Source organism: Populus trichocarpa, chromosome 2 (assembly GCF_000002775.5).
Source record: "Populus trichocarpa isolate Nisqually-1 chromosome 2, P.trichocarpa_v4.1, whole genome shotgun sequence".
Lineage (NCBI taxonomy): Eukaryota > Viridiplantae > Streptophyta > Magnoliopsida > Malpighiales > Salicaceae > Populus > Populus trichocarpa.
Window position 1 is genome coordinate 3,073,347 of NC_037286.2, and position 70,543 is coordinate 3,143,889.

General features: G+C 35.0%; 8 protein-coding genes and 1 long non-coding RNA gene across 13 annotated transcripts in view; 4 read left to right on the forward strand and 5 right to left on the reverse strand.

The window, feature by feature from the left end:
* Positions 1-4,394: 4,394 nt before the first annotated feature.
* On the reverse strand, positions 4,395-6,993 carry LOC7480666 (ammonium transporter 2 member 4). Its single transcript, XM_024595979.2, has 3 exons — positions 5,900-6,993; positions 5,515-5,800; positions 4,395-5,173 (listed from the first exon to the last, which is right to left on the reverse strand). The coding sequence occupies exons 1-3, from the start codon at positions 6,488-6,490 to the stop codon at positions 4,623-4,625; spliced, it is 1,428 nt and encodes a 475-aa protein (XP_024451747.1). The 5' UTR covers positions 6,491-6,993; the 3' UTR covers positions 4,395-4,622.
* A 3,291-nt stretch (positions 6,994-10,284) lies between these two features.
* LOC7480667 (2-methyl-6-phytyl-1,4-hydroquinone methyltransferase, chloroplastic) lies at positions 10,285-13,828 on the forward strand. Its single transcript, XM_002300777.4, has 3 exons — positions 10,285-11,199; positions 11,884-12,190; positions 13,442-13,828. Exons 1-3 carry the CDS (start codon positions 10,640-10,642, stop codon positions 13,595-13,597), a joined length of 1,023 nt encoding a protein of 340 aa, XP_002300813.2. The 5' UTR covers positions 10,285-10,639; the 3' UTR covers positions 13,598-13,828.
* A 448-nt stretch (positions 13,829-14,276) lies between these two features.
* Positions 14,277-20,861, reverse strand: LOC7480010 (peptidyl-prolyl cis-trans isomerase CYP63). 2 transcript variants are annotated; one of them, XM_024595976.2, is made up of 14 exons: positions 20,677-20,861; positions 20,334-20,415; positions 20,166-20,220; positions 18,715-18,803; positions 17,903-17,927; positions 17,752-17,790; positions 17,551-17,668; positions 17,220-17,380; positions 16,821-17,130; positions 16,590-16,714; positions 16,199-16,421; positions 15,724-16,116; positions 15,546-15,626; positions 14,277-15,035 (listed from the first exon to the last, which is right to left on the reverse strand). In XM_024595976.2, the coding sequence occupies exons 2-14, from the start codon at positions 20,409-20,411 to the stop codon at positions 14,651-14,653; spliced, it is 2,082 nt and encodes a 693-aa protein (XP_024451744.2). In that variant the 5' UTR covers positions 20,412-20,415; positions 20,677-20,861; the 3' UTR covers positions 14,277-14,650. The 2 variants fall into 2 exon arrangements, with proteins under 2 accessions (XP_024451744.2, XP_024451743.2); XM_024595975.2 differs by having other exon boundaries at positions 20,334-20,423; positions 20,677-20,860.
* A 4,040-nt stretch (positions 20,862-24,901) lies between these two features.
* On the forward strand, positions 24,902-26,152 carry LOC7480668 (calmodulin-2/4). The gene is made up of 4 exons (XM_002300778.4): positions 24,902-25,101; positions 25,332-25,489; positions 25,600-25,677; positions 25,843-26,152. Exons 1-4 carry the CDS (start codon positions 25,014-25,016, stop codon positions 25,978-25,980), a joined length of 462 nt encoding a protein of 153 aa, XP_002300814.1. The 5' UTR covers positions 24,902-25,013; the 3' UTR covers positions 25,981-26,152.
* Positions 26,153-26,893: 741 nt separating this feature from the next.
* On the forward strand, positions 26,894-29,450 carry LOC18096148 (uncharacterized). Of its 3 annotated transcripts, none has more exons than XM_002300779.4 (2): positions 26,894-28,042; positions 28,819-29,450. In XM_002300779.4, exon 1 carries the CDS (start codon positions 27,173-27,175, stop codon positions 27,776-27,778), a length of 606 nt encoding a protein of 201 aa, XP_002300815.2. In that variant the 5' UTR covers positions 26,894-27,172; the 3' UTR covers positions 27,779-28,042; positions 28,819-29,450. The 3 variants fall into 3 exon arrangements, with proteins under 3 accessions (XP_002300815.2, XP_024450448.2, XP_024450447.2); XM_024594680.2 differs by having other exon boundaries at positions 26,894-27,896; positions 28,825-29,450; XM_024594679.2 differs by having other exon boundaries at positions 26,896-27,896.
* An 11,656-nt stretch (positions 29,451-41,106) lies between these two features.
* LOC7480012 (calcium-transporting ATPase 12, plasma membrane-type) lies at positions 41,107-44,843 on the forward strand. Its single transcript, XM_002300780.4, has one exon. The coding sequence runs from the start codon at positions 41,257-41,259 to the stop codon at positions 44,401-44,403; it is 3,147 nt and encodes a 1,048-aa protein (XP_002300816.2). The 5' UTR covers positions 41,107-41,256; the 3' UTR covers positions 44,404-44,843.
* A 9,892-nt stretch (positions 44,844-54,735) lies between these two features.
* Positions 54,736-56,820, reverse strand: LOC112326606 (uncharacterized). The gene is made up of 2 exons (XR_002980354.2): positions 55,705-56,820; positions 54,736-55,043 (listed from the first exon to the last, which is right to left on the reverse strand). It is a non-coding gene; the product is annotated as an uncharacterized LOC112326606 (long non-coding RNA).
* Positions 56,821-62,146: 5,326 nt separating this feature from the next.
* Positions 62,147-66,292, reverse strand: LOC18096149 (pentatricopeptide repeat-containing protein At3g63370, chloroplastic). The gene is given in 9 exon segments (XM_052450783.1): positions 62,147-63,105; positions 63,207-63,818; positions 63,820-64,311; positions 64,313-64,536; positions 64,963-65,123; positions 65,125-65,242; positions 65,245-65,386; positions 65,388-65,666; positions 65,669-66,292. Coding segments are annotated over 8 exon segments (2,286 nt in total). The 5' UTR covers positions 66,278-66,292; the 3' UTR covers positions 62,147-63,105; positions 63,207-63,557.
* Positions 66,293-67,337: 1,045 nt separating this feature from the next.
* Positions 67,338-70,543, reverse strand: part of LOC18096150 (protein SPIRRIG) — a 19,044-nt gene continuing 15,838 nt past the window's right edge. For both annotated transcript variants that reach the window (XM_052450782.1, XM_024595095.2), the window contains 4 exons: positions 70,277-70,543; positions 69,888-70,194; positions 69,585-69,731; positions 67,338-69,031 (listed from right to left, as the gene is read on the reverse strand). The exon at positions 70,277-70,543 is cut by the window's right edge and continues 42 nt beyond it. In XM_052450782.1, coding sequence (XP_052306742.1) covers positions 67,853-69,031; positions 69,585-69,731; positions 69,888-70,194; positions 70,277-70,543 — 1,900 coding nt within the window. In that variant the 3' untranslated portion in view covers positions 67,338-67,852. The remainder of the gene's footprint in view (positions 69,032-69,584; positions 69,732-69,887; positions 70,195-70,276) is intronic.

Below are 70,543 nucleotides of genomic sequence, written 5' to 3' on the forward strand. Positions count from 1 at the left end.
GATTTTTTACACATTAAGATATTCGAATCACCCTTAAAATTAAAATTTCTTGAAATTAAGGTAAAAGTTGTTATCATTATCTCATATAGATTTTTTTTATAATTGATAAATTGACTTGGGACATTTAAGATTTTTAATAAAAATATAATATTATTTTAAATAAAAAATTAATATTTCGTGTAACGAACCCTTTAGCAAGTGGGAGGCGCACACATCATTTGAGCGGCACTTGTAGCACCTCCCAATAGCCAAACACCATATTTTGTTGTGATGTTCGAAGTGTCAAGCTACCCCTTTCATGGTGGTAAGACGTATGTCGCCTTCCCCTACACGGTGTAGCTCTTACAATGATTTTTCTTCTCCCTCTCTTTTCTCTCCCTCCATCCTTGAAACACGTGTTGTCCTTGCAAAAATTCATAAAAGTGTGGTCATTTGTTAATTTTATTACATTTTATTCTTATTCTTTTGATTGTATCAAAATTAATTTATTTGTTTTTCAATTTCATCTTTTGACATTTGATTTTTTTATCAAATTTAGTCATCGTTTTTTTTATTGTTATTTGGTTTTTTCTTGTACTTTTCTTGATTATTTTCCTTTTCAATTACATTCCTTATAATTTGATTTCATTTTATTTTTATATCAATTTTGGTCCTTATTATTTTCAATCCTATTTTGTTGATTGTTTTTCAACTTTACCCCTCATTATTTGGTTTATTGATAATTTGACTTTATAATTTTTATGATTTTGCTTTTTTTGATTCAATCCGTTATGACTCGTGTCATGGATTTAAGAGATTAGATCAAGTTGGATTTGGTCTTTTTTATATTATTTTTTTAAATTGATTTTTTTTTAATTATATTGTTCAATATTGTATTTGGGTAGGGATATTTGGCGGGACAATATAGAAAAAACATTAAAGACTTTGTTTCAACGAAAATATAAGAGAAAGAGAAAGACATCATCAAGGTGAGCTATGATGTAGATGTTTCAATATGTTGTTGTCTTCCAAGAGGTTAGTTGAAGCAAGCTAGTTGACCCAATCATTTCATCTTTCAAGAAATTGATCTAGTTTTGTCCGACTTGAGCTTTTTCTTTATTTTGCATGGCTTAGTTTTATGTAGTGTTTCGAGAAAAATTGAACTTTCAAATTGTACTTTATGCTTGTTTTTAGAGGATGAGTCATTTGAAGATTTGAGATCTAAATGTTCTTTTATCGATTTGAATTACCCTTGGATTACTACTATGAGCAACTTCACCTTGCATTTATTGTCTCCATTTTGGACATAAATGTTTACCATGTGATAATTTATTGAATATATTAATCAGTTCATTTTAGGAATAAAAATTCAAAATTTGTATTTATTCAAAAAAAAAAAATATATATATATATATATGAACAATAGATATTTTTATTATTAAAATCAAATAACAATACAGTTTATTTTAGATATTATGTTTTACGGTGATTTTCATTTTTCTTTTAGCACAATCAACTATTTATAAAAAAATCTCTAAAAATTAGTTAGAATTTCTAGTAACTATAAAATTAGACGGCGATTTATTTTTTTATATATATATTTTTACCCCTTTCAAATAATTAAGTTTGTTGAGATATCTCCATGGCATTATTTTAAAAAATTATCAAAAATAAATTCAATTTTTCAAGTACTAATTTTATTTAATTTCTTAAAAATTAATGTTAAATTACTTCTTTAGTAGTAATTTTAATTATAATATCATAACAATTTGACTATCAAATAGTTAATGATTTTACTTCCAGCAAAAAAGCACGTTATTTTATAATTATAATCTAATAATTTAATATTTGTAATCTTATGTTTTCTCATAACGAACCATAATGGAGCCAAGCGTGCTCATAATTTCAAAGGGTGATGCATTCGGTTATTATTTTAACTTATATTTCAAAAAATATATATATATATATTGCAATCTATATTTTATTCAACGCGTAGGTCCTTTACTACATGCATATATTAAAATGTTTGTAGTGCTATGAGTTCGCCCACGAGCAAATAAATAACCTACTAGATTTTATTGTTTTTGCCTACGCTATGCTATGGGATTAAGTTAATTTTTTTTAACATAAAAAAATATTTTAATAATAATAATTTTAGTGAACTCTTGTTAATTTAATTAACCCACCATCCAAAATAACCTTAGAGAAAAAAAAAAACTTAATACCCAATAGCCTAACATCAAATGATGAAATAAAATAAAAAAACTAAAGTTAAATCATGCTAATCTTCAGAACTAGTTACTTTGATCATGAGGCTGAGATGACCATACAAAAAACTAAAAACAATTTTAAACAAAATTCTTAACCATTAAAAAATTAAAAATAAACAAATAATAATCAAAACAATGCAAACCTAATATGATATAGAAACTAATGAAATAAAATAATGAGAGAATTAATTAAAAATAAAATAAAATAAAATAAAATAAAAGGATAAAAAAAATAATTAAAAGAATGAGAACCAAAATTGGATTAAAATAAACAAATGAAATAAAATGTCGAGGGGCAAAATTGAAGAAAAAACAAAATAAAAAAAGGATAAAAAAGAGTAATTAAAAAAATTAGGACTAAATCTAGAAAAAAAAATATTGAGAGACAAAATTGAAAGAAAAAAAAAGAAAAGGATAAAAATAAATAATCAAGAGAATGAGTACCATATCTTTATATATATATATATATATATATATATATATATAAGAAAAAGGATGAAGCTGAAAACAAATCTAAAGAAAAAAAATTCAAAATAAAGAAAAATCAATTAAAAGAAAGAGAATCATAATTGATTTTTTTCTTCTTTATTTTTTGTTATCAAAATAATACTATTTTTACTTTTTAGCCGAATAAAAAATCAAGTGATTAGCCAGGAAAAAATTATGTCAAAATCCAACGATTTTTTTTGTTATTATTTTTTTTATCAAAATAATATCATTTTAACTTCCTGCATGATAAAAAATTTGATTGATCCTGATAGCCTTAGTCATTTGACCTAACCAATGACCTAGAACATAACGGAGGTTGACTCCCGGGTCGAGTTTTAAAAGCATGGCAAAAACCAAATATGATATGAAAACTCAATGAAATAAAACAACGAGGGATGAATTTGCAAAAAAAAATAATCAAGAAGAGAATTGAAAATAAAAGGATTTGCAATCATAAGAATGAGGGATCAAATTCAATAAAAAACAATGAATTAAAATCAAATAATTAGGGATTAAATCAAAAAATAAAATTCAATATGAAAAAAATAAAAGCAAAATAAAAAGGAATCAAACAAAGAGGATTGAATTTGATAAAAAAAAATCAAATGACAAGAGATGAAATTAAAAACAAATAAATCAAACTCGATACAATTAAAAGATTGAGGACCACTCATCAATTTTACAAGGCCAATATACCTTTTAAGGTGTAGGAGAGAGAAAAGAGAAGGAATGAGAAAAATTATCATCAGAGCTCCACCGTGCCATAGAGGTTGACACACACCAACTCATCGTGTGGAGGATAGCACGATGCTTCAAACTCCATCATGAAAAGCGACCAACGGCTACCAAGAGGAGTCATATGCATCACCCAAAAGATACAAGCATCTTCCACTTATTGGCACATGCAATAATTTTTATTTCTTTATCAAAAGTTAAACCCAAGGGCTATTTTCTAATTCCACTCCGTAAAAAATATGAAAATCTCAAAAAACCCTTAATTATAAGTTGTGTTGTTTTTTTTTATTGGCATTGATATCAACTTTGAAAACATCCCTTCTTTGAAATTTATATAAACATGTAGACAATTAAAATATACATAGAAAATTGTTCTTTGTTGAATTTCAAACAAGACATGTAAGATTTCCATATTAGGTGGCCAACTAAGAATTATTTTAATTTTTTGTTTATTATTTGATTAATTAACATGCATATTGTTGGCGGCCACCACCACGAAGATGCCTCTTGCCAAAATTGTCTTTCTTGATAGGTCTTCCGTCCTCCACACTTGGCAAAGTGCCTTTCTTTTTCGAGCGACAGACGGAACTAACCTCATTCGGCCAGCAAAGTGCCTTTCAATGCTGTCCTTTTCTGTTTGTTTTTTTTATTCATTTCCTCGATATGGCACATGCCATTGCAAGGTCCATAAAGCCTCAAGATCAGTAAATTGCCTCCTGCTTCAATCCTCCCATAGGACTCGGATCCGATTCTCCATGCCAATAGGAAGAATGAACATAACCCACTTCCAATGGTGCTGTAATTCACACTATTTTACAGTCTTGATGAGAGATTAAGCGTTTGGACTTTAGCAGAAAATCTCAAGTAATCTTGCAAATTAAGGTTACACTAAATCAAGAAATGCGATACATGCACGAGCAATCACTAGAAATCCCATGTCATTTAAGCTCTTATTTGAAGTAATTAGTACATCCAAGTCATATTTGTCACTCGATCCCCTATTAGGAATCCATCAAAGAAAAAAAAAAGAAATGTAAAAACACAACAACATGGAGAAAAAAGAGGGAAGACTTTCAAGGTGGGAACCACACAGAACCCTGTCACATTATCAGTGTCGTGTTTTGTGCTTGGCAGATAAGCACGGACACATCAAGCCATCTCCACTTGACCACCTTTTGGTAAATCTTGAGCGAACTCTTCAACACCATAAACTGAATTATGCCTGGACTCGTACTTCTCCCCATCACCCCACAATGCATAGGCCTCTTCTCCATGAATGGCATCATCACCGGTTTGCAATTCCTCATCAGACAATCTCAATGGAACTACAAACCTAATCAACAAGCATATAATACTAGTGACAAAAACGTTAAGAGAAACCACAAAGAGAATTCCTAGCAACTGAATGCCCATTTGCTTGAATCCTGCAGAGGCCCTGCCCATTTGCAGGCCATAGGCAAGTCCTATGTAGTGCTGCCAGTCAGGCACCAAGTAAAAGATGCGGTTGAGCTTAGGATGCGCAAAGAAGCCAGTCAGGATGCCTCCCAAGCTCCCTGCAACAGCATGGGTGTGGAAAACTGCCATGGTGTCATCGACTTGTTTCAGGAGCCACAATTTCTTGTGCAGGACCATCATAGTGTACCACGGGATGCTACCAGACATTATGCCCATTAGGATTGCAGCCCAACCTTGCACAACTCCTGTTCAATGGAAGATTTTTGAACCTTTATAAAATTGTCCAACGCTAATTAAGGTGCATGTAGTTGACTCATCTAAGCCAATTTTAATTAAGCTAATCATTAGGAGGTGTGAAACATGTAAATTCAACAACCTTGTCGTGTATCCAAAGAATCTAGGCTGTTCCGATCGAAACTTTAAATATAGAGAATATTATCTAACAAATCGATGTCCCCAAGTTGTTTCTAGTTATAGTTGCCCCTTTAAGAGGTTCTTCCAGATTACAAAAGGATACAAAGCATTGAAATTTTTTAAATTCATTGCCAGGGGATGATGGCCAAAAACAAGGGTAACGACGATTTACCTGCAGCAGGGGTGATGCAAACTAGACCAGTGATCATGCCTTGTGTGGCTCCAATGACAGAGGGCTTTCCGAAGAAAAGGATGTCAAGAAGGAGCCAGGTCAACAAACTGGTGGCGGTGCAGACATGAGTGTTAAGAACGGCCAGAGATGCGTCTGTACTGACAGTGTAAGGATCACCGCCGTTGAAACCACTCCATCCCATCCAAAGCAGCCCAGCACCTGCCAACATCAGTATAATGTTGTTTGGTGGGAACCTTTCTCTGTCCTTGATTGTCCTTGGTCCCACCTGTTCCACACAAACTGTTAGCATGATATAAAGTTGGACTCAGAACTTCTTAATTTTAGTTTTTACTGAGCAATAGAGTGGTCAATGATAGTTAGTTACCCAATAAGCTGCAGTAAAACCAGCAACGCCGGATGAAAGGTGAATGACATATCCTCCAGAGTAATCAATGATCCCTCGCTTAGCTAACCAACCTTCGGGGCACCATATACTATAAGCAGTGATAGTGTAAGAGAAGGTAAGCCACAGTGGTACAAACAGCATCCATGCATGAAAATTCATCCTTCCCAGCAACGCCCCAGCAACCAAAATCAAGGTGATCGCAGCAAACACAAACTGGAAATAAACCATGGTCGCATTAGGCAAGTACCCAAGAAAGGCTTGGTGCAAAAGAAACTTTTGGTCCAAGGAAACATCAGGCCTGCCAAGGAAAGGAATCATTTTGTCTCCGAATGACATTTGGTAGCCCCAGCCCACCCAGCACACGAGCACAGACGCGAAGGCGTATAAGGCCATGAATGCCGAGTTCACAGCCCATTTCTTTTTCACGATACTGCCATAAAGGATCACAAGGCCTGGTACACTTTGAAGACCCACAAGAGTTGCCGCCGTGAGTTGCCACGCGTTGTCTCCTTTGTTCATCCATGCTGGACTTGCTTCATCGGGCAATAGGTTGAGTGGAAGTTCTGCCATTTGGGCTGAGCTTTGTCTTGCACTAAGGCTTTTCGCCTCCTATAGACACTTTGACAGGTGGTGGTGTTGGATTTTGAAGCACACAAAGTGTGGTGATATTTGGTTTTGAGAAGGTTATGTCTGTGAGCATATATATACATATAGGTGAAAACAGTGGGCGAAATTGGCTCTTGTTCTTGCTGTAATGTGCCTGGACTTTGCCATTTATTTTATATGCGTGGCCATTTTTGTGGCCTAATCAGCCACTGCTAAGTTACTTGTTAGCCCTAGGCTTCGATGTTTTTGGAAAATGAAATTTGCCATACTGAGGGCTAAACACGTAATGTCATGGTGCCACAAGAAGAAAAGAATACAGCTCAAGGTGTCATTTCTTTGAGAAGCGGAGAATCCCACGGCTATAAGTTTCAGCAAAGGAAATCCCGCCATAAATTGGCTTCTTTGATGCGTTAACAAATGATGGGTTATTATTGTTGTTGTTGTTACTAATATCGTTATTATTATTATTATAAAATTTACAGCTTTTTGGCCTGATTATATTGACAACAAGGGAACAGCTGACCCGTCTAAAACCCAATCATCATTGTGGAATGCTTTGATCGCATTCGTGCCAAGCCTTGGAGTTTAGTAGGAAAGGAAAAAACAACAGAGAGCTGTGAAATACACCAGTGATGAATTAGTTTGTGTCTGTAGTTGCGGTAGTTTTTTCGGAAAAATCAGGTTTAAAAAAATTATAAAATATATATTTTAAAAAATTCAATTTTTTACTACAATTTTATATAAAAAAACTAGTGTAAACAATGAAAAAATAAATAGCTTTTAAAGTTATTATCAATCTAAAAGTCATGAAGGTTCTGTGGCCAGCTGGGGTTGATCAATTAGCTACGTTGTTTCAATTTCTGTAGCACCAGCAAGAACCTATCAAATACATATTGTCCATGAAGGTTCTATGGCGAGCTGGTGTTGATCAAGTAACGTTGTTTCCATTTCTCTTGCGCCAGCAAAAAACTATCAAATATGTGTGTGTCTGTGTGTTTAGCAGCAACAAGAAGAAAGATTCCTCGAGCATCTGCCATTTATTCTGAAGGAAACCTCACAAATCAAGGATATTGGATCTCAGTTTACGAGCTTAGATCGAGATGGCAAGTGATAGAGAAACAATTCAATAAAACAGCATATAGAGTAAATTTGCTTGAGTGTGTTGCTGCCTTGCCCTAATCCAGGCGAAGGCCTTTGTATTTTTAATGAGTAAACATGTAGGTTGATGGACAGGTTTTTCGTTTCAAAATTTTTAAAATTTATAGATTCAGAGAAAACATCTATAATTAATAATATCATTACAACAGATCGAAGAAGGGCAATGTGTGATCACACCACGAGACGAAGGAGAGATGCTTCTTCTCTGTAGCTTCATTGTTATGGCTTTTATTTTACTCTTATCAATACCATCATCCATTCCACCTATAAACACGTTGTACTCAAAATATATACACACACACTGACGAAAACAAGGGTGCAAATAATAAATAATGGATTTAGCCAATTAAATTCTTAAACCTATCATTTAAGTCTTATGTTTTTTTATAGATTAATTGTTACAGAATAATATAAATAATATTATAGGACCTTACTTAACAATATAGATTTTTAAATTGAGATGGTTCTTTGATATGGTATAAGAGTCTTGATAACCAAGCGGTCATGAGTTCGAATCTCACCATTCTCATTTATTTGATAAAAATTAAGCACAAGATAATGTGGGTCTGTGCAAGTTTCAAGCCCAAAGAGCTTTCACTTGAGGGAGTGTGTTAGAGAATAATATAAATCATATTATAAAACCTTAACTAACAGCTTAAACTTTTAGGTTGAATTTGTTTTTTGACATTAAGAAGTTTTTCGTATAATAGTTTAAACTATTAAAACACCAAGATAATTTAATAATTTAAATTATTAAAAAATTAAAATATAATTTATATAATTATCTAATATACTCTTTTTAATTAAAAGCTTTTTAAATTTAAAATTTATAGAGTACTATAGAATTTAAGAATTTGTTAGTCTTTGTTGCGTTTTCAATTTTTTGCAAGTTCCCATTGTTCCATAACTACCAGGTCTCTTCCTTTTCCTTGTCTTCTTTCCTTTTTTTTTTTTTTTTTTATAATAAAGTCCTCCAATTCAGACAGCCAAGTCATTGCTTTTTAAGGTTACTTTTTACATTAATAATTTATAGCAAAACAGTCTCTTTTTTTTTTTGGAATTTAGTGACCCAAAATAATAATTTTTAATAAGCAAATAAATAAGTAATAAATAAAAGAACAAATTCTAAAAATAAAAATAAAAATATTTGTTATTATTTATGTATGATAAATACTATGAGAATAAAAATATGAATATTTAGAAAATAAAAAAAACATAAACCCCATATTTAAATAAATGGTTCAAGAGGTATATATATAAGTATATTTAAAAACATGAATATTTATGGTATTCTATCAAGTCTATATATGGGGTTATTATCCTATCTTGAACTCTTTTAAACATGGATTTAAACAAAAAATAATATATATAAAATACGTTTATCCATCAATAATGTATTTTTTAAAAAAATCAAAAATTTATTTTTATGATAAAAAAAAGCCCAGCAACTGGCCTATGAAACACTTGACTACTAGACTTATAATTCAAAAAATAAAAAATAAAAGAACTTCACGCATTTAAAAATGCTATCCATGAAAAATTGAATCTTGAAATTAAAAATGGATCTATCTTATGGATGATCGAGTTGTGTTTTTCTAGCTGAAAACGCATCAAAAAACCACTTTTGGTGTAAAAAATCCAACGACTTGTGGCTGGCTTCCTTTTCAAATGATGGAAACTCATCGGTGAAAAAGACAAACAAGACGCGTCGTTGGGCATGGAATGCCTTTTTTTTCATCTGCTCTTGAGGTCGAGCTTGAAACACCTGACCCAACCTTGTTGAAGCTTATGAATGCAAGCCTGGTACGCGAGTCAGCCCACCTCAGCCCCTTTTTTTATTTTACCTTTTTTTTTCCCTTATTGTTTGAGTATTTCACTTGAGTTTTGAAAACTTTCGAATCTCTTTTATTAGATTAAATTTACTGAAGTAAGAACGATGAATTTATACTTTTTTTTCCCTTAAAATCATATTAAATGTTTATTTAATGATATTTAATTATTTTTATCTTACTTGTTTCTCTTATTTTCACACTCTTAATCTTATATAGATAATTATATCAAATTCTTCAAGATTATAACGATATGCATATAAAAAATTAATATTTTTTAGAAATTAGATTTAGGTAAATTTACTTCTGTCCGAACAAACAGATAATTGCTAGCTCATCCTAATCATTATATCCAGCTCCATGGCTTCCAGAGATGATTTTCCATCCTGTAAGAAGCGGGCTATAGATCAAAGTTTATATTTTATATATGGATATTAAAGTTTAATAAATCATAGGATATTTTATATGTTTTTATACCAAATTCATCAAATATTTTTATTTCATCTCCACCTTCATCTTGAAAGGAAAAGCATCCTTCATATATCTAATTTCATTGTAGATGCATATTCACCATTCCTATGCATCACCAACTTCGTAGTGGAATTGCTCTGTCTCTCTCTCTGGACAAAGTAGTAAAGGGAGTAAGGGACCAATCAAGCTAAACGAAATGTAAAGTGACCAAAACACGAAATCATAATAGTAAAGGGATCAATATGGTTTTTAACTTGTCGTCACTTCATTTCTGTTTGTATCCCACGGTCTAAACACCAGTGACCAGTGGCCTTGTTTAGTGGATTGGGTTCCTTGTCTACCACCAGTCACTTCCACTCTCATAAATCCCTGCCTCTAGTTCCAATCACCTCTGCACCCAGCTTTACATTTTGGCTACTGCCCTGGCGGCAACCTCCTCAGGTCCCAAATTAACCGGTTGTCTTTATCTCTTTTGTTTCAATTTCAGAGAGATATAGTGAGTAACCATAACCTTACACACTAGACAATTGTACATCAACATCATGCTCTGAACAACAACAAACCCCCACCAATTAAAACTTCTGCAAGTGGGTTTTCTCTGTAACCCCCAAATCTTACTTCTTTCCTTTGTGGGTTTTCTTTGTTTGGTCCAGTCATGGCCTCCTCAATGCTCAATGGTGCTGAAAACCTCACTCTGATTAGAGGCATAACCCCTAAAGGGCTAGGCTTTGGGGGGTCTGATTTGCAAGGGAGGCACTTTTCTAAAGTGAATGTAGTCGCTAGTACTAGAATTTCAAAGGCAAGAACTTTGACACCCATGTGCAGTTTATCAGCCTCTAGGCCAGCTTCCCAGCCCAGATTTATCCAACACAAGAAAGAGGCCTTTTGGTTCTATAGGTTTCTCTCTATTGTGTACGACCATGTGATAAATCCTGGGCACTGGACCGAGGACATGAGAGATGAGGCACTTGAGCCTGCAGATCTCAGTGACAGGAATATGTTGGTGGTGGATGTTGGTGGTGGCACTGGTTTCACCACTTTGGGTATAGTTAAGCACGTGGATGCCAAAAATGTTACCATCCTTGATCAATCTCCACACCAACTTGCAAAGGCAAAGCAGAAAGAGCCTTTGAAGGATTGTAAGATTATTGAGGGCGATGCTGAGGATCTACCATTTCGTACTGATTATGCGGATAGATATGTGTCTGCTGGGAGGTATATTTCTGAATTACATACCTTGCCTTTTGTTTGAACTGAATTCTTGTTTTTGCTATTTGATACTGTACTTTATTGTGTTGATTTCTGGTTGTTTTATGTTTTGGTGGCTGGAGAAACAGTCATTTATGCTGGACTACAATGGGACTTTTCTGCATACCTTTTTATTTATTACTTTTGAGCTTTTAATCCTTTCAAGCATTATCTAGAATGATTCTCCTGGTCAAATATGCTTTGAATTACTTTTGTGAATATGCTTTCCTGTAATTTGGTACCTACTTTCCACTAGGCATTAGAACTTTGAAGATTTTAGTCTCATCAAAGTGGCTTCCTGCCAAAAAGAGGGAGAATTTGGAGAGAGTCCTTGCCTTCGATATGATTGCATGGAGTGGCTTCTCCTATGTTATAACGTTCGCATTGCAAGTCTTTCTTGATTTTACCAAGAGATGGCCTCTATCTGGTTTCTGATGAATCTAGTATGTTAATTGATGTGATAGAGGCTTTTGGGTAAGCTCCTAGGAATGTGCATAGCATTAATTTTGGAGTCTCATTATGTGGTTTTAAGAGTAGGAAAATTGTAAATTTTCAAGAAAAATAAATTATTGATGCATTATTATTGAGATTTGGGTGAGGTAATTTCTCTTCATGGTTTCTTATGGGAATAACATATCTTCACCTTCTCAGTATTGAGTACTGGCCTGATCCACAACGGGGCATCAAGGAAGCATACAGGGTTTTGAAACTAGGGGGCAAAGCCTGCTTAATTGGTCCAGTGTACCCAACATTCTGGTTGTCTCGCTTCTTTGCTGATGCTTGGATGCTCTTCCCAAAGGAGGAAGAGTACATCGAATGGTTCCAGAAGGCTGGATTTAAGGATGTTCAACTGAAGAGGATTGGCCCAAAATGGTATCGTGGTGTTCGTAGGCATGGGCTGATCATGGGATGTTCTGTAACCGGTGTTAAACCTGCATCTGGAGATTCTCCTTTGCAGGTAATTATTCTTGACTTATCCATTGCTTGATAATTAAGCCTGCATTTGGTTGCTTTAATTACCCACTGTTATTCTAGTTTTGCATGTCATTTGGATGGAGCTAATATTAATGTGCACCAGGCCACTGGCCTACCCGCTCGTTCTCCACGCGTGCACACTTGTGTAGGTTTATTCTATCATGTCTGCTTAGGAACATCTCTCTCTAGAAAATATATGTTTGTTGCTCTATTGATCCTTTGCTCAGTTGCTCTCTGTAAAATATTGAGGATTGCACTCTCAAAAACCCATATTGTCTGCAATGTCATTGGTCATTGCCATCAAATGTTTTGATTTTTAAATCATTACTAACTTAAAATTGGAGCTAACGTTTGGGTCAGTATGAAATATAAACTTCCATGAGTTATGAATTCACTGTATTCTCTTGGAGATTCAACAAAGGAGCATTTTGATATCTGAGATGGAAGTCGATCTAGTCATTGCTCTATCATCAGAGTCTTTTCATTGCTGGGAGTAATTCACTGTTTGGGTCACGGGGTTGGATGGAAATTTGACAACATAGAACCGCCTGTAATTTTTATTGTTAAGAACTCCTGAAGCTAGTCATGAATCCATATTCCACAAAATGAAATCCTGTGGCTTGGATCTATTTGTGCTGATCCTGGCTGAAAGGAGCTGAGCTTGTATTTCTGAATAATTTCATGTTCAACTAAGAAAGAAGAAAGTTTGTTGAGCATTTAACAACTTTTTTAGGTTTTGGTAGAAAGTTGACTGAAACTGAAAGCTAGAACCTGATTAGCAGGTTCCCTGCTGAGAAAGAATATGATATAACATGGAACATTTGTGTTCAGGCGTAATTCCATCATCTTTACACCATTGAGATTATAACCTCCACCTGCATGATCATCAGAGAATTGCACCATTATCACAGTTCTGATCCTGTTTCTGGGTGTCGTGACTTTTGGTTTTGACTGGTGGCGTAATCAGATTCCTTCAACTGACTGGAAAGTAGTTCGAATGCAAGGTTTTGTCTCACTTATGATTTTTATATGTGGCCATTAAACTTATTCTCTTGGAGCAATTGGGATTCGAAATCCATTTATAAATATGCTTTCCTCTACTTTTGCTCTCTGTTTTACATGCATGCAGATGCTAGATTTTTGGTATACTTGAAGTAAAATTCTTCTGTGATTGCAAGCTTCCTCACGGTTCTTATTTTTCACCCTTGGAATTTTTCCTTTTCTCTTACCACAGCTTGGTCCAAAGGCAGAGGACGTGACAGAGCCTGTAAAGCCATTCGTGTTCCTTATGCGCCTCATTTTGGGTGCCATGGCAGCAACGTACTATGTGTTGGTTCCCATTTATATGTGGCTCAAAGATCAAATTGTACCCAAAGGTAGACCAATCTAAGGGAGGGGGTCGAGCTGCTCGTAATTGCTGTGTTGACATGCTTTTTCCTTCTCTCTCTCTGTTTTCTTCATTTCTGCCCCTCACAATCCTGGTGTGCGGCCTCGAGTTTCTCAAATAACCTTAAGCCACCTAAGTCATAGGCACGCTGTTATACCCAAACTTTAGCAGTGTAATAAACTTAAGATAGTTGTTTATTTACTTTGCAGAAAATTGTTCGTGAAGTTTAATTCATCATCCCCTCCAGTTCTCTTTAACAAGCATTGATGCTGATTTTAAAAGGCCATGGTAAGACTGCTCGCATGTGGAGTTTACATTAACAAAACAGGACGATAGCCACCGTGCCTAAGAGAGAGGTCATTGGGATGTTTCACAAATCGTAAGGCAATTTATCAGGCTGCATCCATTTCTTCGAAGCTGAACGAATTTTCTTTCATGCACTGCTCTTCAATGAAGAGACACCTTTTGGTATTTTGAGGAGAAGTATGCCCCAGACCAGGGGTGGCTGGCAGGGCCCCTGCAAAATATCTCCCCCCCCCTAGAATTTAAATTTAACTTTTGACCCTTAATAGAGATTTTTCTCTAATTTGACCTTAACCTAATATCCTGGCTCCGCACCTGCTCCAGACCCCCAGTTTATCCCTTAGAACACACGAATAAATAATACTCGTGAGTCGTGACATAAATGAATCATGAGATTGTTTTCTTATTCTAGGAAAAATAGATTTAGATCCCTTGTGGGTGGTAGAGGAATCTTACGATAGTCAGCTACGACCTTTTTTACTACAATATCGTTCTTGATAAACAAAAATAAAATAAAATTGCTGAAACCATATGTTCACATGGAGACCCAGAAATAAAGATAAGAACGTTCAAATGGGCCCGGATAGGAGACAAATGAGGATCATCAACTCCCTCCAACTTTCCCTGAAAGCATGACACATCTGCAGAAATGTTTGGATATACGTGCCAATCGACTCAACATGCTCAACACCGTAGTCTGAGCAGAGCAAAGATTGGCGCACGCCCTCTCAGCGACCAAAAGGCCTCCAAAGGCTAATTTATTCCAGTATCAGGACTGGCATCCCCATAGGCAACTAAACCCTGCTGTCCAGATGGTGAGCTTGATCGGGACCTGCTAGCTGCTCTGCCTTGACGTTTTGGTGGTACAGAATCAGGAGATCTAGAAAGAGAGGATCCACGGCTGTTAGACCTCGAACTGGACCTAGATCTCGGTCTTCCTTTGTTAGGAAAAGACTGGTCATCAGCTCGGGGACCTAAACGAGATTTCAAACCCTCACTTATGGCAGGTCGCTTATCTCTCGGAGTTGGACTGCGTCTTGGACTCTGTTTCCCACTCCGATCCCTGTAGCGGCCACGATAACCGCCTGGGCTGTTAGAAACACTTCTGCTTCTACTTCTGCTTCTCCGCCTTCCGTACCTATGAAGAATAGATCAGTTTATATCATCATGCATGTAGTGCCTCACAAAGTAACATAAACGCCAAGAAACTAGACATGAATACAGCATGGAACGGAGCTGCCTGGCCCGCTGGCATCATACTCATACATCAGCTTTTTCCATAATATACCATGCAAGTAAAACTGGATGAGTTGATCCGTAGCTTGCCAAAGTTCGGTAACTTGTACATGAAATAAAAGTAAGAACACTATGAGCTAGAACATATGGATCTACTACTGGCTAACATTTAAAATATTTTCTGGTGCCATGAGTTTCATTTGAGCTTCCTCCTCCTTGCCAAATTAGCAGTTTACTGGTGAGAGAATAAAGAGTTTGCAAGATTTTACAGGTCGTTTTATTTTAAAATAGAAACCATAGGTACCCATAAAAAGAGAGAGAGAGAGAGAGAGATCGTGAAAGACAGCCTGCCAAATTTCATAAATGACATTTTATGAGTTTTGAGAGAGATGTAGGGAGAGGGAGAGTGAACCTCGGGGGGCTCCTGCCTCTTGGTGGACTTCTATTGCGTCTTGGTGGTGAGCGCTCGGAGTAGCTTCTGTAGCTTGACAGCCTTCAGAAAAAAAGAGGGGTTGGGGAAGGGGACGTGAAACTAAATTATATTCAGATGATGGAAGACCTTTAAATTTAATTTGTGACATTGAGCTTACCTATCACGGTTCCTCCCATCGATATTTCTTCCTCCATAATGGTAGGACCTCCAAGGGGTTCGTTCGGGAGATGGGGTGCGATACTTACGTGCATATGCATAACGTTCAGTGAAGCCACGCCCTTTTCTAATGCGCTTGGGTGTGCCATTTGGGGACCGAGAGTGTGATAAACCCTGTCCATGGTTTGACATAGAAGGTTCATGGTGGCCTTTGTTGGCAGGACTACCCAGTGGACTCCTCGATGACCTTCTCTGGCTCAGCTCCCCAGACTTCCTAACTGGACTTCTACTGTCAGTTCTGAATCTTGCACTCCTGGAAACTTCTTCAGGACTCATGCTAGGACTGCTCCTATGGCTATTGTTAGGCCTACTTTTGGAGCTTGGAATGGCTCTCCTGTAAGACAGTGCAAATTACTTAGTTGTGAACTCCAGTGAGTGTGAGGACAACAAAAGCACAAATATGTAGAAGCAGACACCTGGATTTGTCTGAGTCATCTGAATAAGAATGCCGATTAGGAGAAGTGCACAATTTAGAATTCGTCCCATGCCCATTGTTTAGATGTGTGTTGTTCTTGGGAGACAATTCACCTTCTTCATGTGACGAGCTGGCCTCAGCTGTCTTGGGCTTGTCATTCCTTTGCTGTTGTTCCACCACAGCTTCTTTAACAGAGAGATGGGTAGAGAATTTTCCACGTGCATCTGCAATATAAAAAATAGCACCGAGTTAAAGCCTGCAGTACCACTGACAAAAATCTCAACAAAATTCATTTGAAATCCAGCTGTTTCACAAGCATTCAAGGCAGGAACAGAATATCATGAAAAGATAATGGAGCTCATAACTTGCAGAAATAAAAGGAAAACACATACCAGGGCTCTGATTTGATTTCTTTCCGGCCTGAGTTGAATTATCGGTCTTACGAGCAGAAACAGGACTTTCATCATTAGAGCTGCTAGAACTATCAGTCTCTGTATCACTTGCGCTCTCAGAACTCCTGAAACAAATACATTATGTACAATCACGATCATTGTCAAGTATAGGAGAATACAAGAAGGGAAAAAGCTTTTAGTGGTTGCACTTCAACTAAATGTAAATTGGACCATTTAGACTTTCGCCTTGATCGTCTATCACGCCTGCCTCTCTTCCTCTCCCTTTGTCTATACTTCAGTTTTCTCCCACGATGGTATTTATCTTTTTTCGCCGACCTCCTCTTCTTCTTATGCCTTCCATCACTACTAGATGAGCTTGAATCAGAATCTGATTCTGAAGATGATGGTTCAGAATCAGATGAAGATGAAGAGTATCTTCTTTTTCTTTTCTTCCTTGCATCCTTCAGGGATTTTTTACTTCTTCCTCTAACTTTATCACCAGGACCATCATCCGTAGGCTTCCCAGATTTCTTGTTCTTTCCTGGGAGAAAGTAATATTATATAGTACATGTAAATAAAAAGTTTGGCAAGCATGCTCCAAACCATAAGTACCGACTACCCAAGTTTTACCTGAGTCCTTCCCTACGGAATCTTCAATTTTACTTTCAGAAGTTTCACCACAATCCACAATTTTTACAGGTCCGGCAGGTTGGCCACCAGCACTTCCTGCCTGTTCAATTTTCTTCACCATGTCCATTCCCTTAACCACCTTTCCAAAGACAACATGTTTCCTGCCATACATCAAAAAACAAGAATGTAACAATTTGATCATATTTTAAGAGTTACTCTTTATGAGATCATGAATGCAGAAAGCAGCAGCAAAGGGCTAAAAAAATTGAGGGCTAATGGGTAAAGAGTAATGAAAGCCAAAGAAATGAGCAGAACAAGCAAAGTTAAATACCCATCAAGGTGGACCTGTGGCTTAAAGATTATGAAAAACTGGGAACCATTTGTGTCTGGACCACTATTCGCCATAGAAAGAAGGCCTGCTCCTTCATGCCGCAGTATAAAGTTCTCATCTACAAAAAGACAGCATAAATTTTATGGATAATGATGAGACAAATCGTTGCAAGCACTCGGATGATTAAATATAGAAGATTACCGGCAAACTTCCCTCCATAGATACTTTCTCCACCAGAGCCTGCAAACCAATTAAAGGTTGATCCTTACAAATCTGGCCAAGAGTATGCAAGTCAAACAGAGAAACAGGATTCATTAGCAGGATAGAGAGCTTATGGAATCAAAGAATGTACCATTTCGCTTCGAAAAGTCACCACCCTGTCAGGACAAGAAAAGAGATTGAACAATATGTCTTAATCATATATATTTACTTTAGATTGACAAAAACATAAATAACTTGCTTCCTTCTGCAAAGCTAGTGCAAACAAAAGAAGCTGCCCTATAGTTTAACTTCTGATCAGTATAATTTGTTGTACTTTGCTATTGTCACCTCCCAAACAATGGCTCAAGTTAACTGGCTGCGCAGAATTTTGCTCTCATATCATAGAAATAACATATTAGAATGTAGACATGTTAGTCCTTTGCACAATCAATAAACCGGGATACAGCTGCATGGGGAACATAAGTAGCTTCTACTAAATATAGATGTTTATCCATAAGTCGATGCATCATATTTTAATACAGAGATGTCAAAGATGGTGATTTTAAAAATATAGCAGCCAAAAATTATATTTAGACATGTAATATTTAAGCATGATTTTGATAATAGGTAAATATACCAGGGTTCAGTATCTATACTGGTATTCAACATGTTGAATAGCATGCATCAAGTCAATTATTTAATTCATCAATTATGGCAATCAGTAAGTTCCCACCAAAAATGATTTCCTGAAACTTAATGGGTTCACAGATATTCAGTTATTTGTTTGTTTTCTCAAACAAATATGAGTAACTTGGTAAATCTTAAAATTGGAAAGCAGGCAGTGAAAGAAATTTGGTAACTTGACAATATTTATAAATTTGCAATGAACTACTAGCAATCAAAAGACAAGCATCATGATATCTCAAGGGTAACACTTATTGACAAAGGAAAGAAACAACATACTTGGGCCATGAATCCTTTGATTATTCGATGGAAAGAACAGCCTTTGTAGTGCAGAGGTTTTCCGGTGGTTTTACCAATGCCCTTTTCACCTACAATGGACAGCAGCAGAATAGTGTCAAAGGATTTATTATGCAGAAACTAGGAAACTAATTTCTCAAGCCAACAAAAAAGGAAAGGAGAGTATCCAAATTAAGGTTGCAGATTATAATAACAGATTGAGAACATCTTTTGATCTGGCAGCACTGACAAGATATATTGGTGTTTGTGCTTGCTGAAATGAAGCACAGACACTAAAGTGAATCATCCTTTTCAGTTGTATCCCTTTCCTCGTGGAGAGATGTGATATTCTTGGGCACTTTGATCAAATTTTCAAGGTATCAATCATCTTTTTCACCTTGTGCACTTAACCATCAGGGATCGCAGAAAAATAAGGAGAACCAGTTTGACTGGTGAAACCTTCTTATATAGTAGAAAAGAACGCAAGCAAAGGGATTTCCAGTGTACTTGTTATTAAATTCAGAAACACAATGTCACCCACTTTGATCCCAGTATGTTCTCCACGTTCAACTTTTCAGTTCACTTAATGAGGTATAAAGGGACATTCTGGTACAAACTTCCATTCAAATATATTAGAAATCAACAGAACTTTAAACTAAAGTGTACTCGCGCAATTGGTATTCTGATTTATAACAAAAGATTTCTCATTTATGACCCTTTTGAATGCAAATCACTCCCCGAAGTCCAGTAAAGTGTAGTTATTAGAAGTTAGTGATATATTCAACACAGTTTAGAGAACACTGTAGCCACTATTATGAATTGTGAAACAAGGCACTGTATAAGGGAATTCATTTTAACCAGCAGAATGCAGTTCCACGACTCACACCCTAGTCCTTTGTCCTTGTCCTACCCGATAATATCCATCAAAAAACCAGGCAGGGCTATCAAAGAGTAGCTAGTTCAAGGAGTGAACTGCCTATCAAAATTTATAAGAAGATATTCTTCTTGTCTAAGGCATTCTGAAACTGTGTGCTTAAAGAGTAGCTAGTTCATGCCACAACAAATTGAAGAACTAGGTATTACATCTTTAACCCAGCAGAAAATCATTTTGAAATAAGATACCAGGAATTAAAATAACCTTCTTCGTTCTTCGAACTTGCAGGTCACAGATTAAAATCAGATTCTTCTTTGGTGGCACGGACTCTAAATGGTTATACACGTTGTAATACACAACCATTTGATCACTAGTTCAAATTTTTGTCAACAAATAGCATATTTCAAATCAAGATTCACACCACTTAAAAGATAATTGGATGACCCTAAAAAACCCATCCATAATTGAGAGGCAATAGTTATTAGTACCTGTTCCTTCAACAATTTTTTTCTAAAAGCCAAAATGTGACCAGTACAAACTTACCAGAGATTTGTAAGAATGCAGGAAAGGATTCAAATACCTGTACAGAGTGCCCGAAAATTCTCGGCAGTCTTGGGAACAACATCGGCGAAAAGCTGTGCATTCAAAAGAAACAGGTTTTTATCTTTATCTCGATACTGGCAAGCCAAACTTCAGTTTCCTCTTGCAAAATCTCAAGCTAAAAATTAAACCAACGAGATTGCATTACCTCGATAAAAATTCTTTCAGCAGGATCTCCGTCAATGGACACGTCTAAGAATACGAGAGGATTCTTTTTCTTGATCATCTCTCTAGAACACTAAACAACAGCCCAAGATTAGCATTCAATTTAGAAATGTAATCCGCTATTAATACATAAATCCAAAACCCTAAACCCTGACTCTTGAATTCAATCTCTTAAAAAAAACAATAGAATCAAGCCTTTTTCAAGCATTTAATTCATCTACGTGCACAATGGAGAAATGATTGATTATAATCAAAATCCAAGAATTTCTTGAAAGAAAAAAATAAATCGAGGAGATTTGTAGAGCGAGATGACTTTTCAATGTTACCTTGATTACGTGCTTAAGTTAACTCGGGGCTGAGTGAACAAGCGAGTTGCGACTCGAGAACAAGAAAACGGCGGCCGCAATCGTTAGTCGGCGAGCGAGAAGTAAGTGCTTGCTGCTTTAGCTTGGCTGTGATTTTGCTTTGCAAGAGGTTTTGATACTGTTTTTTACGAGTTTAGTGAGCTAGGGTGCGATCTCGTGTTTCGCGGGGAAGAAGCTTCTCGTAGGAGGTATGTGATTGTTCCTTTTTCTGATCGCCACGTGTTGGAATGTAAGCTCGATATGCTAATATCTTAGGACAGAAAAAATGAAGACACTTGTCACAGAGAATGATAGAGAACAAGAGAAAAGATAAAATTGCGTTTGGTAAAATGTTTATTTTATCATTTATATATCTCTTTATTTATTGTTCTAACTTTTAATATTATTGTTATTTGCATGATTAAAATAAATAAATATCATTATTTCTATTTTCATTTATAATGAGCGTATTTTTTACTTAATTTAAAATGATAACTTCTTTACTTGTCAAAATCATATTAAAAAAAATTGTAATCTTCATGAAAAATAATTAATTGCTAAAAAATAATATAATTAAATTATAATTTACTTGGTCATCAAATACTTTTATTAGGTATAATTACAACAATAATAATATAAAAAACTAGTTACAAGTTATTTTCTAAGCATAGGCAAAAATTATAAAAACTGGAAAAAAAAACTAAAGGGTGTGGCAAATGTAATGTAGAACAAGAGGGGAAACATTGTAAATTGCATCTGTGTTTTATTTTTCTTTTTGTCTCTTGGTTTTTTTTTTAATTTGTTCCTTTAACACTGTATTTATTTAGAATTGAATTTGATGATTTATTTTGACTATCTAAACTAGAGAATTGTGCAATGCCAAGAAAAACTTTTGTCATTCAGTTGATGTTTACTTTGTTGAGATTAAATGAAATTATATTGATTTGAAATGATTAAATTTACGAGGATTGAATTTGAAGATTGGAAAAACATTGAGCCCCCTTTTCTTGGTGGCGGTGGAGGATGAATTGGATGAGTAATGAAAAATGTTCATCCGAGTTATTATTTTTAATGACTTGGTTTTTTTTTTCTCGATTATTCTACATTGAATTTATTTGATATTGGGCTTAGGGGTTTGTTTCAGTTGTCTATACATGAGGGTCTCATGACGCTGATTAGAATTTTTGACATACGATTAATGCTCAACTTCACAAAATATAATTAAATTGCATTGATCTAAAACAATTGAGCCCAAAGAACAAAATTTGAAGATAAAACAAGGTCATGGATTAAATACAATGGATATAAGAAGAATGATTGGGGTGTGTTCAAACCAACAAGTGAGGAGGATCATCGTATCTTGGAGGCGTATGTGCCCTCTACAGGCCACCAAATAGGCTATTGCACAACTACTTTGAATCGTCTCGATGAGGGTAACCTTATAAGGCGGTGCATGTTGGTTTTTGTGCTGTAATGTGTCGTCGGTGGCTTTTTTCTCCTCTTCTCTCTTTTCACTTAAATTTTGCGCCTTGCTTTGTTATTTTTTTCTTGTATCAATATTGGTTTTTATTCTTTTATTTGTTATTTTCTTCTTAAGTGTCATTTCTAATACTGGATTAATATTTTAATTTCATTCTTTATAATTGCTATTTGTCTTTTTATGGGTTAATCTTGGTCTCATAACCCGAGTCATAGGTTTGGAAGATTGGCCCGGGTTGATTGCAATTTTTTTTGATGAACTTTTTTATTTTTTCGGTATCATCATTCATCAAATGGATAGTCTAAAATTGAGTTTTTTTTTCTTGGCTTGTTTTCTATGTGGTTATCTATGCTCTAAATTACGGGTTTTACAGGTTAATTTGGGTTGACTCTGGTATTTTTTTTGTTGATTTTTTTTCTTCTATTTCATCATTCAACATGGGTTGATTGGTGACTAGGCTTTGAAATATATATCTTTTTGCTTTCTATGTGGTTATTCTGTTTTTACAACTCAATCGCGGGGTCTAACAAATTAACCCTAGTTGACTCAAGTCACTCTTTTTTGCTCCTTCTTTATTAAAATTGAATATTTTCCCTTCATTTCCATCATTTGATGGTGTGTTAATTGGGAATTTGACTAGTTTGAGATTAAACTTCATAAATTTTTTTATTTTTTTTACAAGGTAATCAAAGTTTTGTGACCCGTGTCACAAGCCTAAAAAATTAACCCGAGTTAACTTAGGTGGTTCATTTTTTGAGTAATTATTTTCTCTCTTTTATTTTTTTTCCCAATCAATGTTGGGTTTTTTTTTATTATTTTTCAATTTATTTCTTGACACTTTGTTTGTTTTTAATTAGGATTTTGTTTGTTTTTAGTTAGGATTTGTAATTTATTCTGAACGGCTTTTTATAGAGTTATCATGGCTCAAACAAACATTTTAAAATCTAGTTGAACTTTAATTCTCTAAGCATATGTTTTTATTATTATTTAATTAAATAAAAAATAATTTTACAAAACAAAACAAGATTTTGCATGTTAACTCAGGTTGACTTGAGTTATTTTTTTAGGTTGATTTTTTTCTCCAATTATGTCCCTCAATACTGATTTGTTAGGAATTGAGATTTAATTTTTTTTGGGTTTTCTTTCTATATGGTTATTATCATGCTCCGAGGTGCGGGTCTTGTCGGTTTACCTGGACTGACTCAAGTTATCTATATATATATATATATTGATTTTTTTTTAAGATTTTGTTCCCTGAGAATTGAGTTTTATAATTTAATTTAATTTATTTTTAAAAAATTATTAAATCTAATGACATGAATTACATGTTTTGAAAGCAAGTCATGATACCGTTTGAGATCTATCCAGTACATAGTCATCTAAATATTTTAGAAATGAATATATCATTTACTGTATTGTAAAAAGAGTATCGTGTAATTTGCATCAAGGTTTGCGTTCATGGTTCTTTTATTTTACTTATAATACCATGATTTCATATATTTTTTTCCTGCATGTAAAAAAATATCCAACTCGCAGACTATCGCAAGCCAAAATCTAGTTTTTGTGTATATAATCAAACAAGTTTTTATCTCGATTGTTTCTATTTCTCGAGTTGAAAAGCAATAATCAAACGCTACCACGAGCAGTCAGTTATCTGGGCCTTTGGCTGGAACCTTTCGAGATGTAACCTTTGGGCCAGGGCAATGAGCTGTCTTGCGTTCCTTTTCTGTCGAAGAACCAGAGGTAGGTGGGAAGGCCGTAAAATTCAATTCAACTACCAAATCTTCTTTTTCGAACGAATACAATTCAATAGCTTCGAGTACTAGTATCCAAACCTAGGAGGTTCGTAGGCGATGACATCCCTCCAAAAATTCTAGAGTACTCAGCAATAATTATTCTATAACTATATTATAAGAATATATGGATATAAAAATAAAAAAATGACCCCACAAGTTTGTAATACGATCGACGTTCACACTTGGCGACTTGGTCATCGAATGTGCGTGGGAAAAAAAACTACATTAGGAAGTTGGGTTTCATGCCTAAAAAGGCATTGTCCTGCCTCAAATATAGAAACCACGCAACATTTGGTCATATGCTACCTAGTTTCTTGTCAAAGAAGCTATGGTTAAATATTGAGAGGATACAACTCAATTAATTAAATTTTAAATTTATTTTCTAGAAATTACCGGTTCGAATTTCATATATCTCAGGGTCATTGGAAACTTATATGGTTATTAACTTCAGGATCCGTGACATTAGTTAAGGTGTGTATAAATTAACCCGGACACCCACATTAATAATAATAATAAAAAAGCTATGGTTCAATTCCTAATAGAGTTTATGTCTGACTGTGCTATACATTGATTTACCATTTATACATGAATGATTTTTAATATTACCGAAAAATTAAAAGTAGAAGCACTATCTCGGAAAATATTTTTTTTTAAACAAGAACAGAACTTTTCTCAGAAAATAGCGTGCAAAGGAAAAATAAAAAGTCATTGTCTAGCTGACTTTTTAAGGATTCATGAGAGACACGCCCTGCAGTGAACTGAAGTGTCTTTGAAAATTACCCATTCAAGCGTTAATCCAAGACTCACTTCTAGACTTTTTATAGCTTTGAATGGAATTCATTAATCAAAGCGTGTTTGACTGTTTCAAACTAGTCTCGTGAATAATGTTCAATTTCAAGCCTTCCTTTTATACGGGATCCATCATATTTAAAGCTTTAAGCCTCCAAATACATTTCTCTCATCTTTACTGGTTTTTTCGATCATCTACCAGCAAAACAAGAGAAGTCTTCTTTTACATCTTAAACAAAAAGAGAAGAAGAAGCATGGCAGATGCACTGGCTGGAGAACAGGTTAACGTTGCCGAGCTCCGAGAGATCTTTAGCTTGATATCGATTGACAAGGTTGCAGATGGTTCGTCCTTCTACACTCTTATTCTGTTTGTGTTTATAGTGTGCTTCATATATAACCTTGACCTCAATAACTGAGCATCTTGTTGCAACAGCATTTGTTTCGTTTCCGTTTATGAATTTGTGTTATAACTATTATTTTAGGAAAAAAGTTATATTTATTCGGTCATCCTCATAGATTTCATTCAGTATTTAGAGTCATTTGTAAATTGTAACACATATATATATATACAGGTTTCATTACACTGGAAGAACTGGCAACCATTGTACAATCGTTGGATAGACGTCCCACAATAGAAGAAATTCGAGACATGATATGTGAAGTTTATATTGATGGAAATGGGACATTAGATTTTGAAGAATTCTTGAATGTCATGGGAAGGAAGCAGAAGGTAAATAACAATATGAAATGAATATCGCTCGATAGGTGCTTTTATTTGCAAATGCTTATTGTTTTCTCTCTGATCAGACTATAGGGTTAATGCATTTGCAATTCTTGCAGGAAAATGTTACCGAGGAACTAAAAGAAGCTTTCAAAGTTTTTGATAGGAACCAGGACGGATATATTTCGTCCAGCGAGGTGAATATCATTGCTTTCTCTCTGTCTAGCTTGTCTTTGTTTCCTAGCCACCGAATTTCTTTGTGAAAGAAAAAAACTACACGGGACTTCTCTAAGTCTAAGCTTCGTCTACAAATTGCATAGTCAAATTTATTTATCATTTCACACATTGTTGGTAACTTGCAGCTAAGACAAGTGATGATGAATTTGGGAGAGAGACTGACAGAGGAAGAGGCTGAACAGATGATCAGAGAGGCAGATTTGGACGGTGATGGTCTAGTTAGCTATGAGGAATTTTCAAGGATGATGGCGATGGCTTTCTGAATATAATTTTTTTATTCATAAACAAACCACTTTATTCATATCTTGTTCCTTTTTACTCTCGTAGAAGGCAGCCGTTGTGCTTGTTATTGTTGTTGTAATAACATAGATTACAGAAATAAATAAATAAAACTATAAATAATCAAATATATAGACAGAAATAATTTCAAGCGTTGATCGATATTGTATCCACCCTTCATATACAGTTGATATATCTCTTGATGAGTTGTAGAGAAAGTTATTGAGAGGATTCCTGTAAAATGTTAGAAATATTTGAAGAAGAAAAGTAAAAATAGAAACATGGAAATTAAAGTGAAAAATAAATCTATAATATTATAATATTTTTTCAAAATAGAAAATTCTATAAACAAATTTTTTTTTAAAATATTCTACACTATAATATCAAATACACACTACTATAATATGAAATACACACTGAGTAAAGATTTACGGTTCAATCAAAATATTTTTTTGTGATTGCACTACATATATCCTTCAACAGAAACAACAAATTTAAGTCATATTTGAACTTATATCTATTTTTTTTATTAATGTGGGTGTCTAGGCCCGCTTGTACGCATCTCGACTAATCTTATGAGCCTTGAAGTTAACTACCATGTAAGCCTCCAGTGGCCCTGAAATTTGTAAGATTCGAACATATTTGTTTTTTCTAGATTAATGGTTATTTTTAAGTTATAGCTTGAAGTTGAAAGTATCTTATTGCACAAATTAGTATTTCTCCTCTAAATAATATTACATATAAACAAAATCAATAAATCTAAAATCAAACTGTGATAATTCCATACACATTATTATTATAAAATATTATTACATAGTAGATATGCTGAATAGATAGATAACTTTCGAAGAATACGAGAGATACCACGCCTTTGCCAGCAGCCCTCTGAGCTCACAAAAGCCCAGCCAACACGGGATGTCCCGAGCGTTCTCTCATGTTGGTTCTTCCATTTGCTTGATTATGGGCTTTGCGAGAGGCTGTCTCAAATTGTATACGATATTAGGACGCATTCTGCCCAAATGGATTGGGATGTTTCTTTTTTTAGTTTGTTTTCAAATTTACTCCCACCCCCAAACCATTCATTCTCTCCGCTTCTCCTGCTTCAAGCAGAAGGTCCTTCACTTCACTCCACTCAAATCAATAAATCTTCTACACTAACGCACACACCCTAAAATTATGAACCCCTCAATACCACAAAATCTAGATGAATACTCAGCATCCGCAACCACAATCAAATTCGACCGCCCAATCCCACTCCTTCGTGGCCCCATACCCGCCGGTCCGCCCGACGACCCGTCAGTCAGCCCACACGTCCTCGCTTTCAGAAGCCCTCAATCCTGGGCTGTCGCATACAAAACCTGCGAGTCCAAAATAATCTCCCAGTGCGAGGAAGGAGCCAGGTTTGGGTGCGCGATAACCGCATCAAACAAATGTAAGCCTCCCTGGTGGCGCGGTTTTATCGGGGGAGCGAGATTGGAAGACTTGAAGGAGAGGGAGAGGTGTGAGGATCGCGAACTGGAAGGTTGTTTGGTTGCGGCTAAAGACAAGTGCGTTGGGTTTGCCAAGGAGAAATGCTGGAAGCCTTTTAGGGACGCGAGAATTGCGGTGAGGGAAGAGGAGGTTGTTAGGAATTTAGTTAGTTTGGTTTCGGTGCCGCAGCGGAGTAGTAAGTGGATTAGTTTAATTGGGTTTGGGAAATTTAATTTTGGGGTTACCAATTTCAGGGCAAGTGAATTTTTGGGCTCTAATAAAAATCATGCATGGTTTTTTAAGTCGATGTAGTGGAATAGAAGAAGAGGAGGGGGGATCTGGGGTTCTGCGAATTGCATGGATCATGTTGTTTAACTGTGGCCAGCTTTTTAAGTGGGAGATTCTGCGGTTTGGATTGGGCACTTAAGAGGTATATTTTGTAGAACTTTGCCTCTCATTTTGGATAAAGTTGGATGCTTGGTGTATGTCCTTGGCTTGTTCAATTGAATGAGACTTGTGTGCACCTGCTATTGTTAGGATTTCCTTACTGCCCTCTATCGAGCTGTGAAAAATGGGGTAAGAGGTTGTTGATATTGATAAGCACATGAAGTTTGCGCACATGGTTTTACTTGTCATGGCCATTGATCAGCATTATAGCTTAGTTGTACGAGGATTCACTTCAAATCTACCTATTGTTTCGTGTTGCGTCATATGATCTGTTTCTTGGATTGATTTACCTGCTGTTATGTTTGGTTATATTGCTGCCAACATTAATAAGAATTATAAAGGCACCATAATTTCTGTGGTTGTGAGGTTTCATATTTATAGGAATGTACAATGATAAATATAGTAGAATATACAAGCATATCTTGTAAACTAACTATAAAAACAATCACCCAATAATTCTCCTAAAATATTTTCTACAATCAAGAGGATCACGTAATATGCTGCTTTCCTTATCAAACACGACCACCATCACCATGTAACCACCATCACTGCTCCATTTTCGTTTGCCGCTGAAGTGTAGTACATGGTTGATGGAAATCTGATGATAATCACTGTGGCTGACGAGCCATGACACAACACTTCAACTTAAGTTTAATTTTCATATTCTTGTGATATCATCTTTATTCCTGTAAACACTTGCCCATCCAGCATTAACTGCTGCTGCTGCTGCTGTTTCTGTCAGTTCCGTTTATAGAAATCCGGGCACCAATAGAAGCAATGTTGCTATACCACCAAATTTGTTTTATCATTACATAATTACTTTGTATTCTGTACACTGAAACTAAATGCACTGAGATTGGTTAGCGATCATGAATTGAAACGTTTTTTTCTTTTTTCTTGTATAGTTTCAGATGATGTGACGGAAACATGCAATCTTTGGTGGCGCTAGCACAGCTGAAATTCTGAAACTACTGTCACCTGTTATATTAGTATTTAGGACGCCATATTTCAAGATTTGAAGTGTATGTGGTTATGGAGTCTGCAAACGTGTATGGGTTTTCAAGGTTCAAATATTCGGGCAATTGTTGGGAAGGGCTGAAGCAGATGCCTTCTTATGGTACTTATTTCCTGTTAAAGCATAGAATCTGGAGACCGTCCAAGATTGGAGCTGGCTCAAAAACTTGCTCAATACCACTTCATGAATCATGTACGCAAACCATTTGCTTCAACACCTGATGTCAAGGTTACAAGGTCAGTTGTTCCGTAAATTTCAGGTTTCCTTGTAAAAGTTTTATGAAATTATGTGGGAAACTGCTACTTGAGTTGAGGACCAGACTGGAAAAGGAGAGGGGGGGGGGGGGGGGGGGGGGGGGGGGGGGAGAGAGAGAGCAGAGTTACACATTATATCTTGGCGAGTCCGCGAGCGGGCTGTATGGGAAGCGGCTAAGCACGATATCTTGCTCTATTTATTGGGCCTTTTCTGCATTTAAATTAGGCTTGAACTGTAGCCCATAATAATCGAACTTTTATTTGCTCATCGTTTCCAATCCCCTCCATTCCCCTTCACATGCATTCAATTCAATTGATATTTTCGAAAATCTCGTAATTTAATGTTGGCTTCTGCCGCTCGCAAATAGCCCCAGTTGTGACTTGCATTTATGGACTATATATAGATATGACAAAGCCTGCAAAAAAATATGGACATTTAGCTTGGCAAAAACAATAATAATTTTTACCTGACCGTTTAAAATTTACTTGGTATGTTCTACAAGTTTAGTTCTAAAAAGGGTCTGCTAGTTGTCGTCAGGAGATGCAGTTTAGATTATTTTTCTAGCCATTATTTAATTTTAATTATTTTTCTACCTAGTTTCAGGTTTTTTAAGTTTTTTTTAATCATTATATAAAGAATAACTGCTATAATATTTTTTCTATATTTTTTTATATATAAGAGTTATAATTTTAAAGCTCTAGAGGTTTGATTTATTTCCATGCATTTTAAAACTATAATTTTAAAAATTCTAAAAACCTTAACGCTACACGGGGAGTCATCCTCGCCTCTTTTATAAAAGCCTAGTTAAAGCCTAGGAGTGTGGGGTATTTTCTTTTTTTTATTTGCTGGAAAGCTCATTGAGCATCTTCAAAGGTGATAATATGATTTTTTCAAATAGTCTAAATAAAGTTTTCTTTTATATATATATATATGCATTCTAATGAAAAAAGCTATTTAAAAAAGTTAATTATATTTCAACTTTTTTTTTTTCCCTTGAGATGCCCTGGCCGGTGCAAAAATGCGAGTCAATTTTTTCGAGTCAAGGACAATAGTAATTTATATTGCCTAGGATTTCACCAAGACAGGTGGCCTGAAAGTCCTGGACCAACTAGTCCCACCAATCAGACGGTCCAGGATTTTCCAAGAATATGTTCCCCTCAAATTCCATGCAAACGTCACTCCGATTTGAATTCTTGTCTCGCACGAATGATTTTATTAACCCCGTGAATTTTCGGCAGTAAAAAATTAAAACCTTATGAAGTTTCGGATATACTCGTCACTATATTGAAGATTTTTTTTATTGATATATAATGCTATAGTCCATCTTTAAATTTAGGATTCATAACATATACATAAAACTATGGCTAAACTAGCTACCATATATATATATATATATATATATATATATATATATATATATATATATTTGTATAGTATTGTAGTATAAAATATTTTTTAATTAAAAATATATCAAAATAATATTTCATTTTTTTTACATTAGCATATTAAAAACGCATCAGTTTTTCATATAAAAAATAATTTAAAAAATAAATTATAACACGTAAACAAACACTCGAATATAAAACATGCAACAACCATTGATTTGGAGATATCAAGGCACAAGGGCCACGGCATTATCTCATTTTATTGGAGCTTTATTGAAGCTTGTCGGCAGATATTTTCATGACATGATTGTATAATATCATTTTCAAGTTTCCAAGAAAAGTGGACATGCAAGAGATCGCTGTTAAGTCTTAATCTGATCCAGTTGAGGTCGGCATTTCATTAAAAAGAAGAAGAAGAAGAAAGTAGAGATCGGCAGAGATAACCCAGTTACTCATTTCGATCAGGTTCACATGAATTTTGACCAGGCTCAGCTTCCTCGTGTAAACACGCAGCTATCTCTACTTGCGGAAATGGCTAGGTATTTGTCAAGCACTTGATAAATTAAATTATTTTGGACATCGTATACCAAAAGACATGGTCAATTCTATAAAAACATCAAGCAAACATTTTTATATAAGAGCGTATTTTCTTGCAAGGAGTGCACATGGTTAGCTAATGGCTAAATTTTGATATACCACTAACGCATTAATTTCCAGTCAACTACTCAACGCATTAGAAGAAGCTTAGTGTAACAGAGACAAGATCCAGCATGAATATATTGATAAAAAACACTACTTAAATAACATAATGGATAGTGGTAGTTCGTGGGACAATGTCAAGTTCGACAACAATGGAGAAATCGGTAGCATTGATCTATGTGAGTAATGGGCTGATGCAAGTTTGAACTTGGACGATGGACAGTTCAAGACAAGCAGCAAACACAACAGATTCAACATCATAGACTGACAGTTATGTAGCAGTGTTAGTAAGTTGTTACGACAGTTACGATCATGGTTTCATGGGGGGAATGAATGTCCAAATCATAGGGGTATTGTCAAGATATCAAAGGCTCTGCTTCAGCCACCTCTGCTTCAGCCACCTGTCAAAGAGAATAGAGAATATAATGGTTAGCAAGTTTGTTAGAATGTAAGCAGTTAATGAATTCTGTTACAGTTGAGTAGAATACGTAACCAAGCTTCTCAACTTCTGTTGATATAAAATGAATGTAACAGTGCTGGGAATGTAAGCAGTGAATAATACACATAAACATTTTCTTCTTCCTCTGCATTATAGCAGAATCTTTCTCTACTTCTATTTGCTTCTTGTTCATCTCTGTAACAATTCTTGCTAGCTTATCATGGTATCAGAGCTTAGGATTGTTAATATCTTGTGATCCTGTGATTTCACTGCTTCTAATATCTTGTTAATCTCTGTTTCTGGCATTATTATCGTCTGATTAAACCAATTCTTTCATAATAATCAATCTGCCTATCATCTGTTTGATATATTGTCAAAATGAAAAATTCTTCTTCAACTCTCTTCTCAAATCTGTGATTCTTTTTGATATATTGTCAAACTGAAAAATTCTTCTTCAACTCTCTTCTCAAATCTGTGATTCTCTTCCTCTCTGTCTCTTGAACTCTAAAAATGGTGACTACTTCTCAACTTCAAAGCTTCTAATATCTTGCTAATCTCTGTTTGCTTCCAACAGTTTCTACTACTGTGACAGTCAAGCATGTCTCTTCTGCAATTCCTTCTGATCCCGCTGCCTCTGTCTTTCTTCCTCTTTCTCTTGGCATAATATGGTGTACTCTTCAAGCATAGAAAGAAGGTGGATACCATCATATAAGAATTCAGCGCCTCTCTCGATTTTCATGTCATGGTTTTGGAAGCCAAAGCCTCCACCATACCTGGCATTTTATTAACCAAATTACGACCTTTCTCAGCACGCTTGAGAGTCAGATGAGCACCTCTCCCAGCATTGTATCAATTGTCATCCCTGTTATATTCCTCAAGCCAACTCTCCTCTTCACATGCAGTCAACCATTTCTCAACCTTTTCAAGTATTTCTTTCCTGCTAAAAGATTCCTCCTTAACATTAGCAATTTGAAGCTCAATCTGCTCAAGTATACTCGCAGGGTCCATGTTTCCAGATTCTATGGCTTCAACAACATATTCTTCTCCTGATCAGTTTGCTTATATTCTCACTAAAGGCCTTTCCACTCCTTTATTTCGACGTCTCTGTTCCAATCTTATGATTGGTTCCTCCAAGCATATGATTGCGGGGGAATGTCAAGATATCAAAGGCTCTGCTTCAACCACCTCTGCTTCAGCCACCAGTCAAAGAGAATAGAGAATATAATGGTTAGCAAGTTTGTTATAATGTAAGCAGTTAATGAATTCTGTTACAGTTGAGTAGAATACGTAACCAAGCTTCTCACCTTCTGTTGATATAAAATGAATGTAACAGTGCTGGGAATGTAAGCAGTGAATAATACACATAAACATTTTCTTCTTCCTCTGCATTATAACAGCATCTTTCTCTACTTCTATTTGCTTCTTGTTCATCTCTGTAACAATTCTTGCTAGCTTATCAGGTATGACTGCTGAACGTGGAAGCATGACTGTGATTGCTCCTCAAGACACTAAGATCATGAGATCATGGGTTAAAACCACCCACTAAGTTCATTGGAACATGGGGGAGAAAATGCCCTACTACTTCCTAAAATGTAAGGATGATAGTTGTATGTTTTTTAACCTTTCATATGCTTATCTATAAATAGATTAGAGAGCCTTGAATGTGTAAAAAGGATGCTAGTTTAGTGTATAGAATGCAAGTTTTGTACATAGCATACACATACAGATTTGTGTATTTTCTTTGTTGTTAAAACTAATAAAGGTTGAAATTGGTTCTTATAATAACTTGTGTGTTTATATACGTTGCATCTTTTGTACTTGTGTATTCTGTTTATCTCACAAAAAAAGAGTGTGGGGGAAACCTCTTGGTGAGGGGGAACACTTAGTTCCTAGGCAAACACAAGTGGATCGATAAAAAAAAAATTGTTGAGTCTGGCAAGGGGCTGGGTTGCCGTATAGGAGCTGGAAAATTTCGACGAGAAATTTAACCCTGTGAGAATTGGTACCAGAGCGCGGTTGCATTCTTGGCAGGACAACGAGACTTTTTTGTGGACAAATTGAAGGATTGATTTGGGAGAGCCATCGTTGAGATAGTTTGTGAAACTGGTGGCTAAGCTTTATATGCATAAAGCTATAGAGGCAATTCGGGAAATATTGACACATCTTGAGGGTTTGATGGGTTAGATTCCTGAAGATAAAGATTGTTCATTTTATGACAAGTTAGAATAGGCAATGGATATCATTGAAAAGGCTGCTGGATAATATGTCAAACTCGTGGTAGAAACAGGTCGCAAGTGGTAAGGTGTCACGGAAAAGTTGTTTGTCTTGAGGAAGGCAGTTGCAAACGCTGCTGGGGGTGTTGGATCTTCCAAGCCAAAGGTTCAAGAACCAAAACCACTTGCTAGTACAAGGAGTTCTAAGGATATGAAGACTTTTTATGGGACATGATATATTATTTCAATGTGGCCAAGATCTATGTGGACGGTCAAGTGGACATCATGGTGATGTATCTAACGGGTGATGCAAAATTGTAGTGGCAAACAAAGTCCAAAGAGGACTTGAACACTAGAAGACCTAAAATGAAGATATAAGAGGGTCTAGAACAGGAGTTAAAGGAACAGTTTCTACCCAACAACATGTATTGGATTGCAGGGGATGACTTGAAAAAGTTGAGGCATGATGGATCGGTGAGGGATTACATAAAGAGATTTAGTTCTTTGATCCTGGATATTGACAACATGTCCGAGGAGGATAAATTGTTCAACTTGTTGTCTGGACTTCAACCATAAGCATAGTTGGAGTTGAGGAGGCAGAAGATTTGAGACTTGTTTTCAACCACTACTGTTGCCGATGGATTAACAAACTTTAGAGCAGAGACCAGCAAAGAGATTGCTGGAGCTTCTAGGTTTTTTTCAAAGCCTAAGGGGAAGGATGATATGAAAAAAAAGAAGAAATTTGGTAGGGGAGAGCCCAAACATGTTGATGATGGACAAAACCAAAATTTTGCTGCTTCATATGCGATAAAAATTACTTTGCTAAAGATTGTCTAAATAGGGAAAACTCAATGATACCTTCATGGGAGATGGTGATGAGGACACTAAATATATAAATCTTGTATACGTGTTTAGTGGCTGAGATGGAATTTAGTTGCCTTGTGACCGGCCTGGAGGAGGTGGATATAGTTGGGTGAGACTGCCTTGTGTGAGGCAGATTTAGAGACTGTTTTGTGCGCCTTGTTGATGGAAGATCAGGGTGACGGAAGCAAGACAACAATGTTGGAATTATGGCCAACGGATATGCCATACAATAATGTTATTGGGAATTCGAGGAAGTTTAACAACGAGGACTGATTGAGGTGAAGAATTTGACAGCCAAGTTATGTAGAGATTTGATTGAGGAACCAAACTAGATGGATTTGGTTTGGTGTGTTGCCTTGGTGGGGAGGCAATTCAATAGCGTTGAGGACATTAGGAGTTTGTACTTTAACGATGGACAATTTGGGTGACAGATTCAACGATCAAGTCAATAGGTTCGGTTAAGGAGTTAAAATCATCAACAAAGATGATTTAGCATGTTGCCTTGATAAAGAGACAATATGGGTGGCTATTTTGTACATCTTGATGATGAGAGATTCAAGGTGATAAAAAACATATTACTATTGGCCTTTGTTGGGTTATCATGTTGCGAGTTTTTGGTGGGCGAAACATGCAGCAAAGGTGGGAACAACGGGGCTGTTATGTCAACAAAATATGGTGTTATGAAGTGTCTTGGGTATAATAGTAGGCATATGGACAACAAGTCAAGGGGATTTAATGCAGGAATGCTATGCGTGTATATACTTGGGCAATATTGGGACTTGCCGAAAGACCTTTGACATAAAATTATGTTGATCACCAAAAAAAGGTTGTCTAATTTTGCTTACAGGTTGTATATGGAACAATTGAGGAGTTGAGTGGATTTTATGGGGATTCACGTGATTCTTCAAAGTGGTTTTGTATGGTATTATTCATGAGGAAAGGGATGGAAGCCTTGAATGCTTAGGGAAGTGTTTGCTCGTCATGAAAATAAGCTTGTTGGTTAAGGAATTGGCATGTGTGATTGCTAATGAATGAGGACTGCTTATGTGTAGCCTGGGAAAGTCGCATATGAATTCTGGAAGACATTACAGTTATGTGATCGTGGAGAGGTGCAACTTCATCTTTAACCAGACAAGATCGATGAGATTGGTCTCAATGCTTTGGGTTAGGACTCAAAGTGTGTTTTGACTTTATGGGAAGCAAGCATGATCTTAGAGAAGATTCTAATCACAGCTTGGTTCGGAAACTAGTTGGCGATGGGAATGTCAAAGTTTCCTAAGCGTCACAGATTTAGTGAACAAATTTTTTTATTGAATGTGGGCAGAATCGAGAGGCTTTGTGTGTGGGACATAAATTTGTGACAATGGGCATATATGATGCAGGGGTATCATAAGTCCGTCCGATGAAGGCGTCAATTTCTTTAGCGGGGGCGGTTTGTAACAGAGTCAAAATCCAGCATGAAAACGTTGATAAAAAACTCTACTGGAATGACATGGTGGACAATGGCAGTTCATGGGATAATGTCAAGTCCGACAGCAATAGAGAAATCGACAGCATTGACCTATGCAAGCAGTGGGCTGATGTGTGTTTGAACTTGGACGATGGGTAGTTCAAGGTAGGCAGCAAACACAATAGATTTGACAACATAGACTGACAGTTACACAACAATGTTAGCAGGTTGTTACGAAAGTTATGATCATGGCTTCATGTGAGAAATAAATGTCTAGATCATGGGGGCATGGCTGCTGAACATGGAAGCATGGTTGAGATTGCTCCTCAAGACACTAAGATCATAGGATCATTGGTTAAAACCACCCACTAAGTTCATGGAAATATGAGGGAAAAAGTGCCCCACTACTTCTCAAAATGTAGGGATGGTAGTTGTATACTTTGTAACCTTAATTTCATATGCTTATCTATAAATAGGCTAAAGAGCCTTGGTTATGTAAAGAGGATGCTAGTTTTGTGCATAGCATGCATATACGGATTTATGTATTTCATTTGTTGTTAAAACTAATAAAGATTGGGATTGGTTCCTATAATAACTTGTGTGTTTATATACATTACATTTTTTCTACTTGTGTGTTTCACTTGTCTCGTAACAAGGAAGAGTATGGGGGAAACCTCTCGGTAAGGAAAAATACTTAGTTGCTAGACAAATATGAATGAATCGACAAACAAGAAGGCAAAGTTTGACAGAAAGATGGGCTGTCGCATTGAGGCTGAAAAACTTCAACGAGAAATTTAACCATATGACACTTAGCATATGTTTTTTTTTTTCCGCTAAACTTTTAATTGTAGCCATGTAATTTTTAACTATCTTTATTTTAAAAATATCTAAGTTCATATATTTTCAAATGGAATTGTGATTGATGAAATGATTGACGATAAAATTGAAAAATTATATACTTTTTATATTATATATTTAGAAAATAGACAACTATCTTGGAATATTCTTTAATTAAAACGGTGAAAAAATAAAATGTAATAAGAGGAGCAATTAATTAAACCTGCAAAGCGGTGTTGAATTGAGTGGGGACAAATTATTTATATAGTGGCAAAATTGAGACATGAGAGCTAGTTGTCTCCATGTTTAAATTCAGACGATTTGATGGATATTAAGTCTATTAGCTTGAAATTTCAAAGTCACATGGGGCATGCTCACTATATATCTTGAGAAATTAGCCTTCATAAAAAAAAAAACTGCAATCAAATTTCCAATCAGGCTGTTAATCTTTACAACTAAACGTATTTTTATTTTCTTTTATTTGTTATTTCTATCTTAAAATGCTAAACAAATCCAAATGATGCCCTTCTCATGAAGCTGGCTCGGGTAGAAAAATAGCCAAATAGGTATACAAGTCATTATCACCACCGCCTTCACGTTATCATGGTAGGTGTCATTGCATCTCCCTGGTCTAAAGCCACAGTCCCATCAAAGAAATTACACCATGAATCATTCAGAGACCAGCCAGCAAAAGTCACGTCTAACTTGCGAGATCTAATTCAGTGATGCAAGCGTGGATTGAAACTTCGAGGAAGTTGTAATAAAAGTACTTTAATCTTTTTTCATCTTTATAAAAGATTGCATGGTGGATTGCTCTGTTCCCTGGAAATTACCAGGCATCTTCAAGAAAGTTGTTGTGTTAGGCAATCAGCTGCTCTTCAAGAAGGTTGGTTGACTACGAGGAGGAGGAAAATGAGGAGAATTGGAATGACATTGTTGCCTGGTAAATTCCAACGGGTGGAAAAACGCATTGAAAATCGAACTCAAGATCGTGAAAACAACTATTTTTCTATGTGAACATCTCCGTATAAAATGAAAAATAAGACTTTAATTTAGGTGATAAAAACGTCCTTATAAACCATCCTATGTTTAGTTAGTTAGTTTAAAAATATTAGTCTGTTTGGGAATGCGGTGCAAACCGCGTTCTCAAAAAATTTAATATTTTTTTGTAAAATATTAAAAAAAAAATTATATGTTTTGGATCGTTTTAATATATCGATCTCAAAAATAATTTTTAAAAAATAAAAAAATATCATTTTAATATATTTCAACACAAAATATTATTTAAAAAATAATAAGAAACACACTAACTCCCTCTGACACAGCAGCTTATCCCACTTTCAATTTTTTTAAGAGAGATGCGAGTCATGCCGATCTCTTTCCTTCCAAGTATCTTTCCGATTTTTTTACGCCATTGACCGAGAGAAAAGAACTATTACAATACTGTGAACAACATCGCCTTCTCGTCCTCGTCAATGTAATAAATTACATGGTGATTCATCGTAATTAACAAGAAAAAAACATCTTACCTTTGGGAATATCAAGCGAACATCAATATCGACATAAATTATTGAAGAGGTTCGGGAAAAAAGAACAAATTATTGCAGGGGCCGGGGCCGGGGCCCCTTATTTCCCTTTTCTCTCACTTTTCTTTTCAAGGCCAAGGGAGATGCCAAGCCATACCAATCTCTTTCCTTGCAAGTTCCTATCTGAATTTTGTTACAAAATAACCAAGCAAAGACTTGTATGATTCTCTAGAAAAGTCTTCTGTTTGAACATATTTTCAATTTCTTAAATGAAAAATAATTTTTCAAATTCATCAAATGAACATATTTTTCGCATCATCCACGAAAATTAAAAGATGGGAATTCTAAAAGAAATCTAAAGATAGGAACTGCAACTAAACATCAACCTCTTACGTACCTTTTGGAATATTAAGCGAACATCATCCTCAAAGTGCATGTATCGTCCGGTTATCTGGGAGTGTGGAAAGTGAAAAAGGATGAATTGGATGGAAATAATGTAATGGAGAGATCATGTAAAGGAAATCCATTAACCTGTTCAGTCGCTTGGTTAGCTGCGAGAGATCATGCCATTTTCGACCCCCACGTGACACAACCCAAGTACGGTAGCTTTCACTTTTTTTTTTTTTTTTCTAAACCCGGTATCTAGAAGTTCATTTACCCTCCCTAATCTAATCGAGCTAGAATAGTTAACTAAGAAGTAACGAGCTTTATTTTTTGAAAATATATTTGTTTTAAAAAAATATTCAATTAATTTTTTTTACTTTTTTATAATTTTAATGTGCTATGTTAAAAATAAAAAATAATTTTGTTATGTATATATTTATTTAAAAAAATAACATGAAACGCAAAAAAATAAAAGTTTTATATGGCAACATGAAACACAATAAAAATATAAAGTTTGTTTGATCTTCGCTTTCAATTCTTCGTTAGGATGTCTTTGAAAATATAATAGCAACTGTGATTTAAAGTTATTTTTGTTTAAAATAATATTTTTTATTTTATTAAAAATTAATTATTTTATGTATTTTGAATTATTTTAATATGATGATCTAAAAATAATTTTAAAAAAATAAAAAAAATATTATTTTAATATATTTTAATAAAAAAAACATTTTAAAAAAAATCCACGCAGAATACAGTCACGAACATTAAACTTTGAGACAAACAGTCGATCATGACTTGGGAGTCTTTCTCATTTTGGTGGGCTACTGGATGCAGTACGGAGCCGGACAATGAAATCTCCATCAAAGAAAAATCAATTTAGAAAAGATATCCTTTATACAGATGCCCATGTATTCTTACATAAATATAAAATTATTATTGAATCTCATTCAATTGTTTATAATTTTCTGGATGAAATAAATTTTTTTATATGTAAACAAATTCTCGAGTTTTAAATGGTTATAGATTAAATTTTATGGCTCTCATTTTAATTAATAAAAATAAATATAAGGTAATGTTAGTCCTTCAAGTTTAAAGTTCAAATGTAAAATTACTATTATAATTTTATTCAAAGACTTACTTAAACTATTGAGTTAAATTTATTATTTAATATAATATTAAAGTTATGATTAAATAGTTACAAGTTGTAATTAATTACAGTTTTCATGTTCTAATCGATAAAATTAAATATAAAATAATGTAATTTATGCAAATTTTAAACTTAAAAAACATTCACTTGAAATTATATAATAATAAAAAAAAATTATACCCCAAAATTTCATGCAATGTATTAAATTACTGAATTGAGCTGATAATCTTCAACATGAAATAGCTGTCCCACGTGAAACCTAACTCATCCGTGGATGTTAAAAGAAGTCAGCTAGAAACCGCGTTTTCAAAAGAGCTATCTAAGCTATTATTGGTTTCCGGATTGTTTGTTTAAAAAATGTCTGCCAAGTATGAAGATTATTTTGGGATTACACTAATTGTTTAGATATGAACTAGGCTTGCTGAAAACTCCAAAGCTACGAAAAACTGAATAAAATAGTAACTAGAACCGATATTGTAGAAAATATTACCAGCAAGCTGCTGAAAATTTAGTCTTCTTTTACGAATTGGTTAAGATGGTTTTCTTCGGCCAAAATACATGGCTTTCCATGAACTCTTCTATTGTTGGCAAGACTGATGGGATTGTCTTCGTTCCGATGCGCTAGGCATCAAATAATCCATGTCCAAGTTGCTAAAAGGGAAATGAAATAGGTTTAATGTTAGATAATAATATAAACTATATTTTGAAATCTCATTTAATAACTTAAATTATTAGGTTAAAATAATTTTTAAACTATTAAATTGAAATAATTCTTTAATACTTCACATATATATACAAGAACATAAATTATTCAAGGCAAACTCAACGCTAAATGTTGAACAATAATACTGTATCTTCTTGATAAATTATTCAAGGAGGTTTCTTTATTTTTCGTTTTTGTAATGAAATAACCTTTTTAAAATAAAGTAAAACAAGCTTGCGAGGCTAATGTTGAAACCTCTACAGCTGCTCAGTCCATTATAAAACACCTCGAAAGCCAAGTTAATTGGAAATGGAATTTCTAAACCGGTCTCCCCTGTACCCGATTTAGCTTTCTCATCTCTTCCGAGTTCTGATCACCTCCCTAGCGCTGTCACTTCTCGCCCAAGCAAAGAACAAAAGAGAAAACATGACAAGCAGCAAGCCAACACATATCGACAGCAGCATATTGCTTGCCAGCACCATTAGCCAAGCCCAGAAGAGGTGGCGCATTGCTTATCTAGCTATCTGCTCGGTCAGGGCAATGCTTTCTCTCGTAAGAGAGATGACATCAGAAACTAACAGCCATCAGTACTCTGGGATTTTGCACTCTGTTTCCTACACTGTGCTTGATACGGAGCCAACCGGTTCCAAAAATCAGAAGAAAGGGCGTGAATCGACTTTCAATATATCTGACGATGATCAAATGAAATTCACTAAAATGGTGAAGGAGAAAGACTTGGCATCTCTTAACAATCTTGGAGGAGTTGAAGGTGTCGCCACAGCTTTTGGGATAAACTCAAAAACTGGAATCACTGGTCATGACGAAGAAGTCAGAAGGCGGCGTGAGATGTTCGGTCCCAACACTTACCATAAGCCACCGCCAAAAGGATTTTTATTTTTCGCGCTGGAAGCTTTTAGAGACACCACCATTCTTATTCTGCTGGTGTGCGCTGCTCTTGCCCTTGGTTTTGGCATCAAACAACACGGCGTAAAGGAGGGCTGGTACGAAGGTGGGAGTATCTTTGTTGCAGTCTTTCTGGTCATTGTTGTCTCTGCGTCCAGCAACTTTAGACAGGAAACACAATTCGACAAGCTATCGAAGATAAGTAACAATATTAAGGTCGATGTTCTTAGAAATGAAAGGCGACAGCAAATATCCATATTTGATATTGTTGTCGGAGATATTGTCTTCTTGAATATTGGTGATCAAATTCCTGCTGATGGCTTGTTCTTGGATGGACACTCTTTGGAAGTGGACGAGTCAAGCATGACGGGAGAGAGTGACCATGTAGCAGTCAACACCCAAGAGAATCCCTTCTTATTTTCTGGTTCGAAAATTGCTGATGGATATGCTCGAATGCTTGTGACATCTGTGGGGATGAACACGGCATGGGGGGAAATGATGAGCTCAATAACTCGTGACTCCAATGAACGAACACCACTACAAGCTCGGCTCGACAAACTAACTTCTTCTATTGGGAAGGTCGGCCTTTCAGTTGCTTTTGTAGTGCTTGTAGTCATGTTGGTTCGTTACTTCACTGGAAATACAAAAGATGACAAGGGGAAGAAGGAGTACATCGGTAGCAGAACAGATACGGATGATGTGTTAAATGCAGTTGTACGCATTGTTGCTGCTGCAGTCACTATTGTGGTTGTTGCAATTCCTGAAGGTTTGCCGTTGGCAGTCACCTTAACACTAGCTTACTCTATGAAGAGAATGATGGCTGACCAAGCAATGGTCAGAAAACTTTCAGCTTGTGAAACAATGGGCTCAGCCACAGTAATTTGCACTGACAAAACAGGCACACTGACACTAAATAAGATGAAAGTAACCAAGTTCTGGCTTGGCCAGGAACCCATTGAGGAAGATTCTTACAAAACAATTGCTCCATCAATTCTTGAAGTATTCCACCAAGGAGTCAGTTTAAACACGACTGGTAGTGTCTACAAATCTGCAACAGGATCTGTGCCTGAGTTTTCAGGCAGTCCAACTGAAAAGGCTATTCTTTCATGGGCCGTTTCTGAACTGGGCATGGATATGGAAAAATTGAAGGAAAGTTGTACCATTCTTCATGTTGAAACTTTCAACTCAGAGAAGAAACGAAGTGGGGTTTCAATAAGGAAGAAGGCTGACAATACTGTTCATGTACATTGGAAAGGGGCTGCTGAGATGATATTAGCTTTGTGTTCAAGTTATTATGACAGTCGTGGCAGCATAAAGTCCATGGACGAAGATGAAAGAAGTAAAATCGAGAAAATAATCCAAGGTATGGCGGCTAGTAGCCTTCGATGCATTGCGTTTGCTCATAAAAGGATCACAGAGGAAGGAATGAAAGACAACGACGGGGAGCCACACCAGAGGCTACAAGAAGATGGTTTGACCTTGTTAGGGATAGTTGGGCTGAAGGATCCGTGTAGAATTGGAGCCAAGAAAGCGGTGGAAATTTGCAAAGCTGCCGGAGTGAGCGTGAAAATGATAACTGGTGACAATATTTTCACAGCAAAAGCTATAGCAACAGAATGCGGCATATTAGAGCTCAAAAGCCAAGTTGACAGTGAAGAAGTGGTGGAAGGTGTTGTATTTCGTAACTACACGGATGAACAGAGAATGGAGAAGGTAGATAAGATCCGTGTGATGGCAAGGTCCTCCCCTTTCGACAAACTTCTAATGGTACAATGCCTGAGACAGAAAGGTCATGTTGTTGCAGTCACAGGAGATGGCACGAATGATGCACCTGCATTAAAAGAAGCAGATATAGGACTCTCTATGGGCATCCAAGGTACTGAGGTTGCCAAGGAGAGCTCAGATATTGTGATTTTGGATGATAACTTTACTTCTGTGGCTACTGTTTTGAGGTGGGGGCGGTGTGTATACAACAATATTCAGAAATTTATTCAGTTCCAACTAACTGTGAACGTTGCAGCTCTTGTGATCAACTTTATTGCAGCAGTTTCAGCCGGTGAGGTTCCATTAACAGCCGTTCAGTTGTTGTGGGTAAACCTCATCATGGATACATTGGGAGCTCTGGCCCTTGCTACAGAGCGACCCACTGATGAGCTAATGGAGATGTCACCAGTGGGGCGAACTGCGCCCCTCATCACTAATATAATGTGGAGAAATCTTCTAGCTCAAGCTTTTTATCAGATAACAATATTATTGACATTACAGTTTGCAGGCGAGTCTATCTTCAATGTAAGTGCAGAGGTTAACGATACACTAATATTCAACACTTTTGTGCTTTGCCAAGTTTTCAACGAATTCAATGCAAGGAATATGGAAAAGCAGAACGTATTCAAAGGCATTCACAGGAACCATTTGTTTCTGGGAATCATCGCCACTACTATTGTTCTTCAGGTGGTGATGGTGGAATTCCTGAAGAAGTTTGCAAGTACAGAGAGGTTGAACTGGTGGCAGTGGGTGACTTGTATTGCATTTGCTGCTGTGTCATGGCCAATTGGTTGGTTTGTGAAACTTATTCCAGTTTCAGGCAAACCATTCCTCAGTCACCTCAAGCGGCCGGTAGCAACATATAAAAGAGTCATGCATTCCATATACTTCAGAGGAACGTCTTAGAATGGTGGAAGGTGAAAACAACAATGGTATTGGCCGAGTAGCATTCGGAAAGCAGCTTCAGATAAGAGCGTGTTACTGAGCACTAGAAGCAAGTTACTCATAATCCCAGTTCACGAACCCTCTTTCTTAATCCCAGATTCATGAATGTGGTAGAAAAGGGTTTGTTGATTGAGATTAAAGCTTCGTTTATCTTGCTCTGGTATTAACGTGACGCACTCTTAAGCTAGCCACTTTCAGGATACTACTCCTCCAATGCCTTGTAGCTTTATACTGATAGATGAAACTAGTTATCCAGACTCTTCTTGTAACTGTGAAGTAATATTTATATAGATTTATTTATTAAGGATAGAATATTATTTTTAGTTTAATTTATATATATATTTTTTGTATTTAGCTTAACACTAAGCATTTATAATAAACAGATCATTGAGAATTCTAGCTTCCTGTTTGTGTTTGATCTTAATTATTTTAACATGGTATCAGAGCTGATTTTATGGAACAAGGTTTAATCCAGAACACAGCTTTCGCGGATCCAACTATTATTTTGGTATTTCGTCTTCCCCTTCAGCTTCTGCAATTTGGTATTTGCGTTCAGATTCTGCAAATTTGTTTTGTGTTTTTGAGTAATCGTATAATTTCGAGAAGATATTTGTTTAGTTTCTGTAATTTCTATTCAGTTTCTGCAATTTGGTATTTTGTTTTCCGCTGCTATTGCATTTTGGTTCTATGTGATTGTTGATTATGACTACTGAAAGAGATGATTCGCTTAAGTCTGTGAGTGTGAGGTTGGATGGGAAGAACTATTTGTATTGGAGCTATGTAATGAGAAATTTTCTTAAGGGTAAGAAGATGTGGAGATATGTAAGTGGAACTTATGTGGTACCTAAGAATACTGAAGAAGGAGATACTACTTCGATAGATGCATGAGAAGCAAACAATGCAAAGATCATTACTTGGATTAACAATTTTGTTGAGCATTCTATAGGTACGCAGTTGGTGAAGTATGAGATAGCAAAGGAGGTTTGGGATCATCTGCAATGGTTATTCACGCAATCAAATTTTGCAAAACAGTATCAGTTAAAGAATGACATACGAGCTCTTCACCAGAAGAATATGAGTATTCAGGAGTTCTATTCTGCCATGACAGATCTTTGGGATCAATTGACTCTTACAGAATCGGCAGAATTAAAAGCATGTGATGCTTCTATTGAACGTAGAGAGCAGCAACGATTTGTACAATTTTTAACAGCACTTCGTAGTGATTTCGAAGGACTTAGAGGTTCAATAATGCATTGTTCTCCACCACCTTTTGTTGACTCGGTTGTTAGTGAGTTATTGGCTGAAGAAATACATCTTCAGTCGTATTCTGAAAAGGGTATTCTTTCTACTTCGAATCCTTCTATACTAGCAGTACCCTCTAAGCAATTCTCCAATCACCATTATAAGCCTTAAACAAGGGTTGGCTTCGACGAGTGCAGTTTCTGTAAGCAGAAAGTCATTGGAAGGCTCAGTGTCCTAAGTTGAGACAACAGAATCAAGCTTAAAAGCCTGGCAGCCAGTCACAATCTAATGCTCATAGACCACCTCAGGGTTATAAACCACCACACCACAATACCGCAACAATAGCTTCTTCATGCTCTATTATTGATCCTAGTACTTTGGTTGAACAATTTCAGAAGTTTTTCTCCTTGGAACCACAAGCAATGTTTGTTTCTTCTTCCATAAGTCAGTTGCCTCATAGTTCCTCAGGTATGTCACATTCTGAATGGGTTTTGGATCTGGTGCTTCACATCATGTCTCCAGATTCTTCATCTTTTACATTTGTTTCCCCTTCGCTCTTCATTCCTGTTATGACTGCTGATGACGCTCTCATGCCCTTAGCAGGTGTTGGTTCTGTTGTCACACCTCACTTGTCTTTTCCTAATGTCTATCTTATTCCGAACCTCAAATTGAATATTGCTTTTGTTGGTCAAATATGTGATTCTGGTGATTATTTAGTTATTTTTTCCTCTTTTTTTTGTTGTGTACAGGATCTGTAGTCTTAGAAGCTGATTGGGACAGGCTGTAGGGAGAATGGACTATACATTTTGGATGAGTTAAAAGTGTCAGTTCCCGCTGCTGCTTCTACTATTGTTGATTTGTCTTCTTTTTGTTTGAGTCCTTCATCTTCTAGTTTTTATTTATGGCATTCTTGTCTAGGACATGTTTTGTCTTCTCATTTGAGATTTTTGACATCCACAGAAGCTTTAAGAAATTTGAAAACTTGTGACATTTCTGATTGTAGTTGATGTAAACTGACAAAATTTTCCGCTTTACCTTTTAATCAAAGTATTTCTGTTTCTTCTTCACCATTTGACTTGATTCATTCTGATATATGGGGACCTTCTCCTGTTGCCACAAAAGGAGGGTCTCGATATTATGTCTCTTTTATTGATGATCATACTCATTATTGTTGGGTTTATTTAATGAAACATCGTTCTGAATTCTTTGAGATATATGCAGTTTTTTGAGCTCTTATCAAAACTCAATATTCTATTATGATAAAATGTTTTAGGTGTGATTTGGGTGGGGAATACACTTCTAACAAATTTTTTCAATTGCTTGCCTTAGATGAAACCATCCATCAAACTTCATGTACAGATACTCCTGAGCAAAATGGTGTTGCTGAAAGAAAACATAGGCACATTGTCGAAACTGCTCGTTCTCTCTTGAAGCTGTGTGCATACTCCGATGCTGATCATGATAGTGATCCCATAAATCGCAAATATGTTACCGAATTCTGTATCTTTTTAGGTGATTCTCTTATTTATAGGAAGAGCAAGAAACAATCTATTGTTTCTCAATCATCCACCGAAGCAAAATATCGTGTCATGGCATCTACTACCAAAAAGATTGTTTGGTTATGTTGGTTACTTGCTGATATGAGAGTTTTCTTTTCTCATCCTACTCCTATGTATTGTGACAACCAGAGTTCTATTCAAATTGCTCACAACTCGGTTTTTCATGAGCGAACTAAGCACATTGAGATTGATTGTCATTTTACTCGTCATCATCTCAAGCATGGCACCATTACTTTGCCTTTTGTTCCTTCTTCCTTGCAGATTGCAGATTTCTTTACTAAGGCGCATTCTATCTCTCGTTTTTGTTTTCTAGTTGGCAAACTGTTGATGCTTGTAGCTGCCGCATCATGAGTTTGAGGGGAGATGTTAAATAATATTTATGTTGACTTATTTATTAAGGGTAGAATAGTATTTTTAGTTTAACATATATATATATATATATATATATATATATATATATATATATATATATATATATATATATTCTTTGTATTTAGGTTAACACTAAATACTTATAATAAACAAATCATTGAGAATTCTAGCTTTTTTTTGTGTTTGATCTTAATTATTTTAACAGTAACCTATATCAAACTTTTTGTCAGAGTTTCAGATTTGTAGAGATACAAAACGTTAGTTCAATAGTATATAGCAAGATCGATGTGTTCAGGACATTTTTTTTATTTGTTTCGCATAAACAAAAGTACTTTTGTTAATAATACCAGCTCTCCCTTCATTTTATAATATGCTACAGCCAGAAAGAAAAGCAAGCAGAAGGCAGAAATTATGAAATTGTAATTAGAGAACCATCAACCACATGAACTGTTTTTGGACTGGATCAAAAGCAGCAATGGAATAATCAATCCTTCCAAATCATTAATCTGCAAAACAGAGCTGAAAAATCCCAGTAACTGTCAAAGATTAGTTCAGCAGAAAAGGTTTAAATTATTGAGTGAGTTTTCCAGGATAATTTTATAATACTTTCTAAAATGAAGTTTTTTAAGATAAGAGAGAATTTGGCAGTGTGGTTGCGGTTGCTTTTTAAATAATTTTTTGTACCAAAATGCATGTTAATGATGTTTTTTTATTTTTTAAAAATCATTTTTGACATCAGCACATCAAAACGATCTAAAACATATAAAATATATTAAATTTTAACCAAAAAAAATTAAAATTTTTAGAAACGCGGTACAAAACTTGTACCACACACTACTGCTTTGTATTTAATTTTTTTAATTTAATTTGATAGAATAAGATTGATTAAATAGAATAAGATGATTAGATCTGAACGTAAACCTCTGGATTGTTCTGATAATGATTGAATGAGACTTGAAAAATAATTTTACATTGTTTTCTATTAATAATTACAATCGATTGCAACTGAGAATCATTAAGAATTGCGAAAACTTCATAATTTACATTTCACGCATCATTTAAAAAGAAGGGAAAAGGCTCAAATTGAAACTACAAAAACTGGGATTGCCGTTAAGAAGATGAGATTTGATTGTTCACTTTGAATTCAAAGACAACTTGTTTGGTCAGCAAGAAAAGAAAAGAAAAGAAGTTGTCGAAAGAGAACACAACCTAATGTTTCATAAAAAAATAATTTTTTTTTGTTTATAATTATTTATATATTTTTTAAAAGATTCGATTTATTAAAATAAAAAAAAATTAATACATTTTGAATCAAAGAATATCTTACAAAACAAACTGATAACACAATATTAAATAAAGATATTTGAGAATATGGTAGCAATTGTTTTTCAAAGTACTTTTACTTTAAAAATACATAAAAATAACTTTTTATTTATTTTTAAAAATAATTTAAAAACACTAAAAAAATATTAATTTAAAAACACTAAAAAAATAAAAAAACAAAAACAAACCAGCTATATCTGTTTCATAAAAAACAAACCACCTATCTCGAAATCAATAAGCATTTGCAGAACTGACATTTTAAAATTAGCAGCAGACGACGCGCGGGAGAGAGTGACCAAGCGACCGACCCGTCAAGCTAGCTTAGAAAGAGATAGAAAAGGACATGGTGTGATGGTAACTGTCAAGCCTCCACCAGAAGGCACCTGCTGCAGTTGGATTGATTATTCATTAGACATTGTTGTGGGTACTTTTTATTATTATTATTATTATTATTTTACTTTAATAGTTAAGATTTTTTAAGTTTTGAAAAAAACAATTCAACGATGAAAACGAGCATAATTATTTATTCCATCCTAAAGCTTCCATTGCATCAGATGAAGATAATTGTTTTTTAAATCATTGCAAAACCTAATCATGGGAGCTCAAAAGCATTGATGTGGTGGTGTTTCGTGTTAGTGTTTCACACCAGATGTCCTTGTAGGTTGAATGGGCCTAGAATCCGACACAAAAAGGTGCAAGCCCATGATGAATCTGGTTCTTGAACAGGTCAGCCCACCTTGTCCTTGATAGAAGGGAAGGAAGGCTATTTCATACGGATCATGCCGCTCGTATCCTCCATAAAATGGTTAAAACTACGATATTTTTTAAAAATATATTAAAATAAAATATTTTAGATTTTTTTACTTTTAATAAAGATATATTAAAATTATTAAAAATCATTAAAAAAATCATTAATTTAATATTTTTTTCAAAACAAATACACCTTTAAAATTCACTCGAAGACAAATAAAAACATAACACCAAAATTGCATTTAAATATCAAGCTGGTATATTCTCATAGCGTCAAGTGAATCTGGTTCCACATCCGAAATCCTGTTATTAGGGGAATTTTGGAACACTCTGTGCTCAATAGCAAATAAAAGTGAGTTTAAAAAGATATCGAGAATATCATAGGAGTTATTTTTTAAAATAATTTTTAATTTGAAATATATTAAAAAAAAAAATTTTAAAAAAAAAATTCATTGTTGATATTAATATCTCAAAATGATTAAAAAAAAACTAAGAAATAACTCAAATAAAAAAATTAAATTTTTTTTAAAATTAGATCGAAGCATAACTCTAAAAAAATACTAATACAAGAAAGGTAAACACGAGCATGATTGTAAGCATACATACCCTTTTAGCATAGCATAAATTAAACCGAGAAAATATGCGTTTTTTTCTTTTCCACCACCGAAGCCATGCAAGGCAAATGACTCCATAAATTACGAAGTGTTTTTTCTTCTTTCCAGGAGCAAATCAACATTTCTTGACTAATAAATCCAGGGCTTTATGGAGCTTAGTCAGTAAATTTATTTGATATTAGCCAAAATCAAATACTGCTCGTACTAGTAATAGTCAACTAAGAAAGATTAGTAATGTGTCTTTTTACTTAATGACATTGAGCTCTTGCTCTTACAAGGAGGTTACAGGCATGGATACCCTTCATTGGATGAGTTCTTAGTTTAAAAAATGCCTCATTGCAGGACAAAGCCATATTAGTCTCACATCTCTGCTATGATGTACAATTCGTTAATAGTAATGTGAATTCTTTTTCCTGCAAATTACTGGCTTTGAGTAAATGATTATGATGAGCTGCAAGGTTTATCTATGGTGAAAAAAAGGAGAGATCGAGTCATGCATACAAACCACCCCATTCATATTATTCCAACAGCTAACTAGGAGCAAAATGAGAGAAGAAAACCCAGTCAAATTAAACAAGAATGATAGTAATGTAATCCGTTGAAGTTTCAGTTTCAGTTTTTAGATGTTTTTAAAAATATATATTTTTAAAAAAACATTGTTTTTCGATGATTTCACGCATTAATTTTGAAAAACCTCAATATAAAATAATAGCAAAACTATAAAGAGAAACTCACAAATATAATAATTTATTCAATAAAATACCCATGATCAAATGTCTAAAAATAACATGAATAGTTCGTTTTAGACAAGCAAAAGCTAAATATGTAAGAAATAAATTATCAAGAAATCTGGAAATATGCAAAACACACGTGGAGATAAAGTATAGTTATAATCATAAACATGAGCAATATTGCGCAACGAAGCTCATGAGATAGAAGTGTCACGCATAAAACACATAACTTAATTATTTGTATAGCTGTGTTTATCTAAAGATTTTTGTTTTTTATGGATTCGAGGAAACTCCTTCCTCTAGAAAGCGCACTTTATAGGTCCAAGTAAGCGAGTAAAACCCCGGCTATCCTAAACTCTTACAAAAAATACACGTCTTGACTCGAACTCGAGACCTGCTGTGCAGATCTCAAGCACTTTATCATTACACTACACCTCTTGAAAACGTTAATATAAAGAACGTGTTGGTCAACACACCATAATCTCTTTTATTCTAATTAAGAGAGGGTTACGAGAGAAAACAATTGCTCACAAACGCATAATTAGTTCACTCGCAAAGTTTTTAATTGTGATAGTTTTTTTTTTACTCTAAAAAATATTAAAATAATTTTTTTTATTTTTTAAAATTTAATTTTAATATTAATACATTTTAGAATTATAAAAATTAATTTAAAATTTAAAAATATTTTTTGATCGACTCTTGAAACTTGACGGCAAACAAACATTAGTTAAAAGATATTCCATCTATTAAAAAAACATCCTCAGCAAATAAAATAGAAAAATGGGTATTTAAAAATAAATCCTCGAATGTATATCTAATATTACAGTAGTATCTTAGACTTCGACTCATCCGTAGCATCAAACCCCCCTTTTGATTTGTCCATAATCACTTTCGAGGATTCTTATGAATAAACAAAAATTTCCTAATCAAACCATTACTTTAATCGGAAGGTTTATAATATTACTGTGAGCCACAAAGATTCAAGTGCTTTCCCTTTCCCTTTTTCTACTTTATGCAAATTTTGTATTTTTAATCTCATGATTAAATTAAGGCAGGGTTAAAATTGCAATTTGTCATAAACAAATACCGATTTAATGACGAGTAAAAAAATAATTAGAAGGGAATCCACGCATGAAGGATCATAAGACAGGATCTCGAATTTATCAACCAAGCTAAGAGAGGAGAAACGATGCCTCTCAAACCCCTAAAAGTGATATCCTCCACTCTCGAGACATGTTTGATACAAGAGTAGAAGAGGGTTCAAACTTACCCTTATAATTTTCAACTCCTTTACTTGTATTTGGTGCAGGTTTGGAGAGAAGAGAAATTTTAATGGAGGTTAAAATTTAACTCAAAAAAATATTAAATGTTAACTTTATTTTTGGAAGGGAAAAATCTGAAGTTTTGTGGACTCCTTCTTTTTATTTTTTTTTAATTTAACACTATTATATTCTCTCTTTGTTTTCATCTCCTTTCATTTTAGACCATAAATATAAGTAATTTTATTTTCTATAATTATTCTTAAATTCAAAAACTGATTTTACTTTTGTTAAAATTCACAATAATCCATAATCTTTCTAATTTTTATAAAACATATTTAACACTTCACTCGCAAATCTCACCTCCTTAACATTTCTCCTCCAATTTTGTAACCCCGCTGCAAACACAACCATTGTTAAGCTTCCTCCTGAACTGTTTTTTTCCGAATTTTGCAGTGTAATTAGACTCTTCATAGATACAAAAAAAAAAAAACGGCGATATTGTACCATATAAATAAAAATAAAATAAGAAAACACAATAATTAGTAGAGAAATACTAACTATTGAATGAATCCAAGCTGCCATCCAAAGAAATTCCACAATGCAATTCCTGAAGCTGAAACACAATGACAAGAATTAACCGAATTAACATTAAATATGGACTAATACTATAAACAGAAAGCGGGCATCTTTTCTGTTTAAAAATAAAAAAAATCCTTGAAATCAAATTAATCAAAATCATGGGGGAAAGATGAGAGTAGTGAAAATGGGATATATAGAATTTTCTTTTGTGAGAACTAGGTATAGCATAATTAACGAGCATCAACTCCAAATTCGAAGTAGAAATTAGAATGAGAACTAGGTAGCTGGGATTTTTCCGTGGTGCCATCAACAGGTGAAACCACCACATGATCTAAATCCATCCTTGATAAAGAAGCAAGGAAGTTAGATCATGCTGGCAGCTTCAACTGCTAGTGGTGCACGATGGATGAACAAATTTTGGAGAGAGAGAGAAGAAGGGCGAGGAGAGAGAGATATAGACGTAAATATTTTTAGTTTTCTTTAGGAGGGTGCTAGAGAAGAGTGGCCGGAAAGGATATATATAGGGGCCAGCGGGCCAAGGCGTAGATTGTCTTCTTCTGGGTTATTTAATTTAATCTGTTGCTATAATAAGGAGAGCTGAAAAGCATATATAGATTTATATGGTAATGAACAAGGGAGAAAACAGATGGCAGTGGTCCAAAGCAGCAAAGACAAAATGAATATTATCATGTCCACGCCACCTCCATGCAGACAAGGAAGCGAGTTCTCCCGAATCTCTCTTCTCCATCCTTTATCACCTTTACCTCTCTCTCTCTCTCTCCCGCCCTCAATATGCAAGCACAGTAGTTAATCTATGGGGCCCTGTTTTCATGGCTTCTTAGATGCAAGAGAAAGGAAAGAAATCCCATGACCTAGCAAGATCATGCGCTATATTTGCTAAAAAGAAAAAGGGAAATTCACGTGCTAGCCCCTTCTTTCTTTTCCAAAGATAGCAGTTTATATTTTGATGGATACCCTTTTAATATTGTTGTTCAAGATGAAGAATAGAAAGATGGGCTGGTAGAGCTTCTTAACTCCTTCAATATCTTTCTTTCTAAATAACATGGCATGCCGCCTGTCGAAAACCAGGTTCTCCTGCGTCTCATACTTGTCAAGTACATGTTAAAAGTCCATTTTTAAACACACTATTACATCATGGATGAGGAAGTATTTAGTAGTCTAATTAGTAAGTAACAATCCACATCACCAAGGCAAATTAGATAAATATTTCTTTTCTTTCAAAAACTAAAAAAATATTAATCAAACGTTGGAAACATAATATCCTATTTGTTTGAAAATATATAATGTTTTTACCGACCACCCTCCAAAAATGATTAACCACAGCTACACCTTATTCTTTAGTTGTCCTCGCGAACTGCCTCTCCTAACAAGCGTAGAAGGAGAATAGGCACAGATTGGATGCGATTCAAGGTTCAATTGCTAGAATTTCATGGACTCCTGATCAAGAAATAATTGGATTCCGTTGATTAAAGGCAATTTCATTTCATACGATAAGGGTCCATTGTGTTTTTACACACAATCCAAGCAGTAATTTACCGGGACCCGTTGTTCTCTTCTATTATGAACATCACATCGATGAATCTTCAGCAAGCCGTGAACTCGCTCCGAGTTACATTAATATTTTGCTCCCTACAATATACGATTCGTCCTTTCCATTTGAGACAATTTTAATGAAAGTCACTTATTTTATATAAATTGTCAGTTTCGGGATTAATTTATCTGCTGCTGATGAGAATCACAGAGAGTCCTATTCCATTCTTATTTGTTCACCACTAACACATTTGGGCACAAGACCCTTCTCCTATTTTAGATAATTGCTTATGGCTGGTGACCACGTTGGTTCTTCAACAGGTAAAGGTATCTTTGACTTCTTACAACCCTTCATAATTACATGGTACTAATTAATCAATAATCTCATTGAAAACGCCACATATAATGAACATCAAGATATCTTTCTATTCTTTAGCCCAGAGACATTGTATCCATCGACCCCTAAATAATTTCAAGTCCAAAAAGTGGACGTGTCACGCAGAAAACCGAGTCCACCAATGCCCTAAAAGAAGAGCAAATTATTTCTCCTCCCAACCTAACATACTCTCAATCCATTGAACTGGTCGGCTCTCCTTGGATCACATCACGGCCTGTGGTCTGTAGAAAATTGTTAAGAAGATGATTAGTGAACAAGTGGCCGACATAACAACATATTTAGTGTTTGGCTTGGACCTTAGATTGGACGTTGCATTGCGAATACTGTTTCAGGTAGTCACATGCTCGGTATATACTGAAGCGTGACCGACACTGAAGTTGTTCATATATAAAACTTTTGACTTACTAAAATTTAATTACTTTAATTGATGTAGGAAGGACCTAAATTTCATGAAACGAAACAAAAATTGAGATCTCCGTCTACATGTAATAATGATCTTTGTCCACATTTTTATATGAACAAAAAGTCGATGAATTAACCAAGTTTCTTTAGCAGGTTATAACCAAAAAGAAGAAGAAAAACTTGGCATAGAGAGCCAAGAACTTTGAGCTATATAGTTGGGGACCAAGACGAGTTCATGAGGGATCTCATCACATTCATGCAAGTAGTATTTTTTATTGCAAAGAACAAAACATGAGGAATGGTATTTGACTTTATTTTCTTTTTCATCTATCTATTAAGTGGAGAGTGCAAGAAAAAAGCAAAAAAATCAAAAAACAAAAGCAATTGGAAAAGGGAAAGGTAAGCAAACGCATGCCGGACACACAAGCACAAAGGGAGGGAAAAGCATACACAAAAACTAATGGAAAAGCATATACTTACAGTGATTTCTTATACCTTCTTTCTAGATTTGAAGGAAACGTCTGGAATCTATCATGGGTCCCCAAATAGGAAGGAGTGAGGCTGTCACAGCATGACCTAGCTAGGGTTAGTCCTTTCTTTCTCTAACCAAAGATAGATCATGCTGGCAGCTTCACTTTTTCCCTAGTGAACTTCTTTGACCATACAAAAACAGATCAGGTCAACTCCCTGCAAGGTTTTGTTCTTGCTATAATGAAAAACGAAAGCTGTGAAGTGTATGCTACATCTTTTTCTGATGAGCAAGAAGATGCTTCGTCTCGGAGCAGATGGATCATCATGGTGTAAGTACAGGAAAGTAGTTCTAAGCATGCCCCTGTATAGAATGGAGATACCGCTTCGAAACTATGATCAGAAGATTGCAAAAATTCTACTTTATCAAGTCTTAACAGGGAGGAACATGTTTCCAAATTATTTTATTCCTATAGAAAAATCAAGAAGAGGGAAAAGGTTGGATTGGAAAGTTCTTCAGTTCATAGATGAAATCAGGACGCGGAACAGCAGTTTCTGGTTCCGCAAATGAAAAAAAATAATAAACAAAATACCCAAAAAACACTAAGAACGGGAAAATAATGCGCATCTTGTGCGTGCAAACAAGGAAAAACGTATAGATGAAGCAGCTGGGGTTAGGAGACAATCACTTACGAAAACATCGAAGAAAATAAGAAATGGGAGATAAATATGATGCGGTAAGTAGAAATCATTTTGTTATTTCATGGATGGAAAGCAGAAATCGAACTAGGAGATCAGAGGAAGGAAAGAAACCCTAGAGTTATCTGAAGGGAGTGTGACATGAATACAGAGGGAGGACCTGAAGCCGATGCGAAGGGGTTATATGAAGAGGTTCGTTATGATGAGGACACAGACCCTCCTCGTTGAACATTGAATTAAAGAAGCAGGGTGTGGACAGCTAAGAGAGAGAGAGAGAGAGAGAGAGAGAGAGAGAGAGGGTAGCTGGGTTAGGTGCATTGAGTAAGAAACACAGGCCACGATGGAGATGGCTTAAAAGAAGAAGAGTGTAGAAATATAGGCCACAGGCCGTAGAGGAAGAAACTAATATAGGGCGGCGCAGCAGGCAGCGTTGGAGATACAGGTTTATGGGCTTGTGACTTTAGATCAAAATTAGTAAATATATTAGAATAGTATGCAAATATATTTAGTTTCTCGTAATGGATTGTAATTTAAAAATAATTAGTATAAATTGGTTGTTTATTGTTATAAATACAAGCTAAATAAAAGATTTTTTTAAAAAAAACAATTATAATTTATCCATGTTTAAATTTATAAACTTAAAATAAACATGTTTAGATTAACTATGTTTGAATTAAAATAAGAAAGGTATTTTCTTGTTAATGCATTTTGAAGTAATGAATCTTGATTTTATTATTGTTAATGATGAATTATTTATTCTTAAGTATTACTGCTTCTCAATTATGCAAATAGGATATATAGAATATTTCTTTCAAGATTCTAATAACACCATGTTAGTTTTGATAATGTATTTTTAAACCAAGATCTCTAAATCAAATAATATAAAACTCAGATATCTCTTAACAATATAAAGATATGCTTTAGATTTGAGAGGAAAATCAAAGCATAAAATGAGAATGAAATATTAAAACATGGGGTAGAGGAAAGTGTGTAAAAATCTAAAAAGTTTTTGAATGAAACTCTTCATTCACCTAATTTTTTATAATAAATTTTGGAAGTTAGAATGTTAAATAATTAATTTTCATTATTGACAATCTTTAATTAGCCGCATTGATCAATAATTAAATCTATAAAAAACAAGGGTTCTTTGAGTAAGACAATCAAATGTCCTTTTATTTTAATTTCTCATTCACCTATAATTTGTTTAATTATAATAAATTTTCAACAATCTCCCATGTAAATGAAAATTGTTCCACCAATTTAAAAATGACTCGGAGATTTGTTGAGAGATATTGATTTGGTATGTTACTACATTATAATATGTAGCTTTTGGTTTTGAATCTTGCATGGTGAAATACTATCGAATTTACTCGGCTAAATAGTGAATGTGATATCCTAAACTTTTTTTTTTTATGTAAACAAAGATAATAGTATTCACATAGCTCTCTACTTGGATATTTATTTTGATTTTTACAGTGGTGTTTATTTTGGCCTTGTATAACTATTTCTTTCATAAGTGCCTTTGAGAACTTAGTATTTGCCCAAATTTTCAAGTGAACAATCATATTTTTCACTCATGTAGGTGATCTTTCATTAAAAGTATTATGTTATACTCCACTTGGTGTACTAAGATATGAGAACCATTTGTAACTCGGTTCACTATTTATCATGTTGCAAATAATACTTATTTCATCATAAGAATAAGTATGAAATAATATTTTTTTCAATGTTGTCAAAAATATTATATGACTTGGTTTTCCATTTAAACCTAGATCTCGAGATCATTAGTCAATTAGGTATGGTTGTCATCATCACACTTTTTTACATTTTCCCTCGATGAATTATACATAAGCTCTCTTAGCGAATCTCTGGATATAGATCCCATATATTTTTCCCTGGCTTTTATAAAAGTCAATGGAAGTAATTCTATTTGAGAACAAATGTTTAATGATGTTGTATCAACGACATGTATATCTAGACTCGTAATTATACATGCCACTTCATGTCATTTTCTAATTGTTTATTGGTTATTGCAATCAACACAAATAGCTGATATTGGTTTTGGCCAATATAAAATATCCTATGAGAAATTTAAAATCCATTTGATTTTCTCTAATGCTTTAACAGGATTTATAAACCTTGAATTCTATCATGGATTTAGTGATACATATTTGTTCAGAGAATTTCCATAACATAGTTGACCCATCATTATATTAAAAAAAAAATCGTGTGAATATGACTTCCACAAAGTAAATTCTCATAAAAGACTAGAAGGATCACAAACAGTATCGCTTAAAACTCAATCTATTAGACAAAGCTTTTTATATCGTATTTATTCATTGCTCTGTTTTTTTTTGTATTTGTAAATAGTAATATACAAGTGAACAATGTTGTCTATATGAATAGGTCCAACTAGATAACTTTGATGTTATTCTTAAATTTATAAATTTTATGACTACAAACCTTTTCTTAACGACAATTTTAACCTTGAACTATTTGTGCATAGCTTTCTAATGTGCAGATGCACTATTTATTAAATCATATACTTCATATTGTGTATTGTTTGATATACCTTAAATGTAGTATTTTACTCACAAAATCACTATGATTCAATATGCCTCAAAGCTCTCATGTTAATTAAATCAAAATTATTACTGGTCAATTTTAATATTTTTTTCCTACAAGAACTTAACAAAGTTCAAGGTAAAGACATAAATTAATATTTTATGTTGTTATCATTAGAAAAAGCAATTCTCAAATTATATAAATTATAAAAAAATAGCTAATAGTAGTTATAAATCAATATCCTAGCTTAACATTAAAGAAGTAATAGAAAAAATAAAACTTGCAATGAAGCAACCTAATAAACAAAGTTATTTAAATTATGTAAAATAAAAAAATAAATACCCTTGTTTATTTTCATCCAAGATGAATATGTATTATGGCAAAATAATAAGCTTAAACAATAACACGTATAAACTAAACAAAACATAAACATGTCTTATAAATAGCCTAGTTAATTAATATATACATGCAACAATTTAAAGAGATTCACATATATTGCATGAATTATAATTTTAGAACATAAACTGTAATTCTAGATAAAAGATACACAGTAACCTTTTAAAATAAAATAAAATAAAAAAATTTACAGATTATAAATGTAAAATCTATATATATATATGTAAGAATATAATAAATAAAAAAAGTTAAATTATAACTCCATGATGCTAAGAAAACATCTATTAACAATAATCTACATAATGTTCTACAGCAACAAATTTCCAACCGTGAAAACAATCACACGACTGTTTTAAATGTATATACTGTATGAAACAGTACAGCAGAGGATCATCATCATGATCCAGACCACAACTTTCAAACATGACTGCTCCTCCCAAGGGACAGAAGGTCACTGCACCCTGCGATTATTGGACTTCAAATGTATAATGTGTATCTGGTTTGTTTTTCAATGCGTTCTGCTTGGATTACTTGCCATTAGCCTGCATGCCTAACGAGTGATCACTCCTCTGTAATTGTGACACACCCTCCCGACTGATCTCCCTCCATCCCTCTCTCTCTCTACGCCTGTGTTGTGCTTCTGTGCTCAAATTCAGTTGTCAATTCATGCTTGTAGGTGGCTCAAATGCCGATTCCCGTCCATCGAGAAATTAACTCATGCTGCTGACAACCTCTATCCTCACTGGCTTATGGATATTTATGGCTTAGATACGATTCCAGCTAAACGGTGTGTGATCAGTGCGCATACTATTACCAGCCCAGCTAAAAATTAATGAGCACAGTCACCGGTTAATTGAAAATCAAGAGGCGGTTCAGAGAAAGAAGTCGAAAAAAATAAAAGGGAGGATAGAATCTCATGAAAAGGTTTAAGAATATCATAAATAAAAAGCATATAAAAACATAAAACAATGAATTTCTACTCAAATAACTCAAATATGTAATTGTTGAAGAGATGTGTATTTTTTAGAATCATGTAAATTATTTAACGAGCATACATACATGATCGAAAATAATAATAAAAATCATAAACAAAGAGCACACAAAAATATAAAAAAAGAAATAAAATTTTAATTGCTAAGATATTGTGTGACGTTATATTATTTTTGGCAAATATATTGTCATTTTTAAGGGATTATTATTTATTATATTTTAAAAAAGTGTATAACTATCTAAAACATCCTTTTAAAAAAAAAAAAAACCTAATTACTCGTGCAACATTATTTATTTTTTTAACATGAAAGTATTTAATTCTTAATTATTTCTCATCAATATAAATATAAATTTCTTTTTTATACTTGCTTAATATATTCAATCACTCGTCATATGTAAGGGTATAAATTGTTTGTAAGTGCGATAAAATTTATTTTTTAAAATATTTTTTTTAAAAAAATATATTAAAAAAATATATATTTTTATTTTTTAAATTATTTTTAATATAAGCATATTAAAATAATTTAAAAATATTAAGAAATGTTAATTTGAAATAAATAAAAAATAAAAATTTTAATTTTTTTAAAATACTTTTATAATAAAAAATAAATATTTAAAATAGATAAATAGATTCCAGCGGGAACTTAAAATAAAAAGAAGTACTATATAAAGATAGGCCAGGGAGAAATCAACATTGGCTATAGCAGCGATCCCTACTCAGTACTTTATATCCATGTTAGACATCTACAAGTAGGTAGCTATGCTCTTCGTAACAGAGTCTGCAATCTAGTAGAGTAGACTCGTAGGTAGGCCTGTTTGATGCTGTACAATCCAAGTTCTTAAATATCTAGCACTCAGCCGAAAAAATATTAAATACTGCAATTTCTTTTCACTAGTTTTTTTTTTTAAATTGTATTATTAATTTATTTTTTTTTATAAAATTATTCTATTATATTTTTGCCGAATTCATGTTGAGGTTAGTAATTTTCTTTAATTGATTTTTTTGTAAATTTTATTAATTAAAAATTCTTTAAATTAATTATTAAAATAGTTGTGTATTAAATATATTAAAATACAATTGGTTCTTTTAAAAGGTTTTTCACCATTAAAATACACATAAATAAAAAAACTATATTTATGATGCACAAAAAATTATATTACCAATTTGTTTTTAGATAGTATCTTTTATTGAAGATGCTTTAATAAAAATATTTTTTAATTTAAAATATATTAAAATAATTTTTTTATTTATTATATCATATTAAAATTATTTAAAAATACTAATTTAAAATAAGAAACAGTTATAATGAAAAACATAACACTCATTTAGATTTATATTATGTTTAAGTGGTAGTGTTTCAAAATAATTTTTATTTAAAAATATATTAAAATAATTTTTTTTTTATTTTTTAAAAATAAATTTTTACATCAAAATAATTTGAAAACATATATTTTTTTAAAATAAAAACAAAAAAAAAATTTTATTTTTTTTTTAAAAAATAGAGTTTACACCAGCCAAACTCACCATTAGTTATGGCAACCGAGTGACGAACTCTGTCTTGGCACGCTCCAACTTCAGAATTACACCATTTTATTTTTTCTCAGGGTTATCTGTACAAGAGCTCTTCTTATTTGTAACAGAGTACCAAAGTAAGCCCCCGTTAACAAGTTAATTAAATCCAACGAAGTAGAAATTGCATCATAAATAGTTTACTGTTTTTTTTTTTTTAATTTAGAAACCGAAAATGCACGGTAATTTTCAGATTCATAATATCCCATATAACATAGAAGGAACTGAAATATATGCACAGTCAATAGACCAATACGAGCTTAAATCAAAAGCAATCTAGCACAGCGGAGTGGGTTTTCAATTCTGAGACTTGAGACCAAGCAGAAACCAGAGAGGTCAAATATCCAAGGGGGAGACCATCCAACAAAGTGTAGAAAACAGGGGGCCTTGAAGCACATCAGAATGATTTTTTTGGTCCCTTGAAGCCCACATGTTAACAGACTAGACTGAGTGGATGAGACTATGGTAGCTAATGGTCTCGAGTTCTCGTGGATACAACAAATTTTCTTGAAAGAGGTTCCTTTCTTGATGGCCGATAGAACCTCGAAGAATTAATTAAGAATTAACCATCGGCAATAGCCTGGGAATAACTTGAAGAAAGAAAAAAAACATTAGAATCATTTTATAACCCTTGGATAGGGGTCACTTCAAGGGACTAAATCCAGATGAGCTCTAGCTGAGTGACACTCTACCTCAAATTTTGCCTTTGGGAGTAAAATTAAATCTGACTGCTGCTTAGAACACTGTAAAGTTGGGGACTTGAACAGCAGCTCTGGATTCTGATATGTGATTGGAAGAAAAGCTCATTGCATTTGAGAGTAGCAGTAAACAGCCTGATCAACCCCAAGGCCTTTTCTGATTGAAATCTCAGATGTCTATAAATTTCAATTCACAAAAACATCCAGAAAAAAGAAATTGCTCCCAAAAGAAACTTGTGTCGGCAACCCACCCCCTCCCCCTATATTTTTTGTAACGGAATTGGAAGACTAGCTCAATCACCAAATAAAATATTAGATTTTAGTCGACCTTACATGGGAACATCTGGATTCAATAAGAGTCTTTATTGATGATTAACGATGTCAGCAGAAAGATATGGACATGTGCTAAACAGCTTCACAAATTCTGTCCTTCAGTTCCTCCTATTGGAATATGCACGCATTCACTCCTGAAGCACATGCCTTGATAACCTGAACCTGGAATGTCAAAAGGCATGATCACAATTTTTATATTATCGCTTGAATCCATCTAATATGAATCGTGATCAGCATGTTTGACAAAATAGCGAGAAACTTACATGAGACGGAAGAATTTTGAAAGTGTTTAAATGTACCCCATTACCACCTTTTTCTCAGCATAATAATTTGTGAGTACCTCATTTTTGCCCAATACAAGTCTTGCATAAGAAGTGCAGCACAGAGGCAACTTCAGGGATAGACCACAGGAGTCTTTCTGAATAATGCTGCTTCAAATGTCCTGCCTATCAGGACCTAAATCCCATCTTAACTCCTTGTTGGAACATGGCAAGGTAGTAAACTTAACAGCAGCGTAATAGGTGAGGTAGTAAACAATAGCTTACCATTGGTGAATTAATGTGAATCCAAAAGAATCCTGTGCGAGCCAAATTTTCAGGTACATATTTACATAGTCACCAGAATTCACCACAAGAGCAGATCCCGTCTTCAAAATGATGAAATCGGCTGGCATCCCTCACAATTAGTTCTCTTCCAAAGAATTTTGAAACTAGCTCGCAGAAAGTATGGCAATCACCACAAACTCGAAGGTTCTTTGCAATTCTAACAGGGGTCCCCCCAGGAGTGCTCAACAAACCATATGTAATCGCCAGCCTTTCACTATGCCCATAGAGCATCTGAACTTTCTCTTCTTCCCCTACATTGTGCAAAACAAATTAACTTGGTCTGAGGCACATGCCCCCCTTCCATCTCTAACTTCTCCGTAATTTGAGCTAACTTCTGATAAATATTATAAGATTGCGGGTGAGAGTTGTCTCTGGCTAGAAATGTATGAATCTTGTTCCCAACCTCAATCCAACTGCATCAAGGGTTTTTCTTCAACCCACTCCCCTTCATTCTCATTCTTATTCCTTCCGCATCTTTCCATCTTCCACTGGAAGCAAAGAGATTGGATATCAGCACGAAAGTTCCTGGACTATCAGGGTCCAACTCTAAGAGCTTCTGGGCGGCAATTTGTCCAAGTTTTTTATTTGAGTGAACCTGACAAACCCCGAGGAGTGCACACCAAACTTCAGCAGTCGGTTCAATCTGCATGTTTTTCACAAAATGGCACGCATCTGCTAAGCAATTTGCACGGCCAAGAAGATCGACCAGACATGCACAATGTTCTGGCCAGGGCTCCAGATGATATTTACATTTCATAGTTTCAACTTTCAAGTAATCTTTTGCCTTCATCGATTGATCCTGAATGACTGCATGCATGAAGAAGTGCCAAGAAGGTAATATGATCAGGAATAAGTTTTTGGTCCTTCATTTTACTGAATAACTCAACAGCTGCCTTGCCACGTCCATGCATTCCATATGCACTGATCATAGTTGTCCACAGAGCTAAACTTTTACTTCTGGTAAAGATAAAATTTGATCATCTTCAACCTCAAGACCATTCTGTCCAGATTTTCCAGTAAGGTTAAAATAAATTTCTTAACCCATAAAAATTAATTTAAACAAATCAACTTATAAATTCTTATTTCTAACAACATACTAATTAATTATCTAACATTAAAACCTTAATAATCATAAATCAATCTTAACAACATAAACTTCTAATCCTTATAAACCCTAATCTCTCTTTATTTTTTTAATCCTTTCATAAACAAATCCTAATTAAAAGTAATATGAAAGAAAATCACTTATTTGCTACTTTCATCTTTTTTAAACCCAAAAACTTTTTAATCAAAAACTGAAATTCTTAGTTTGATGAGGGGAGGGTCATGACAGCCACAAGAATTAGAAGAGAGAAAAATAATTCTCTAGTAACTTTTTTTTATATACCTAGGTTAATTTAGGTTGGGTTTGGACTAACTTGAACTTGAATTTGAACTAAAAGTTTGGGAATTACACCTTCTGTATATATGAAACCATGAATCTCTTTTCCTTTAGTCAAGGCAGATAAGCTAGCAGCAGCAGAGAGGATGCTCACTAGAGATATCGAGTCAGGTTCAACACCTATTTCTTTCATCAAGAGCTTCATTTGCATTTCCATTATGTACATAGCACGATATCATGCTCGTCCAAGACACTAAATCTTTACATTTTTTCGACCCAAACATTCTAGTCGCATAATTAATATTCCCACACTTCCATACACATCAACTATCATATTCTGCAGCATAAGACCAGATAAACATTGCTTCAAAGCATAGCCATGAACTTCTTTTGCATGGGACAAGCACTTCAATCCACTGCAAGCCAGCAAGGTGCTTCCTATCATCATTGCATCTACGTACTTCCATCCCTTCCACCTGCGCTTCCCTCAACAATTTTAAAGCCTGAATTTCCTTTCCATTCAATAAACAACCCAATCTCCCAGACGCAGCAAGGATGGTTACTAGAGAAACCTCATCTAATTTTAGATTAGCATCCTGCAAACCACAGAAGAATTAATCGCAAAGCTTCATATATAAACCATTTTGAATGTAACCTGCGAGCATGGAATTCCAACTGATGTAATCCTTCTCGTCCAACTTATCAAAAATTCTAGCAGCATCACTCATTTTACCAAATTAAATCTCACATGCATAGCCACCAAGGCAGTAACTGGACTTGATTTTAAAATAGCAGCATGAATCTCCATGCCCGGTTTCTTGAAGGAAGAATTCTCACAAGCTTGAAGAGCAGCAACAAAAGTATAAGTATTCACACCAACACCAGCCTTCTGCATGTCGCTAAACAATTTCAATGCCTCCATACACTGCCTATCTATAGAATAAGCAGAAATTATAGAATTCCATGACACAACATCGTTTCTTTCATTCATTCTATCGAACAGTGTCCTCTCTCCGATTATGTCACGGCACTTGGCATACATGGCAACAAGAGAATTAGCAGCATACATAATGGAATCATATCCACATTTAATTACCAGACCATGAATTTCAGCCCCACACTGGATATCCTCAACCACATTACCGCACGCTTTAAGTACACAAGGAAAAGTAAAAGAATCAAAGAGAATACGCAAAACCTTCATTCGCCTGTACAAATCAAGCGCTCTTAAAGATTCTCCATTCGAAACATAAGCACCCATCATAGCATTCCATGTAAGAATAATTCTGTCGTGCATTTGATCTAACACTTTCTGCGCGTCCAAGACAGACCCACACTTATAGTACATAAAAACAAGTTTAGTGATCAAAAACACAGAATCAAGCTAAATTGGATTTTATCAAATGGGCATGAATTTGTTGGCCTTGTATAAAAACTTTCTTGGTTGCGCAAAGCTCAAGAATTGGTGCATAAACCTCCTCTGGGTTAACCAGAAGGTAGCTGCCATCGTCAGAGGAAAGAGCAGTAAGTGAAGCAAAAGCTTCTTTGAGGTTTCCTTGTTTGCATGTCTCTTTGAGAGGGGAACTTTTGATGGAGTCTTAGAGAATTTGGGAGCGCGATGAGTTTTGTTTGGTGTTTGGAGCTGTGCAGATGTTGTAGGGATGTAGTAGTAACAGTGTGGAATCGTCGTAGCCATTGCATGTGATACGATAATGATTTAGGGTGATTTCGGTGTGGTATTTTTTGAGGTTGAAAGCCAACCCAACTCTACATCAGCCCACAACCCATTATTTATTTCCCAGCGTCAGCATGAGAATTGAAGGAGGTATGGAGGATATAGGAATATAAGGCATAAGCCCATGAACAAGGGAGACCACCTTTCATTTTTAAGAATTTGTTTTTGTTTCGTTTCTTATTTAATTTAATTGCTGCCTTTTCCTCCTAATTTTCATTTATGGCCGTCTTGTGATATTTTCTTGTCCCATACCGTTTCAGCAAAAGAGCTCCTGCCCCGCGCTAATATGACAGCTGAAAAAACCCGATCAAATCGACTCGACAAACCAGAGAAAAAACTCATCACAACAGCATATTCCCTGTTACCCATCCTATCTGAGAATAGGCATGCTGCATTTGATGGCAGTCTAACATTGGTTTCAATGAAAACAAACTAACGCAATGCAGGAGATATCTCACAGCCTAGACCAGGGATTGGCTCCTCCATTCTTTTCCTTGATAAATGATATCCATTCATTAAAAATAAAAATAAAAAAACACACTCGGGATGCTACAATTACAAGGACAAGAACCAGGTTTCAATTCACAGAAACCTATTTTGTTTAAAATCAACAAGCTTTGCGGACTGCATTTCAATAGCCAAGAAACATCACCCATATACGAGCTAGCATCGCTTCTCAACAAGAAAGGGGCAGTGAAGCCCCGTTGCACGGCACTATGCAAAAAAAATTAAGCCGGAGAATACAAAAGCCCAATCAACTTGGATCGAGTTCCAGTCCTGGCCAGATGGTTTCACAACTCTCCATTACTGGCACGGTTTTCTTCTATACAACTTCATTACACACTGTCGGCAATTCCATTTATGTACACTAAAAAATGTTTTCGCCTCGTAACCAGGGTACAACAAGAAGCAAGGGTCCACTTTCCCTTCTCAATCGGAAGCCTGGCACGGCATTCTTCATGCTTGCCAGGAATTAAACATTTATCAGACATCTATATCTTTCCTTTTGGTGTCCTGTTTCAATCCCAGGCCAGCCCTGCCGCCTTCTTCTTCTTCAATGTATTATGAACACAGAATCCCCCTTTTCCTTTGCTGAGGATGGCACACAAAACCCACGTAGGATTTCGATAAATAATAAATAGCTGCCACGAGCTGAAACAATCACGCTTAAATCAGTATTTCCCCTCCTCACCCCTGATTAGATGAAGCCATCAAGCTCTGATCTGGCAGTGTCCAGGAAAGCAAATGCCCGCCAGAATCCCCACTAAGTAACTGCTTCAGGTCGCTTGTGAGATGAAGGGAAGTAACCGGATGTTTATGAAACTTCAGTACTTTGTGGAGAAGTAACCTGTACTCTGGTACCTTATCACCTAGATTTAGCCCACCGGTTGAACTGCTGATAAATTTACTCAAGGCACTCACTTGGTTGGAGCAGTGAACCATTTGCCACACCTTAACTGCCCCACTCTGGTGACCTGTCACATACCAGTTTGTGTCCAGCCAATCGGAAAATGTACAACTCGTCACTGAGAGAATAGAATCAGAAGGAAGTTGGGATGTGTTGATCACAGCAAGGCAATCCCCATTGATGCTCCAGACAGCAAGCAGAATTCCAGCTGCTGTCATGATCTCACCAGTCAAGTCATTCACATAAATTGCTGAAATTGGCACAGGAAACTCTGGTAGCTGCCTAACAAAAACCAAGGAGCTGAGGTCCCATACAATAACCGTGCAGTCATCAGAGCCACTTAAAATCAGCATGTAAGGCTGGCTAACATGAAGGCATGTGATTTTGGCCGTGTGTCCACAAAGTGCATTCTCCAACTGCAGATTTTGCAGAACGCGTGGACCATCCTTGCTGATTCTCCAAACGCAGAGTAACCCATCATCGGCTCCTGTAACCAAGATTTGACCATCATGACTAGCACTAGCACACTGAATCTGGCTGCTGCCCCCATGAAGATTCTCATGTGTTGAGAGCAGTCTATCTTGATCATAGCTCATAAATCTCAAGCTACGATCTGGGAAACCCCATGCAACATATTTGTTATATGTTGTCGGTTTGAGCAAACTGTTTGTGCCTGCCACAAGTATTTTCTCGTGAACAGTCACAATCTGGGTAATGGCAGATGAGCTCTTGCGTATTTCATATGGAACAAGGTGGGAGGAATACTTGAGTGGATGTGGAATCCTTCTATCAGAACGTCTTTTCACATGGGGCTTGAGGAATAGCTGCTTGGGTGTCTGCCCAAAGTGATTGATTTGTGCTAGAATGGAGGCTTTCATTGCAGGATCTGTAACCGAGTCTATGTCTACGCTCCCCTCATAAGTGTAATGATAGAAAACATTCACAGCTTCTTCAGCTGCCTGTCAATTATGCAAGGAAAATATTAGATCATAAACAGGACGAGGCGGAGACTGATCCAATCACCCAAAGAAAAGAGTTGAAAAAAATATGGGCCAATGATGAGTTAAATCATCAAAATGGATGGCACATCCTGGTGTAAAAGTTGCACTTCCAAAGTAGTTTTAGCAGTGGAGTGATATATATTATTTTTTTGGGGTTGGGGGGGTAGCTAACCATGCAAACACAGAACAATTGCGCTGGAAGAAGCATGATCTTCGTCAAACAAAACAGTGAAAGCCATCAACAGTAAATAGACATCTAATAAAAGTAATCAATTTAAATATCATGTAAACATTGGACTGAGGTTTATTCTGCTGATCTGTCACCACCACTGATTTGCTACTGGACTTTCAGGGGTTACATTTCAGAAAGGTAAAACAGAATGAACAGCTCATTCGGAAGTACACGGTAGAAAAAAATCTATATTTTTTACAGTTGTTTTTCATGGATCTGGATGTGATTGACCTGCAAAAAGACAACATAGTTTTCTGACATAAAGAATGTTGAACGTACCTTCCCTCTCTGTTTATATCCAAAAATGAGATCTATCCAATGATGAAGATTTTCTGAAACAAAATCAGATTCCAGCGCTTCTCTGTGCTTCCTAATGAACTCTCTAGCACTGCCTTTCGCCCAAGGGGGTAAGACAACATCACCGACCTGACAATAAAAAAAAAAAACCATGCATGCTTGCAATTTTTAATGGCTGGAAAAGGAATATAATTTTTTTTTTTTGGATCACAAGTTCTTTCCCAGCAAATAATCAAACAAATAGATTAGGCAAAAGTAAATAAATTTGCACTATTAGAAACAAACCTTCTCTCCTGATTGTTTCTCTCCCAAATCAAGATTGAACCTGTTCTCCAGAAATTCTGGTATGTAGAAGAATTCTGGAATCAATTCCTTGACATCAGACGTGTTTCCTTTACCTGCTGCACTTAACCAAGTATCTCGAATACCGTTGAAAAGACGATCAGCATGATCGAATTGACCACCCTGCAGCTTCTGATTCTCTACACTGAATGGTGGAAGGCGTAGAAGGTAGAAGAGAACAATTCCAGCACTAGAATAGTGAGAGCCATAATGAAATTTTGGAACCTCTGGATCATCCCAGGTCTCGTATCTGAATAGAAAACCAAAAAGGTAAATGACAGAATAAATGGAAAGCAGTGAAAATAATCAGTACTATACACATGAGGACTAACCTTTTCCTAAATTCCTCTTCTCCCTCTTGTGTCTGACAACCCATTGGTTTCTCGAGCTTACGAAATGATTTAGGATTGGACAAATCCAGATTTTCACTCTCATAATCAGAGAGAACCCATGGAAACACTGGATATTGGGTCAGATCACTGTATCCTCTACCAGCCAAGGTGTTGAGATGCATGAGATATTGGAAATTACTAATTTCTCCATTTTGCCACCTTTTAGAGAAGGATTTAGCCATTATCTTAAATAAGCGGCTGCCCTCA

Coding starts and splice junctions, on each gene's coding strand:
- LOC7480667 (XM_002300777.4), top strand. CDS start 10,640: ATGGCCTCCTCAATGCTCAATGGTGCTGAAAACCTCACTCTGATTAGA. Junction 11,200..11,883: donor AGATATGTGTCTGCTGGGAG/GTATATTTCTGA, acceptor TCACCTTCTCAG/TATTGAGTACTGGCCTGATC. Junction 12,191..13,441: donor CTGGAGATTCTCCTTTGCAG/GTAATTATTCTT, acceptor CTCTTACCACAG/CTTGGTCCAAAGGCAGAGGA.
- LOC18096148 (XM_002300779.4), top strand. CDS start 27,173: ATGAACCCCTCAATACCACAAAATCTAGATGAATACTCAGCATCCGCA.
- LOC7480010 (XM_024595976.2), bottom strand. CDS start 20,411: ATGATCAAGAAAAAGAATCCTCTCGTATTCTTAGACGTGTCCATTGAC. Junction 18,804..20,165: donor TTTTCGGGCACTCTGTACAG/GTATTTGAATCC, acceptor TGTCCATTGTAG/GTGAAAAGGGCATTGGTAAA. Junction 17,928..18,714: donor TCAAAGGATTCATGGCCCAA/GTATGTTGTTTC, acceptor TTGTCCTGACAG/GGTGGTGACTTTTCGAAGCG.
- LOC7480668 (XM_002300778.4), top strand. CDS start 25,014: ATGGCAGATGCACTGGCTGGAGAACAGGTTAACGTTGCCGAGCTCCGA. Junction 25,490..25,599: donor TCATGGGAAGGAAGCAGAAG/GTAAATAACAAT, acceptor CAATTCTTGCAG/GAAAATGTTACCGAGGAACT. Junction 25,678..25,842: donor GATATATTTCGTCCAGCGAG/GTGAATATCATT, acceptor GGTAACTTGCAG/CTAAGACAAGTGATGATGAA.
- LOC7480012 (XM_002300780.4), top strand. CDS start 41,257: ATGACAAGCAGCAAGCCAACACATATCGACAGCAGCATATTGCTTGCC.
- LOC7480666 (XM_024595979.2), bottom strand. CDS start 6,490: ATGGCAGAACTTCCACTCAACCTATTGCCCGATGAAGCAAGTCCAGCA. Junction 5,801..5,899: donor GTTTTACTGCAGCTTATTGG/GTAACTAACTAT, acceptor TGTGTGGAACAG/GTGGGACCAAGGACAATCAA. Junction 5,174..5,514: donor TTGCATCACCCCTGCTGCAG/GTAAATCGTCGT, acceptor TCCATTGAACAG/GAGTTGTGCAAGGTTGGGCT.